The sequence below is a fragment of the Aedes aegypti genome, unplaced genomic scaffold (assembly GCF_002204515.2).
Source record: "Aedes aegypti strain LVP_AGWG unplaced genomic scaffold, AaegL5.0 Primary Assembly AGWG_AaegL5_hic_scaff_735_PBJ_arrow, whole genome shotgun sequence".
Classification (NCBI taxonomy): Eukaryota; Metazoa; Arthropoda; class Insecta; order Diptera; family Culicidae; genus Aedes; species Aedes aegypti.
Window position 1 is genome coordinate 82,426 of NW_018736423.1, and position 72,089 is coordinate 154,514.

At 37.2% G+C, this 72,089-nt stretch overlaps 1 protein-coding gene and 3 long non-coding RNA genes across 4 annotated transcripts; 1 reads left to right on the forward strand and 3 right to left on the reverse strand.

Annotated features, from left to right (window-relative positions):
- Nucleotides 1–2,303: 2,303 nt before the first annotated feature.
- On the reverse strand, nucleotides 2,304–7,047 carry LOC5577331 (solute carrier family 35 member F6). Its single transcript, XM_001656358.2, has 5 exons — nucleotides 6,663–7,047; nucleotides 6,437–6,584; nucleotides 4,780–4,933; nucleotides 3,043–3,330; nucleotides 2,304–2,982 (listed from the first exon to the last, which is right to left on the reverse strand). Exons 1-5 carry the CDS (start codon nucleotides 6,737–6,739, stop codon nucleotides 2,507–2,509), a joined length of 1,143 nt encoding a protein of 380 aa, XP_001656408.1. The 5' UTR covers nucleotides 6,740–7,047; the 3' UTR covers nucleotides 2,304–2,506.
- Nucleotides 7,048–26,104: 19,057 nt separating this feature from the next.
- Nucleotides 26,105–26,564, reverse strand: LOC110681341. The gene is made up of 3 exons (XR_002503172.1): nucleotides 26,355–26,564; nucleotides 26,209–26,283; nucleotides 26,105–26,142 (listed from the first exon to the last, which is right to left on the reverse strand). It is a non-coding gene; the product is annotated as an uncharacterized LOC110681341 (long non-coding RNA).
- Nucleotides 26,565–29,118: 2,554 nt separating this feature from the next.
- LOC110681338 lies at nucleotides 29,119–29,954 on the forward strand. Its single transcript, XR_002503170.1, has 2 exons — nucleotides 29,119–29,529; nucleotides 29,598–29,954. It is a non-coding gene; the product is annotated as an uncharacterized LOC110681338 (long non-coding RNA).
- An 8,928-nt stretch (nucleotides 29,955–38,882) lies between these two features.
- On the reverse strand, nucleotides 38,883–41,364 carry LOC110681336. The gene is made up of 2 exons (XR_002503168.1): nucleotides 40,994–41,364; nucleotides 38,883–39,224 (listed from the first exon to the last, which is right to left on the reverse strand). It is a non-coding gene; the product is annotated as an uncharacterized LOC110681336 (long non-coding RNA).
- Nucleotides 41,365–72,089: the final 30,725 nt, after the last annotated feature.

Genomic DNA, 72,089 nt, shown 5'->3' on the forward strand with positions numbered 1-72,089 from the left:
TTAAAAATGGCTTGCTCAATTTTCACCACCTAATTAAAAAAAAATCAATCTTGTTGCTCCCTTGCGACGCTTATGCACCTATTCGTTTCCATCATTCGTTTCTATAGACTCCCTTTAGCTTTGAGTCGCATGACCGCTATAGCCAGAAAACAAAATAAAATAAAACAATCACGTTCGATACCTTCTCCTATAAATGAATTAATATTAATTTCCTTCAAGTAAATAAACAATCCACTAAATCAAACATTTGTTTAAATGGTTTTTCGCTCGAAACTCACTTCCGTATGCAGCATGTCTACATAATAAATCCTAACATTGTAAAATATAAGCTAGTTTTTGTAATTTAAAGTTTCTATAATTTATTTAAAAAGTTAGTCGACATAACTAGGAAGAGCTAATTTCGTGTTAGATTTACTGTTAGATCTGTTTTTGGTAATCCAAAACAAGTCCTACTCAATTGTTAATGTTCCGTCTTCTTTTTTTCTCTTCTTCTATTATTTTTCTTCTTCTTTTTCTCTCTTGTAACACTTGAAAGTAGGAAAGGGTTTGTTTCTAGTTTTAGTGTTCATTGAACACTTCTACAGGTTCCTATATCTAAAAGTGTTCTTTGCCAATCGAATATTTCCACTTTTTTATATAGAGTGGCACATGCCCGGCAACGGCAAACAAATATCTAACTCCAGGGATCATCAACCAGACTTATATTCGTTCTAACCAGCCTCACCATGGCCTGGCTTAAGAGTGTGCTTTTTTCGCTACAACTTTTTTAACTCCATTGTTTATGCTACGAACATTCATATTATTTGGAACTGATTAAACATCACAAATATAAATAAGAATTATTAACAAATTTTCTTGAACCTTCCATAAAGAATTATTCACATATTCAATACAAGACAAGCTTACCACAAAAGCGGTTATGATTTACTTAAAGAGTGCAATTTTGAGCCATGTTACTTTATTAAGTATTGTCGGCGAGTTAAAAAAAATAGAAAAGGTTCCTCGCCGAATTTGGATTTTTCTTAGAACATATGCGAGATACCTAACTTCGGATGTGGTGCATTCGACTCGCATCTGGATGTGCTCGAATGCGCTGTTTTTTGAAGTAGGGTATTTTCGGCGAAATTAATTTTCTAACAATTTCTACATTATAAAATGGAATGAATTTGCAGATGTCGAATTTCAATCAATATGTGCTCGCGGTAGGGGGCCTTCCTTATCCGAGTGGTTAGAGTCCGCGGCTACAAAGCAAAGCCATGCTGAAGATGTCTGGATTCGAATCCCGGTCGGTCCAGGATCTTTTCGTTATGGAAATTTCCTTGACTTCTCTGGGCATAGAGTATTATCGCCACACGATATACGAATGCAAAATGGCAACTTTGGCAAAGAAAGCCCTCAGTTAATAATTGTGGAAGTGCTCATAAGCACATTAAGCTGAGAAGCAGGCTCTGTTCCAGTGTGGACGTTAATTTCATGACGAAGAATGTGCTCGCATGAAATTTTCCCTACATTAAAATCATGCTATTTGCTTGTTCTATATAGAGACTGTTATGCCTTTATTTTTCAATATGGGACAGTACTAGTTTGAAAATTTTTCGCAATGTTTCCGAACAAACTGTTCAATTTTATGTGCGTACATATAAATGTACATAAAAATAAATGCGGCCAGCCAAAACAAAAATGTTCAAGGTAATCAATATGCGATAGTTATGCTTTTATGGGCAGATTACGTTCATAATAAAAATGAACGAGTATCATAAGATACTCTTCTCACACTGTGCTCTTATGAAGCATCATAGATATCAATTAAGGAATTCTTTAGGACCATTATGTATTTAAAGAATCGCTCTTTGAATTTAGGAAAATAAAGATATTCGTAAGATCTCTAATGATAACGACAAGAATTTCTTGTGAATATCGGACGTTTCGTGTTTCATAAGAATCATTTTAAAGAGAGAAAACCAGTCAAGAAATCAATTCACAAGCGTTCTTTTATGAAAATCGTACACATTTTCTGGCTTAGTGTACTCAATCAACTTTCAACTTAATGACTGTACACCTTACCGTACTGTACAAAATGATAGGACAAGAAACGGTCAATGAATGATTCCATTACCGAAATTACTTGAGCTGTACGCTGCTGAGATAATGGCTTTTACTGGTCTTGTTTACAAATGTTATGTAAAAGTGAAAGATAAATTTAGACTTTAGTGCAGGGCCCTGCAATCAATTTATGGTTAAATATTTATAAAATGCAACTCGGGTCAAATATGGTTCTTTCACAATAACAACAGAAAATACAGTTGTTGGGCACAATATTGTTTCGCATTTTTAATATTTATTGTAGATCATAATATTTACCAAATTAAGTGCATATCGGACTTATTAACAAATACAACTTTTCAAATTCTGGATTCTAAATAAGACTTGATCCTCTCTGATTTTTTTTTCTTATTTTCTACAATGCAAACATGTATCTACAAGCACTCTAGTACCTATGTTCAGTCTAACAATCCGGCTCATCTGCACGTCTATTCACAATAGGGTCGCTTTGGCCGTCATTTTCCCGTCGTCGCGCGTAGAGGTTGCGGATGCGATCATACGTTTGTAGAATGAGGATGTTGTTGTACAAGCACATACCGAACAAAAGTCCACCGAAGCCAAAGATTTGCAAATAATGGAACTTTTGCCAGGATAGCATCAGAGATACCATCCAGATGACCAAGGTGCGTACAGAGTCCAATACCATTCGTGTGGTAGCGGATATTTCCTTGGTTACGCTTATGCCAGCAAAATTGAAAAAGGCAATCGACACAATAGTTCCCATAATGGCCAAAACGAGTTGATAGTTATTCTTCATTTGCACCAGAGCATCAAAGACGTCTTCCAACACTCCTCGGGGATTATTGTTGAACGGAGGCCCAACGGTGATGAAATACATGGGAATCAGGAGGGTTCCAAGAACGCTGAATCCGAAGAATCCTAAAAGTAGACAAAGGTTAAGGGATATGTGCTTTCATCATGCGAACGTGTATATTTCACCTTCCCATCCAACGGCCTGCAAAGCGGGAATATCCAGCCCAGCTACGTAACGTTCTTCGTACACCATCTGAACAGCGGTGATGATCTGGGCCAGGATAATTAGTAGATCCCCGGTGATGACATTGTTCCTGCTGTAGGAAGAGTTATCTCCGCCGTTCGACATAAAATCCGACAAACCCACTACAGCCAGTCCCACTATTATGAACAGTATACCAATCCATTCTCGGCTGACGAGGTTTCGGTTCAGAAAGGCGACGCTTAGAATTCCAACGAAAATGATTACAGAGCCTGTGGAATGTACAATGGAAAAACATATAACTATTGGGCAGTTATGAGTTTACACAAAACATGACAGTTCAGTCTTCTTTATATTATGAAATTAGAGACATGCCTATGGACCAGACACTTGAATATAAGTTTTTATCATAATTTCGGACCACAGAAAAAAAAAACACTGAGTGTATTGCGAAGGCCCGGGATCGGTTTTGTGTTTCTGCCTTGTTTATGACAAAGTTGTGACTGTTCATTCGAGGATGAATTGTCAGCTGGTGAGTTCGTTTCATGCTTATGATAACGCAAACAATCGACATTCGTCAACGCCATATAAAGGCACCATTCAAATAAACTGTTGCCTACATGTCAGATTTTTTTTTTCTGAAAAAAGATTCGTTAAAAATAATTTCCAGAAAAAAATGTTGTTCCTTCCGGGCCAGGTTTCCTCTTTCAAAGAAAATTATCTAGCTTTATGCGTTTAATGTTGGTTATTCTGTAATTGACTTAATTCAATTCTAGAATCGATTTATCAAAAAGTTGTACCATGGGAAAGAGATGAATAAGAAAAAAAGAATATGAAGAAACATTAAGTTACACTTTTCCAATCATAATTGCTCGATAAATGAACCAGTGCCTACGTACTAAAAATCTGAAATGTTTTCTTTTTATTTTGCTTAAAATGACTTAGGGTTGATTTTTTCACCCCCGCTTAGGTTATAAACATATTTCAATCATATGGGTAAAAGTGGTTTACGGCTTAAGCGAAGGTGAAGAAACCGGCCGCAAGCCGATGGGGTACTCCCTTTGCATTTTTGCTAAGGGACCGTCCATAAATGACTTAGCATTTTAGAGTGGAGGGGGGAGTCAACGGTTTCGTGACGAAGAATGTTTTAGGCATGGGAAAATGAACCTCTGTACGTGCCATAAATTCTTTTGTTCTAATGACTTTTACTGTGCGCTGTGTTGGTGCTGTCTCGCTCTCTCTCACGGCAACTTGAAAACAGGGCGCACAGTAAAAGTCAAACGTTTTATGGCATGCATAGGCTCATAGGCTACGATGGGGGAGGAGGGTGTCAAAAATTGTCCAAAAATGCTACGTCATTTATGGACGCTGCCTAACGGACAGTAATTTCTGACGTTTTCCCATTTTCAAAGGTACCGTAAACGGGGTATCACGACCAATTTATCGATTTTCGTTTTTATGACCGCCCTCTTATGTAGCTGGAACCACTGTGCAGTGATCAATTTTCCCCCGGACTACGGTACCTCGTTTTTCATATGACACCAGAATGACGACAACGAAACATTGCCCAATCAGTTCTCGAGAATCGCCCTCGTTACTATAATGCAAACCTAATCTAATTATTCATGTTGGTACCCATAACATAACAATATAACATCGCAACTCGGTGAATAGAATAGAATTCCACAACAAATCGTCAAACCGCTATTAGTCACACTTACCGCGCAGCATTTGAAAACTGGAAGCATACGTGAGATTCAAACCAACATACATGATCGAAGTGGCAATCATATCGCACATGGCCGGCACAAACAAGATAAACGGACTAAACTCTCGGTTGCCTTTCACAAGATCGTGACGATCCTCGGCACCATTCTGAAAGGAGAAGAGCGGAAAAAAACGCCGATGTTAGCAGTTGATGGTGTCAGGGCTGCTCCTAGTTCTGCCTTCTCGGGCCAGCACCTAAATGCGATAGCTAAGAGTGTTGGATGCATGTTTCGTAGATAACAGCGTTCGATCAACCCAAACAAAACAGCCCCACCGTATATAGAGACTACGAACTATTTACATGATGCGCCATTAAAAGATTGCGAAATTTAATTATTGTTCTTCTTCTTCTTGGCATTAACGCCCCACTGGGACAGAGCCGGCTTCTCAGCTTAGTGTTCTTATGAGCACTTCCACAATTATTAACTGAGAGCTTTCTTTGCCAAAGTTGCCATTTTCGCAATTGTATATCGTGTGGCAGGTACGATGATACTCTATGCCAAGGGAAGTCAAGGAAATTTCCATTACGAAAAGATCCTGGACCGACCGGGAATCGAACCCAGACACCTTCAGCATGGCTTTGCTTTGTAGCCGCAAACTCTAACCAATCGGCTAAGGAATGTGATTGTAGGTTGTTTGGAAATACTCTTCAAACCTTTACCTAATTCTAGTATTCAATTCAAAAATTAATTTACCAAGAAAATATTACCACTGCATATTGCTTCCTGGAGCCTATATTCGTGATCGAAATTGTTTTGCACCCGAAAAGTTGGTTTAAGACAGAGGTAAGGTTTCTTCAGAGAAGTTGTTCGGGATGAAAAGGCCCTTCTTAAGAAAGTATTATTTATGTGATCAATCCTAGCAGTGAGATAGAATATCACTTTTTTTTTCAAATGTTAAGATACACAAATAATGTCCTCGGCAAAGATGTAGATTATTTCACTACATAAAAATTTGCTAAACACACTTTCGCTCTATCTATCGTATTTTAAGAGATACGGGTCGTTTTTTTGTAAACGACCCCTTAAAACTAGTTTTTTGATTATATCTTGTTTCGATTTTCTTATGCTCTATAAAATTGTTTGAATCGATAAAATACGTATTTGATTCAAAGACTACAATGTGTTATATGATATTTTGTGCTGAAAAATCAACTATTTGTAATTCCTCTAACATAGTGGCAAAATTCGAAAACATTTTTAGCTTACATTTGAAAGAGTAACTCAACAGCTATCGAATCCGTAACTGGGCACTTTTTTTCTTGACTGCAAAACATTTCCCGTAAAATGTTTTTAAAATTAAAATTATACAGCTTCAGTATTTTGTTAATACATCGTTCTTCGTGGCTGAGTGATAATTTTTAGGTCTTCATGGGTGCGGGTAGGACAAATTCAATCCAATGTGTCACTATTTGCTATAATTAATATTTTACTTTTTAATGACGCATCCTGTAAGGCACACAAAACGAGTAGGAGTTTAAGTCGTATGGATGTATGTATTCCACTCAATACCATTACATTTGCATCGTTATGCGGGTCAAGAAAAATAAAAACAAAACTGCCAGAACGTAAAAGGAAAATTGGGATTCATTCTACTTTTTTTTCTACTTACGTTTTTCCTGCGAAAGTGATAATAAAGAGCCTTGAACGTCAACAGACAAAGGAACTCGCCCATGAACATGGCACAGGCTTGCACAAATGGATGCTCGAATGGTCGAACTTGACCGTCGGAACTCTCCGATTGGATGTTATCTGCCCATCTGGAGAAGAATTATAGAAACAATATGCAGTTATTTCAAAGTCATTGTTAGCATTACTAATGCGGGTATATTACGCACTTGGTGCTGAGGGTGTTGATTGATCCGGTTATCACGAGGGTAAGCGCCAGTATCGTTTGATATTTTGTCCAGGCCATTTTTTTTTATATTTCGGTGTCCGGTTTGTCCGTGTGTGATTATTGTCTTTCGTGCGAGTAAATAAATTTAAATGCTCGGAATAATTCTTCAATAGCCTTTTCAATAGATAGGACAGCACACTGCGTGCTGATGAGATCCTAGATATCACAATTAACGTTTCTAACACTTGTAAATTTTAAGAGGAAACTGGGAGTGATATTCAACCAAATATCACGTTAGCTAAAACAATGTCATAGCTCTCTATGACCTTAGACGACAACAGATATAACGCAACTGCGGAATGTTTCGTATTTCTTCATCCACGGTTCGCCACTGCACTGAACGAAATCTTCTTCCATGAATTGAATGATTTTTGCTTCATCTGAGCCCCATTCCTATTTTCAGACATAATCAGGATGATTTACATCTTCGTTAAAATCATCTGTTTACATATCTCACCTAATGAAAATCATCCAATCTAGCAATGATTTCGAACGCTCTAAAAGCTGAATAGAATTGAATGATCATCATACATGAAAGTAAACAACCCATGCTGATTGTTATTTATGATTTAAAAGGAGTCGATTTCACAAATAAATAATTCTCAACACTTAATAATTCTGCACAAGGAGTATTTAATTCAATGTTTGGTTATTTAACTTGATTTAAAAAAGTATCTAGAGCATTATTATCGCCAGGAACAGTTGCCTCATGTTTGACTCCAGAAACCGCACGATCCCATACGGATTATGTTCATATCAGTGATTTATGTAGCCTTTAGAATAGAAGAAACATGCTGAAAGTAAAGATTATCCTGAATCATTTTACCACAACGCACAATTACCTGTCAAATTCAATCAGGAGTTCCGGAGTCAACACGCTGCTGCCGCCATATTTACACTACGGTGCACAAGAATAATTTGACAACTGTCATAGTGCGCTTCCTGTATGTTTTATCAGACGGCAATCGAATGATTTTCGATTTGGGACATGGTAGAAACTAAAATCCGTCATAAGTTACATGTTTTTCATTTGTGTTAGAATAATTCAAATGTCTACTTAATGTCATACGGATGTGTAACAAAAGTCATCACAGAATTGGATGATTTTGGTTCAATTGTCGGTAGTTTCATCATACACTTGAATATTAACTCAAAATGACGAATATGAAGATTTTTAGACAATTGAATTACAAATCATTCAATTCATGGCAGGAGATTTCGTTCAGTGTGACTGAAGTTCGCCATAAAATTCCCATTTATGATGACTTCACTCGAACGTGTACGAAATGAACGCTTTGTAAATGAGTTAACTTTCATACAACATAAGGTACCTCGGGGCTGATATGTTCACACCAGGGAAATTCTTAACTTTTAGATAATAAAAAATCACGTCTGCTTCGTTTGGAATTCAAAGTACAAGAGACCGAATCTCGAGTAAGTTTATTAGGGTAAGTTTCCTCTCTCATAAAAATAGATTATCGTTCTCGTAACGACTCTCTCAAAGGGTTCTGTCTATTTACCCGAACATTACAATTCTTCCTCCTTTAGATCTGACATTATAATATTTTTTTTTATTGCTTTTAACATCGGTGTAATCTTCGAACTCATTATTCACTTGAATTATGATAATAGAACGTTTTCTATCTAACAATCACATATGCATTATACTTATTCAAACATGTCTTACAATAATCAAATTCTCAATAGTTTCGTTTAGTATTCATTTGCTTCTTACTTCTATAATTGAATTCTTCGAAATTATTAGAATTTTAAACTTTACATTTTTCTTTTTTTTTTTTTTTGTTTCCCCCAGGACTCAATGGCGATTCATCGTTCTTAACATTGCTACTGGGAGTTTTTTTGAAAACGATTTTCTTGATAACCATCTCTTTTCGATCGCGAATAACTTCGCGTTGCTATCGGGCTAGTTCTTGTACATTTAACTCGTTTCTTCTCGATGTTCTGCTCAGTTTCGGTGGCCTCGTACGGAAATCCGAGCAGTTCTTCTTCAGAGTCTAAGGAGTCTCTTCGTCGCTTCTCTCGTTGTATAGACACTTGAGTCTTTGAGTTGGATTGTCGAGGACCTGCAATCTTCAGTTGACTCCTGTGAGCGTTGCAATTATGCCTGCCAAAAGAGATTTCAAAAACATTAGTCGATACTCTTTTGACATATTTCGCCTCCACCCATTTCTCAATTGCATATTTATCATTATTTTTATACCATATACGATCCCCTAGTGTTAGATTGAGAAATGGATCTTGGGATGATGTGTTATCCGCTTGAATTTTTGTTGTTTGCTCTACAGGCATACTTGAGGAAGAAAATCCATCTTGTATTAAAAAATTCTTGTAACCTCGTCTAGGATGTATAAGGTCTACTAGACTCTTTGGTTTGAAACTTAATAACTTCTCAGATGGAAAACTGTCGTCAGACGCGGAACATGTATTTCTATAATTTGCTAAGAAATAAGTAATTCGATCCTCTTCATCGAGTGATCTTGTCAAGGGGTCCAAAAGAAATTTCTTTAATACGTCTTTTACTAGCCTAACCATCCTCTCAGCTTGACCGTTACTGCTAGGGTTATAAGGAGGACTTTTCATTACTTTTATTCCCTGACGTTCCATAAAAGCAACAAAATATCCAGAGTTAAACGGTGGACCGCCATCCGTTACAAGAACGTCAGGAAGTCCAAATCTTGCAAAAATGGCTGTGAATTTCCTTATAACCTTATTGGCGTCCGTCCCATATTTCATAATTTCTACTTCCAGCCATTTAGTGTAACTATCTACAACAAGTAAATAAGTCTTTGACTCTAGGAAGAAAAAATCGGCGTGAATGCGACTGAAAGGACGATTAGTTGGAATCCATGACGTATGGCAATCCTGCTTGGGAACCACTGACATTTTTATACATGGCTCGCAGTTTTTAACAAATTGCTCTATATCCTTGTTCAAATCAAACCAAAATAATGATCGGCGGGCCGTTTGCTTCATCTTAACAATACCGTTGTGGTTCGTGTGGAGCAGTTTTAAAATATTATGTCTAAGAGAAACAGGGATAAAAACGCGATCCTGAAATAAAATACATCCTTTCACAACTTCTAAATCAAAACGTAATGAAAATACTTGACGCCAAGAATTTTCCACTTTAGCAGGCCAACCATTAATTATGAAATCTGTAACTTTTGCTAAGAAAAGATCAGTTTTACTTTCTTTAGCAATCAATGCATAGTCCAATGGAAAATCGGCAGTAAAATTTATACTCTTAATACACCCACTATCAAGCTTTTCGGGAACACCTTGATCAAGAGGAAATCTTGAGCAGAAATCTGCGTTTCCCATCCTAGATGATGGCCTATATTGAATTTCAAATTCGTATATAGACATTTCCATGACATACCTTTGTAATCTTGTCACACATAGCTGATGCTTACCGTCTTTGCCAAAAATTCCCAAAAGTGGTTTATGGTCAGTGAAAATTGTAAATTTCTGGCCAAAAAGAAATTTATGAAATTTTTTCACAGTGCACACTAGTGCTAATGCCTCCAAATGTAGGATAGGGTAGGTTTTTTGTGCGGCATTTAATGAGAAAGATGCAAAACTAATAGGTTTTTCCCTTCCATCGACCATATGGGCTATGACTCCTCCCAGCCCATAGTTGCAAGCGTCCGATACAACTATAATCGGTTTCGCAGGATCGTAAAATTCTAGAAAATCTGCATCTAACAAGGCTTGTTTACTTTCTTCGAATGTGTTCTGGCATTGCTCACTCCAAACAAATTTTGTGTCTTTACGCAACAAAGCATATAAACAGCTAAGTTTTGCTGATAAATGAGGAACAAATTTTCCATAAAAATTAATTAACCCTAAAAATGCCTTGAGTTCAGTAGTATTGGAGGGGACCTTGGCTTTTTCGATTGTTAGTAATTTTTCTGGAGATGGAAGAAGTCCTTTCTCTGTGACTAGGTGTCCGAGATAAATTAGTGAATTGACAAAAAATTTGCATTTTTTATAATTTACTTTCAGGTTTGCTTCTTGTAATCTTCCAAGAACTAAATATAAATTAGATAAGCACTCTTCCTTAGTTTCTCCAGCGATCAATACATCGTCTAAATAACAACAAACGTGTTTTAAACCTATTAAAATCTGGTCCATAACCTTTTGAAATATAGCGGCACTAGACGACGCACCCTGAGGAAGTCGATTATAAGTATAGAGCCCCTTAATTGTGTTTATAACAACAATTTTCCTTGATCGCTTCGATAGTTTTAGTTGAGTGTAAGCCCCCGCTAAATCAAGACAACAAAACCATTTACAACCTGCTAGTGACGCAAAAATATCTTGCGCTAGAGGTAGTGGATATGTATTGGGAATAATTTGCTTGTTAATCGATGCTTTACAATCTATTACCATTCTTATATCGTTATCTTTCTTTGGCACTATGACTACTGGGGAGGCCCATTCACTAACCTGTATTGGGGAAATAACATTCTGTTTCTCAAGCGAATCGAGATGCTCTACAACCTTCTCTCTCAATTTAAACGGCACGTCGTAGGCTTTTTTAAATATCGGTTTGTCCTCTCGAAGAACGAGGTCAGCTTCAAACCCTGTTATTGGATATGAGAAATCACTATCAAATACCTTAGGAAAACGAGATTTAATTGTTGATTCAATATTACCCATGTCAATATTAGAGCCTAGTCTGCTAACAACATCTCCGTTTACTGCGTTGATCCCTAACGAATTTCCAAACGTATTTCTCCAGTTTGAATAGAAAATGTCCAGCCAATTTCTACCAAATAACGGCACAAACCGTCTTGAACAGTCAAGAATGATTAGTGGCACTCGTTGCTCAACATGATTTGCCACAACTTTCACCAATATTTGACCAAATATAGACAATTGTTGACCATCAACGACAACCAACCGACTAGTACATTTAGAAACCTCGATATGATTAAAGTATGTTCTATAGCTTTCCAAACTTATAACCGTAACCGCCGCACCGCAATCTATTTCCATACTCAGCATAATACCTTCAACGAAGACCTCCACAATGCATGGCTTACTGAATTGTTTACTAGCTATCATCATGCAGGGATAGTCATCATCCTCATCTATGGAATCCCTTATTTGCATCCTCTTGAAATCGTAGCTGTTAATTTCAATCGGTGCATCCTCCACAAAATTTACATTTTTACGATTTTTTAATTTATAACAGTTGCGTTTTACGTGACCTCTCAGTTTACAAAAGTTACAAATCACATTTTGATGAGGATTGCTTTCTCCGTATCCACGACGATCTGCATAACTAGTACTCTGTTGGCTATCATAATGGTTACGATCCCGTCTATGGTTATCATATCGATTATTATTGTAATGTGCTCGCTCACGTTCTCCACTTAAACTTCTGCTTCTACTACGATATCGTCTAGTATAACCTCTCGAATATTGTCTACCGTATCTATTCGTATTATTCCACGGATCTTGATTTCCTAAACGATATTTAACCGAATTTATTTCTCTTGGATCCTCATTTCGTTCTGCTAACTCTTTCGCACGATACTTTGCTAACTCAGTCCTAATCACCATTTGTTCAACTTCCTCTAACGTCATATCGTCCCTCATCAGCAATTTATGTTTCAAGTCCTGATCTCGCAAACCGAAAATTATTTTATCTTTAATTGCTTCATCCTTATGTGCTCCAAAACCACAGTGGCTTGCTAATAATTTTAAAGCCAAAACATAGTTTTCTGCAGGCTCATCAATACCCTGTAACCGCGCGTGAAATTTATGCCTGTGCATCATGTTGGGCTGCACTTTGTCTAATCTTTCCTTCAACTTAGTAATCATATCATTATACTCAATCTCCGCAATATCTTTTCCAGGGTATATTAGCTCTATTTCATCAAATATAACGGAACCACTGAGTGCTATGAACAGATTTTTCTTGTTGTTCTCCGGTATATTATTTAGCTGAAACAAAATATTCATTCGCTTTAAATAGCTGGTGAAGCTGGACCCACGTACATAATGGTCAACACTTCCGATAATAGTAGACATGCTGATGATTGGATGTAACAAAATTAACCCTCAAATGACACACAATTAGAGTGAATAGACTTACGTGCTGTGCTATTTCTTACTCTCCAGGCGTTACTCCAATTGATCCGTGATCGGCGGTTCGTCAAAATTCACCTCAGCAGCAATCACCTCACAAAAACTCGACTCGCTAACGTTTTTCTCACCAATGTTCGTCTCACCGACGTTCAATCTCACTTATGTTGGCCTTGTCAACTTTGTCTCATTGACGCTTCTTATCATACAATGCTCACTCTCACCGATGAGTCTCCAAGCAGTACTAGATTCACTCTCTACAAACAACTATTGCTATTGATTTTCTCTTTCAGTACTTCTCGTTCTCTCTTTAAAATCTTCACCACCAAATCGGCTCAGCTAATTACACCGATCCAACAGCTTTTCTTACTTCTTTTCACAATGTCACAATAGGAATTCTCTTTTGCTCACCAGCTCGAAATTCTCTTCAATATTCAACAGTTTCACTTCTACACCAATAAAATGGCGGACCAAGCGGCTTCAGAAAAATTACAATGGCTACCTTACTTTTTACAAACTATGTGAACAAACTCACCAAGAATACCATACAATTTCTGGAATTTATGACCACTTCGTTACTATTTCGTTTGTTAGATTTAGTATTCTATTTTGTTCTAGTCAGATGCCTCACTTTCTCTTCTTACAGCCCACTGACCACAAACTACTGTGATGCTCTGATAAGTTCACTAAAGAAAAAAAAATCCACGCTGCACGGCCTTAATGCACGCTACCACTAGCCGCTGCGAAAAAAAAAACACTTTCTTTCCTTGACTAATTCGCTAAGTTCAACTTAAAATGCATCCCATCCTCGTCGCCACTTGATATGTTCACACCAGGGAAATTCTTAACTTTTAGATAATAAAAAATCACGTCTGCTTCGTTTGGAATTCAAAGTACAAGAGACCGAATCTCGAGTAAGTTTATTAGGGTAAGTTTCCTCTCTCATAAAAATAGATTATCGTTCTCGTAACGACTCTCTCAAAGGGTTCTGTCTATTTACCCGAACATTACAGGGGCAAGTGAGAATCCGGGGTAAGTGGGGCATTTCGTCATAGCTCAACAAGGAAAAGTTTTTCATGGGGGTATTCTTCTAGAAAGTTGAAGATACAATGACAAGGAATGTATTTAGTACTAAACATATTGTTATTTTTATAACCATGTGGTTCATGTAACAGTTGTCAGTTCAGCGCCATTTTCAACTTGCATGACAAATTGTGACACGTTTTACGTCTTGCATTGACTCGCAAAAAAATAAATGTGTTTTAAATCGAATTTCCATCAGTAAGCTATAACTTTTAGTATTATTACAAGCTGCTAACGATAAACCAGTATTTTGTTTTCCTTTCATATGGAATTTTCGATGGTCTATCTTACCCCAAAATATATTTGTACCTGGGGTAAGTGGGACCTATCAAAACAAAAACCAGAATCAAAACTTTTCGTACACGTTTCATACATTTTGCTAGAGAGTAGCACTAAAACATTCAAACAAATGATTTTTATCAAAAAAGATCAACCTCAAATTACGTAATTGCATAAGAGGGAGAAGAAAAGTGTTATTATTCTTTATTTTTTAATTATTTTTTTATTTTTGAAATACGACTTCAAAATTGAACAAACACACAGCTGAAATATGAAATGCATCATGAGAACGATTGCTTTTCTATGTTATTTGAACTTTATTTGTTATTTCTACCAAATTAAGTAGTGGTGGAAAACAATTCCATCCCATAAGGTGGTTTTCTGCCATGCATATAAATAATAACAAAACATATTTATAATTTCGTCAATTATTGATTGTTTATGTGCTACATTTTAATTAACAACTTATAAATGATATATTTTAAACATTTTTAATTCCTCTTTACGTTTTTATTGAGGAATTTTCAGTTAATATGAAATGTGAAGTGACATACTATTAAATAAAGGGTTTCTTCCTAAAACGTAACGTATTTTATGGTTGATCCCTTATGTACATCAAATATCTACTTAAAATTAAAAATCTATGACTTATCAATCCTATTATTGTAATGGTTGACTTACTGATGTTGATTGACGCATGTAACTGGATGTGTCCCACTTGCCCCGCTTAGAGAGGTAACTGCGTACATTGGCTCATTCTAAAACTTTCTTCCAAGGTTTTCACAATTTCGAAATTATTCGATTAGTTTCATGCACACACCAGCAAATATGTTGCCAAAACGTGATTGTGTTGTTGGATTTGAAAAATATTGACATTTGAAAATTTTATTGAACAATTTGTTTGAACTATCGTTTTTTTCGTTCCCACTTGCCCCGCGGTACCTTATTCATTTTTGCGAATATGTGCTTTGAACATTTGTTTATGTTTTAGAGCTTAATCATGCCTACTAGTACTACTTCTGTAGTTAAATTTAAAATATTTAACGATTCAACAGATTGGACCAGATAATAATAGGAAGTTGAAGTGCTCATAACACACTAAGGGCTCATTCAAATATTACGTAACGCAAAATTTATCAATTTTAGACCCCCTCCCACCCCCACGTAACAGCTTTTGTATGGAAAATTTTAAATTTTTGTATGGACCGTAACACTATGTAAGACCCCCTCCCTCCCCCTGTTGTGTTACGTAATATTTGAACGGTCCCTAAGCGGAACAACAGGTTCTGTTTTAGTTGGGATGTAATGCCAAAAGGACGAAGTAATACAATGGTGTTTCGGTTTTATCATCTCTGATAAAGTGTGCACTAGTGTGGGACAAAATTTAGATTCTCGCTCCAGTCCACATTTTGGATTGCATTTAGGTCCCATATTAACTGTGCAAAGTTTCAGCTCGATCGGTGAAACTATATTTTAGCGCCAGCCCTTCAAAGTTTGTATGGGATTTACTATGGGAAAACTTACTTTTGCAAAGAAAAATCGCCAGAGGTCGCCCATTGACCTCTATAAAAATTCTGACCACAGGCCTCGATAGGTATTTTTACAATGAAGAATATTGCCGAAGACCGCGAAACAATCCAACACTTGTGAAAAAAGTTATTCAATGAAAACCTATTGACAAGGCGACGATGATTAACACGTAAAGGAATAACAATAATAACAAAAATGTGCAAAATTTCTGAATAGTCTTTGCTTTATAACTTTTTTTACAAGCGTCGGATTGCTTTGCGGTCTTCGACAATGTTGTTCATCGTAAAAATATCTATCAAGGGACGTGTTCAGAATTTTTATAGAGGACAATGGGCGACCTCTGGTGATTTTTGTTTACAAAGGTAAGTTTTCCCACAGTAAATCCCATACAAACTTTGAAGGGCTGGCGCTAAAATATAGTTTCACCGATCGAGCTGAAATTTCTCACAGTTGGTATGGGACCAAAATGCAATCCAAAAAGTGGACTGGAGCGAGAATCTAAATTTTTCATATAACCGTGTCCCAGGCTAGTGTGCACATATGGTTTTGTTGAAAACCTTGGTTCACCAGTACCGTCGTTGGGAGAGAGAATGGATCAAAATAAAGGATATGTACGAATTGTTTATTGAATAACTAACGCATTTTACCTACAATAAACTTCAAATTTGGTGTGTATTGCTGTTTGCATTTGAGATGCAAAAATGTTGAGTAAACGACCTCCAAATGCGGTACACAATTTTTTTTTTATAGGCACTTCGTGCTTGTGGCCACTACTGTGCCAGACTCAGTTGATCTGTAGCTTCTTTATCGATACAGATCTATTTTCAACTTATCTATATTTACATCTAGTTTCACTCTCTCCTACTCTTTTACTCTCACACCGAGCAGGTAGGAGAGAGCCAGTGTCTCCACAAGTACAGATTTATCTGGAAAGGTACAGATTTTCGAATAGTTTTTGGTACAGATTCTGTATGGTACAGCCCTGGCCACGATCACAGGGTTTGACGGTGCCAAAGTAGAAGGTGCACCATAATAATACCCGTCTGTGAAACATATCACCTTCCCAATACTTTGGCACACCTCTAACGGTTCATGATTTATCATGAAACGGCTGCATTCAGGCGGAGGATCTGTTAATATGTTTCGGCATATTATCAGGTCCTCTTCGAACGGAGGGACCGCCAGGGCTCATTAGTTACTTATAAACCAGTGCTGGTTGTTGATGGTTCAGTTCGTTTACCACGAGCTGTAGCATCCTTTGTACTAATCAGTAATGGTTGTTAAGTTTCGAAGCTAACGTGTGATCACAGACAAACAGACGTCACACTCTCATAGCTGTCCATCGACCAACTTTTTAACGATCGATTCGAATATCTGGTTAGTGGTCAATCGACCACCCGCAGCGCTCGCATCGTTTTTGTTCGTGTTTGACGTTTACACACTACCGCCACCTGTTGGTCCATCGGCCAACTACAGTGTTTTTAGCATTGGGCGTACATGTTTTCCGACTATGATTTTGATCGCAATTTGTTCTAAGTGTTACGTCTGTTTCTCTGTGGTGTGATCAATCGTTTTATAATGCAACATAAGAATGGGTGTTTGGTGGAACTGCGCGTAACACTTGTTGTTATTAAATTTAGTGATTGTGTTGGTGCTAATGGTGTGTTTATAATAAAATCTATGGTGATGAAAATTTGAAAATGAAATTGGAAGTGATTCTGATAGTTTTGTTAGAAATATAATAATGATGATGTATAATGATGTGAACTCCACTAATTTAATAAAGGCCATAATACATTTTGCAATCATTTCTCTGAATATAAACATTATTGCCTAGTTCTTCAAACATGCATGATAAAAGTGTTAATAATGACAGCGAGTGCAGAAAAATGGATCGAAGTGATTTTGTTTTACTGTAACTTTGTTGATAGTGCTAAATTGTAGTTTGAATAGTAATGACTCTACAGCAACAAAAATGATGAAACATTTAAATTGAATATCTTTTAATTACTTAGTAATGCTAACAGATGGTAAATGCTAATAACAATGAATTTATATGAAAATCCCTGGGCAAAGGCACAACCTTGTGATCAGCTTGATTGCTGTCAGGTCTCGGGGCTTAAATGTATCTTTACTCTGAAGAGAAAGATGCACACTAGTGGTGCTAATGGTGATAATAATCAAAAGTGTTTTCTAATGAACACTATTGATTAACATCGCCGTGAACTGATACTTTACGTGGTCTATGATGAAGCGGCCCTTGTTTGTTTTTTCTATACGCATTTTATTTATACTTCCAGATACTCATCCGGAGCATTATTTTATTTGTTTTAATGTGCATCAAAACCTCCTAACATTGAAGAAATCGCGCTGAACAGGAACACGCATGGCCGTCCAAGGATACAGCAGAATCTAAATCCGTTTCTTATACCAATAATATCGCTATTTACTAATTACTAATTATAACACTCTCTTCTCGTCAGCTAGCGTCATGTCTCTATTTATAGGTACCCGTAACCGCAAATAGGAATAGTAACTCATGAGAAAAAACTAGGATATAAGTGAGTAGGAAATAATCACTAACACCCCCAACACTGAAAAGGTAAGCACATATACTATTCCATTAATTCCATTCTAAAATAAATCTGATTAAGGAGTGTTATCTTAGACGCGTACTCGGAAGTAGTTTTAGTGAAAACAGGTAGCCCAGTGTAAGTGATTAGTATAATCTGCGCTTGTGATTGCTGTGCGATGCGCTTCATTATTGCAGGACATTGTTCTCATTATTATTGCGGCCTTCAGCCCCTCGACGAGATCACTTTAAGAAGATATATGAATAATCTCGTTGCTGGTTTTGAAAATAGTGATAATGTAATAATATAGTGAGATGACGTTATTGTGTCGAATAAGTTTGTGTGGTTAATAGTAGTAAGCTACAAAGATGGTGATTATTCGAGTGATGATAGTTGGTGATATTATGAATATTAGTGATATAAGCAACAAAAACCTTACTTTTATTTTAATGAAGATAATGATATTGAGTGTTGATATGATTTATTTATTACAGTGATTATTTTGTAATGAGAAGTTTTATACTTTAAACCTGATAGAGCAGTAGTGTTGTGTTGCGGCTGGGTTATAGATGTGATGTTAATAACAAAATTGGTACAGATAATGGTGACGCTGTTAGTAGAAATTCAGTTGATAATAAAGATAGTGATATCAATACCAGTGAATAGTGCTATGAAGTAATCTAATAGTTATCAAGTGAAGTGATAGTGTGAAAAGAACGTTTTCCACCTTCTACCGTAATCTTCTGAGACAGATCGCAACAGTGTCTTCTTGGAAGCCATCTTTCCGTGCACGTCTGGTGAACTGCTTCAGAAGGATTACGTCCTCTTTTCTATCTAAAGTCTAGTTTAGAGCTTTGGACAGTATTCACTGTACGGCTAGCAACATACAAAAAAAAAAAAAAAAAAAAAAAAAAAAAAAAAACAATGAATTTATATGAAAATGGTGTGATGTGAAAAGTGATATAATGGAAAGTATATCTGAAGTGTATTACGAAAGTTGATGAGTGATAATCGGTGAAATACGTGATAGTGTCGAAAATAAAAGTGACGATAGTGAGTGATGAAATGAAATGGGGAATGAGGACCTTTTAATAAAACTATTTCGTTCTTCACTTTAACCACTCTAGTAGCATTTCAGGCCTTATCATAGTTTGATAGTAGTCTAAAGTACTAGACTGCAAAACTACGGTAAGGGCTGATTGCTGCTAGGGTACACAGTGACCATTTGAGCAACATTGCTTAGGAACGTCTGTGTGATGAACGCAATAGAGGCTTATAAAAGCAAATGCTGGGAAGGAGCTTAGGGCAGATTAAGAGTGCCAGTACTACCCCTATCGCTACCGACAAAAAAAAAAAAAAAAAAAAAAAAAAAGATTCTGTATGGTACAGATTACAGATTTTCACCGAAAAGTACAGATTGGTACAGATTTTTGGAATTGGCGATTTTTGTAAAATAAAATCCAAAAGATGCTTGAAATTCTAAACTAATTTCTACGAAACTATTATTGAAAAAAACTATTTCCATAGAATTTAATATTTAAAGAGTGAAATTATTAAAAAAAAAACTGTGTTATACTTCCAAATAAATTAAGATTAAAGTTTCTTTCAACAATTAATGTTGTGTGTGGTACAGATTTTGAGTACAGATTTTAAGAATCTCTGGTACAGATAAAAAAGATTTTTGAGCCTACGGTACAGATATAAATGTGGCAACACTGGAGAGAGCTCTGCTATTAGTGAGGCTAGCTGCCTGCGAAGAGGATCAGGTTGTCTCAGTCACCATCTGAAACTGACGGAGGATGGATGAGCTCCCCCGATCCACCGTGAGGCGTCTTCTGGTGGCTGGACGGGTTTTTTGTGGAGGGGCTGGGAATTGAACTCATGACCTTCCGCTTATGAAGCGAAAGCGCTACAGACCCCCCTGGGTACACAAAATAATCAAAGGACACCTAGCAACGATTACATAAATCACCGCCGCCCTAGCAAGAAAAATATATCTTTGACATCGCATTTCTTGTGAATAATCTTACCGCGTTTGGTGTTCCCGCATTTGATATTTGCAATATATTATCTGATGGTATGTTAACGACTGTCTAATACTCAACTGCCGTTATACGCATAATTGTCCCATGTTACTTTTCGTCATATTTGAGTTTTTGTAGCCAAATAGTCTAATTTTTTTTATGGTGTACTCAGCTGGAGCTTCATGACAGCTTCGTTGTCTGTGCTGGACCCCGTAGTGCAAATTTTTACCTCTACTTTTGCCAATATTTAGACGGAATAGGCTATGTTGCCCGCTTGTGCAGAAGTAGTTTTATTAGATTGTTTTTGCTTCAGTTTCCCTCCCGTAGTCATGTTTGTATAGTCATCATTTATTTCTGAGCAATCGGATTCTTGTTTACGCATGGAGAAGCGACATGAAAATATATGTTAATAATTAATGCATTTCTTGGAAATAACATACAGAGCTTTGTTGTAGTAGTCTATGTTGACAAATTGTAGCACAGATGTCATCTCCAAGCATCTTTTGACAATGATAGACAGAAAATAGCTGTGTTCAATGACTTTGATCGAACTTGCTCGGGGTTGGTTGTACTAGCTCGTATTTTTTGTCAACAAATAACTGTCAAAGCTACTTCGAGCATCTCCAAGCTGCTTTCTCAATGAACGCTCTTTTTACTCTTTTTACTAATTTACCGGAATTCCACGTGAAAAAAAATTCGCGCACCTAACAATCCGTATCGCTTCGGAATTTTGCTTTTTTTCTCAATGTTTACGTTTTTAAACGTCAAAAACACGAGCTACTGCGAGCTGGTTGAACTAGCTCGGACTCTAGCTTCCAACCTGTTTCGAGCGACTCGGAGTTGGTTGGACTCGGCTCAATGAACACAAACCCGAGCGACTCGAAGTAGGTTGGAGTGGCTCAATGAACACCAAAAGCTGACTCGCAAGTGGTTGCAACCAAGTTCGAGCAGCTCGTTGAACACAGCTAATGTTAATTATACAGAATGCGGTCGTATATCAAACGATAGCGATAGGAAGATCCTTTTTCCCGAATGAAGGTTATTGAAGTGAAAAACATGAAATGTGCTTCCATCTATACGCGAACAAGAACTATCTGAAGTACCTCGTCATTGTACGTCATGTATTCTCTAGTATTTTAGTCGTTTATGCTACTAGTCTGAAACGTGATGTGTTATACTATATGAATAAATTTCAAAATATGAATCAAGTGTTTGGTTTTAAATAGTCTTATCTTCCGAAGGTCGTACTGGAATGCTAATCAATACAATACTTTTCTAGGAGAGATGACTGTCTATGTTGCCATCTTGTAGTACCGAATCAAAGTTGTAGATAATTAATATGAGAAGTATCAAATCTAAATGTACTGTAAATGTGTTTGGTTTGGTCATCGATGTGCTTTATGCTCGTCTTATTGTTATTGTTCTGAAGTCTTCTCAAAATGAGAATTCAATCGAATAATGTCTCTAGTTAGTTTACAGGTTGGATAGACAAAGTTATTGGTACGGTATTATCGATATATTGGGGGGGCTGAAATGGTATACAATATGCGTTCGCTAAAAATTAAAAATGATACTTGCCCCTATCTTAGTATACCCACCAACGCATATGTGCTATGTGCTTCGGCTCCTAACACGACGTTTGATACATACGACAGACCACTTGCTCCCTCGTGATGGTGTTGTTTTTAGTTGTTATACATGAAAAGAAAGAAAGAAAGAAAGCTATTAGTATTAGGAATAAACAGGATTTAGTGAGTTTTCATTAAATTACGTTTGACTACATCGCTGATTATAGTCAACGACATCGGAAACTTTATGTGTTGACTGTTGATCTAGTTTTTCCTCAGTCCCGTTGGTCAGTATTGCTAAAAGTCCTTTTTAATATGATTTTTAGTACTTGGACAAGTTGAATACTTTAAGTTTACTACTTTTTGTTGGTCAATAATGATTTTGATCAGTTTGTTTTATACATCTATTCATATTCAAATCTGGTCTCGTCTGTTTTCATTTAGAATCGTCGTAAATACATTTCTATGTGTTGGAAACTATGCTAGAAATAATAAAGAAATAGAAAGTCATTTTTTATTGTCCGGATCCACTTTTCGGTGACAAAATAAAGCTTCATCGCGCCTAAGCCCTATCAATTTATTATAATTTTGCGAGAATGAAGTTGTTGTAGTTTTATGATACCAACATAATAAATGTGGTTTTTAATTATGATTCTAATGAGAGAAGCATAACAAATTAACATTTGTGTCACATTCTACTCGATGGATCCTTAGTCATTTTCCTCATTAGTCAATATTACAACCATTTAACAAAATCTAACCTATCTGCATCAAAGCGTGGCTACGGCTCCTGTTACCCCGATGCCTGGTAACAGGATAACCGTTGGATCACATCCGTAAGATTGATGCATCTATGCCAGATGGTTGATGACGCGGCATTAAACAAATATTTTCTGATGTGATACCACCACGACTGGACATGTCTTTGGTTCCCATATAAGTGCTAATGGGGTAAGCCCACCCATCGCGGCAAGATTACACGTCCTAGGGGAGGGTCTGCCGTTATACGCATAATTGTCCCATGTTACTTTTCATCATATTTGAGTTTTTGTAGCCAAATAGTCTAATTTAACCTATATTATTATTGAGGGCCCAGATAGCCGTAGCGGTAAACGCGCAGCTATTCAGCATGACCATCCGCTGGTCGAGGATCTTTTTGTAAAGAAAATTTTCTCGATTCCCAGGGCACCAGATAGTGACCAATCGATTAAGTTTTCAGCTTAAACGGCTGTTCGGCTCTCCAGATCCGCGCTCTTGAAAATTTGAACTTTGGCTTCGATTCATCTTCACCTTAATCCAAAATGGGCCAAAATAACGATTAATAAACTCATTGTACAGCAACAAATAAGCCTTACGAAGGAGGTCACACCATAGCCAAACTTTCGAAAAATGGACAAAATATCTTAAAATTGCGTTGTATTCCTGCAATGTTCAACTTACTAATATTATTATTATTTATCTCTATTTGAGTGGCTTTTAGCCGCGAATTTGTCGCTTACTTACTAATATATAAAAACATATTGGATACAATCATAACTGACACTTTCTCGATAAAATTATTCAATTTTGTTTAGAAAATATTTCGAATCAGTCTTCTGATATAGGATTATTTTGAAAAACAAAAAGAGCACAAATGATTGAAATATATTTTATATTTCTATAATGCATAATAGATAGAAAAAATACGACAAATGATTAAAATATTAACCTAATAAAAATATAATATATGAAATAAATGAATTTTAGTATAGTTAGATGAACAATTAAATTAAAGTTTTAACAAGTTAAAACTTATTATGAAATTCGATTAATCATTTCAGACTGTTTTTACTTTGTGTATAAACTTTATTTTAGACAATGCTGGTCTAAAATTAAGTTTAATAAATTTTCTCACTGTGCGCCATGAATAGTCGACTGAATTCAGCTTGCATCAGTACTGAACATCAGCAGAAGCAATGCGCTTGTTCAGTTGTTGATCAGCATAGCACGTGTTGATTAGACATTGTTGAATATAAGCTCAAGCATTATCAATATTCAGCTACAAGAGGTTTATATTGGGCACTGGAAGGCTGATACATGAATTCAAGGATAGCGCAGATGGCAAGGTATACCGCTGACGATGGGAAGGTCTCGAGTTTGAAGCCAGTATATAGGTAATTATTAGAAGTGGTTATAATTTCATGGTAAAAATATACACTGCATTTGAAGTACGGTGTTAAGCGATTTTTGTTCATTTATTTGTTTTCAATTAATTTTGTGGCAGTTGAATAAAAGCTGAAATAAACACGGAGAACAAAATATAGTGTTCGTAATCATTTTTCCGGTCAAGTTAACTATATTCTAAGGTTAATCTAGAGATAACTATAAATATAGTTGATTAGACAGTATATTGTTAAAAACAACTATACCGTATAGTTGTTAACAACTATATTTTTTTTTATTGAATTTACATACGTCAAACGTCAAAATTCAACTATAATTTAGTTGACTCAAAGTAAATTTAACTGAGTTTATAATATTTTGCAATGTTTACTCAGCATTTTATTCTGCTTTATAAACATATCTAAAAAAATCGCTGCTGCTTTATCGATCTAAAAAAAACATTGCAACAATCAAAATAAAGTGCGCGTCGGCAAACTTGATACGTGGTCCCCTGAGTGAGAGGTGGTCATCTTATCAACTACACTAATCCTTACAAGTCAAAAGTAAGTAGATTTGTGAGCATGACTTGAAGTCTAGGGATGTGAATGTTTTCGGATAGTGATAATTATCCAAGTTATAATTGATATAGGTACATGTGGATCGCTTAGTCAATGAAGTTTGTGTATTTGATTTGACGTTAATTTAGTGTTGGCGTAAGTTAATTTTACTTCGAAACAACTAACTGTGCGTAAGTAAAAGTAATTAACGAGATAGTAATCTCAACATAAAGAAATTATTCTGCGTGAATGCTTATAAAGTGATATTGAAGTTGTAGAATAAAGTCAATATACGACACACTTTATAACTTCTTCAAATTTGTTTGAACAACGCCTGAACAAAGGCTTCACATTGAAATAATTAAAATGTTGTTAAACATGATGCTGAATTAAAGTGCAATAATGTTGTTTGTTAAATTAGCGTTGTCAAATCAACAGTCCTTATTAGGCTAAATGAAACCTGAATCAACATCAACGCATATCTGTCCCACTACGTACTTCTCTGCATCAATCTCAAATAAAGTGCTTACTGGGGTACTGGGGTACTGGGGTGTTTTCATGATTCCGGTAGCGGTCCGTATTCCGTTTTGGGATGTTCTTATACACGGAGAAAAAAGTTTGTTAAAACCAAACAAAATCTAGTTAATTTCAACCTAAATTCTACATTGAATATTGCACAAACAAAATATTAGTTTAATTTAATAATGTCACTTTATTGAAACAAACTAAAATCTTGTGTTGATGGTTTTGCAAGAATTCAATTAAATTCAAACATATTTTTGTTAGCAACAACCAACATTTTGGTTGTTTCATTTGACGTTTCTTGAAACAACCAACGCGTTAGGTTATTTCAAACTGGAAACATTAGTTTGGATCTAACAATCCTCGTATAGAAACAAACAAATTTATTGGTTGAATCCTGAGACGAGACTCGCGAAGACGGTCTTCTTTTTCTGTGATTGCTGAGTTTTTTTTCTTATTCCACTTTGTGTTTATATCAATTATGCGCATGCTGTTCAAATCCTCACATGAACTTCTCAGCAAAAAATATTGAGTTTGCATCACATCGAATCATAGATAGCCGTTTGAGTGAAATTTCATGCCAGCAAACGTAGCAGACATTAGAAATAAATAATCTTCTGCTTAGATTTATCAGCAACTTTGGAAAAAAACTGCTCCGCCGACCGAGGTTTTCAATAACAGTTTACTTTGAACACAATACTTTTCACTTTTTCAGCCATAAAAACGGTGGGCTGCATTTGACGTTTCGTGAGAGGGGAAACTGGGCTGCATATGACGTTGATATTTTTCCTCTTCGCGAGTCTCTCTCAGGTTGAATCTAGCAATCTTTTAGTTGTATAATGTGGGTTGCTTTTTCATTTTTCTTTTGTTTCATGAATGAAATTATCAAAGGAAGGAGAAGTTTCAAATGTTTATTTTTGTTCAAATATCCAGAATTACAATGCATTTTATCGTCAGACCGTCCAAAATGCGCAGCGATCTTTGCATAGCATTTCATGCAAGATAATGGGTGGAAAACATCAAAACCTGTGTGGAAAACAATGTTGTTGTAGCTTGGTTTGATAAAGAATTTCATTATAATTTATAACCTACTTTTTTAGACGTAAGTCGCATATATCAAGCGAAGTCACAAAACCATTGTGGAGGCTGGCATCCATTGTCCATTATCTGAAAACAGATTATACAATCAACTAAAGCTGGATCACTCAATAAAAAAATGAATAATATGCATCACTTACCGTACAAAACCTCATGAAAAGAGTAACAGATCAAAATAGTTACTACTAGTAGTACTGTAAATTTTCCAATTTAATTATAACTTCCAACAAGAAAAAGTTAAATGGAGTTGTCCACCGCACAGCAATTCAGTTTGATATTGAATATTGTTTGAATTTACCTAATGTTTTAATTTGATTCTCAGATATCTGAACAAAAACAAACAACCTAAATAATGGAAGAAATAAACTATAACTTATTTGACATAAACGAATAAATTGGTTTGAAACTACCAAAATCACTGTTAGTTTTTACTAAAACCTAAGATTGGAACAACCATTTTATTAGTTAATTTCCAATGCATTCTCCAGTTTGAAACAATCATACTTGGACCTAAAAACAACCAAATTTTTAGTTTGAAATTCAACCAAAAAATTGGTTGTTTCAAACTGGACTGATTTTTCTCCGTGTATGATTTCGGTAACGGTTTGAGGTTATACATCGAAAATTGCTGCTCATTTTTTCAATGTCGAGTTTGTTTTGTTGTGTGCTGGAATTTGACATTTCATCATATCTACAAACATTCAACGCAGGGGTGTTATAGAACATTGTGAAAAAACCTCCACTCTGTATGCCCATAGGGTTGAAACAACTGTGCCGCACGACGATTTTAAGCTCAAAATGTGGTGAATTTTCATGTTTTTAAAAAATTGTAAGAAAACCAGGACTGCATATAAATAAAATCTAAAAGCACAGAGAAACAGACGTAACACTTAGAACAAATTGCGATCAAAATCATAGTCGGAAAACATGTACGCCCAATGCTAAAAACACTGTAGTTGGCCGATGGACCAACAGGTGGCGGTAGTGTGTAAACGTCAAACACGAACAAAAACGATGCGAGCGCTGCGGGTGGTCGATTGACCACTAACCAGATATTCGAATCGATCGTTAAAAAGTTGGTCGATGGACAGCTATGAGAGTGTGACGTCTGTTTGTCTGTGCTAAAAGTGTCAATAATCATTAAAAACAATCTTCTATAGAAGAAACATATAAAAACTGGGGGTAAGGTTTGACGGAAATGGTCTATTGATAATTTTTAGTAGGCCTCTGTAATAGTAGTTTACGGAACAAGTTGTAGAATGATGATTTTTACAGCACGAGTCGTAAATTTATCCTACGAGGCTTGTCGAGTAGGAGAATTACGACGAGTGCTGTAAAAATTGAGTTCTGCAAGAGTTACGTAAAACATTTTTTGCAATTTCGTAGAAGACCACTTGAGGGTATCAGACATTTTATCGGAATGCATTCACCATTATTTTACAATTTCTGAAAAATTGTTGTGTAGTGATTCATTACGCAACTCAAAACAGTTGCGTAATGAATCATTACAGCACTGGTTTCAGTTGCGTAATGGCTATTCCTGCACTGCATACTTCAGTGCAGGAAAGTAGGCCATTTCATGACAGACTGGCGTGATGAAAAACAGCCTATTACGATGAGAAATTGCAAAAAATTGGTTTTCATATCATCTTTTCACTTTGGGTTTCATTAGCGATGGGCGATTTTGAATCATTGTTTCGAACATCGATTTTTTCGTTCCGATTAATCGATTTTTTGAATCTATGTTAGGATCATTAAACATCTAGTGAAGCGATTATCGTCATTCGATTATTTGTTTCGATTCAAGAGGGTTTTGAATGATGAGTTGATTTACCATAAACTAAGTTTTAAACCTGCCTAGAAGCGTTTAATGTATAGTATTTCGACTACCACTTGCAATCTTCTTCAGTGACAGTTACTCGTATCCACTATACGAATACATTAAAAAGAGGTATAGATTTCAATTTCAAACGTTTTATAGTTCAAGGAATTGAATAATAAAAAGTAATTGCATTTGGTCTCATTTTTTAGGGCTAGTTTTTTTTAGTTTACTACTTGAGAATTGAATCGATTCAAGAACATCGATTCAATTGAATCGATTAAATCGGTGAATCGATTCGACATGTCGAATTTTAATCGATTTAGTTATATCGATGTTCAGGTCAAAATTTGACCTTATTTGGCATATTTAATATGCCCAACGCTGTGTATTTCCCCACGTTGAAAATTTGCATGACAATCTATTCGTCAACAAAACGAACAATACATAAATAACTATTTTGACAGAAGAAGTTAGCTGAATAATCTGCTATGGACTTATGCACGAGTTCACGAAATTAGTGAACTCGTGCATTGGTCCATAGGCCAGGGGAAGTGGTTCACCCAGAGTGAATTTATAGCAGAGAAAAAGTACACGGAGAAATATTTTTACCTAATTTTTGAGTTTACTTTACCCAAAATTTAGTATATCGATTATAGTTTCAATCCAAAATCTCTCGGTTTTCTCTTTCTCCCACACGAATGTTGTCAAGAATAGAGAGAGCTGCATCCACCCAATGGGGGTACTTTGGCCCAATAAGCCAAATTTGGGTAAATGCAACTTTTCTTATGTTTGGGTCGAAAGAACTCAATTTTGCGTTAAATCATCCCAAAATTGAGTATATTTTTCTAATGGAATTAAAGCCAAACTACCTAGTGGGGACCTTGGAAATTTAGCCAAAATTGAGTTATTGGGCTCAACTACGGAATTGCGTTGAAACTACCCAAAATTGAGTTGAATTCCGTCTCCGTGTAGATTTTGTATGAAAATTGTCAGAAGAATGAATGACAATTTCATCCACTTCTCCTGGCCTATTCAGCTAAAAATATTACTTGGGGAGTACAAAAAGTGCTCGGTAACAATGAACTGCGGCACCTCTGTTCTAATTATGCTATAATGTTCATTTCCATATTTTTGTTTTGTTTTTTTAAATCTTAAATGACAGTATCAACTCAGCTGACGTACATCGTTCAAAACAAAATAACTCAAAGAAAATAGAAAATAAACACAACTGCGTATTTATCTTTTCGCAAAATATAATCTTAAAATTGTGCTCGTAACAAATTATGAAACAATGGAAAAATGTCCTTGCAAAACGTATTAGCCATCAGCTCTCTAATGTCACTGGGAATGGCCAGCCTAGCGACGGTAATCCATTTTTTCCAACGTGAAGCAAACTACACGGAGTACGAATACTTGCAGCAACAGGAAGATCCGGAAAGTTTTCGACCCAACTACAATCGCGTCACCTGGAATGGACCAATAGGAGAAGATAGGTGCACCATTTGATATTTTTCCCCTAAAAATGCAAATTTAGTTACAGAAAAAAACTTGAATTTTGCAGAAATTTTTGCGCGATTTGCAGAGCTTGTATAAAATACAACAATAAACGCAAAACTTTGGAGTGCCAACACAGCTTCCACGAAAAATGCATCAACCAATGGCTTATTGTGAAACGGACTTGCCCCATCTGTCGAATGGTACTGGCTAACCCAAGCTAGCAGTTACTTTTCTACTAGGAACGATTCATATGTACTTAGACGGGAAATCATCTTTTATTTTTATCCAAATGAACCAAATGAGAAACATGTTTGACCTGAGATTATGGCTTTTTATGTACAAAGTAAGACAATTGAAATTATTATATGAATGGTAAGGTTTTAGGCTTTTTAATAAACATTGATGTATTCTATATTTTTAATACTCAAAATTTCGACACATCTGTCTCGTAATCAAAAAGGTTTGTATAGAACATAGAACACCCCAGATAGTCGTAGCGGTAAACGCGCAGCTATTCAGCATGACCATGCTGAGGGTCGTGAGTTCGAATCCCATTTGTCGAGGATATTTTCGTAAAGGAAATTTTCTCGATTCCCAGGGCATAGAGTATCTCCGTACCTGCCACACGATATACACATGCAAAAATGGTCAATCGGCAAAGAAAGCTCTCAGTTAATAACTGTGGAAGTGCTCATAAGAACACTAATCTGAGAAGCAGGCTTTGTCCCAGTTGGGACGTAACGCCAGAAAAGAAGAAGAACATAGAACACGTAGGCGTAGAGAGGCAGTACTTTACATACCGTAAAATGGGGCGAATAGAAACACTCTCCGACATGTTTGAATGTGTACAACTTAAACCGTGTAGATAAAAAACATTTTTATTACTCTCAAATATGCTGCCCATAACTGCATATTTGTAACATTCGACAAAAGTAGGCATTGAGTAAATGGAATACCAAGTGTGAATTTCACGGCAGTATGGGAGGAAACTAAAATTTCTAAAAATTACCAGGAATTCAAAAGTGCTTATTTCAGGCTGATATTTTGTACAACTCATATCGCATACTAGGTGAATAGTCAGAAAATAATTCTGATAGAAATTTCATTGCTATCACATTACGAGGCCCATTTATAATCTCAATGTGACTGTTATGCGGTTATAATTACCAATGTGACAAAACAACTTGGTATTTTTTTTCGAATTTTCTAGAACAATCTCACAGATTTTAGTAAGTTGATCGAAAGTATTTATCATTTGATGACTCTCCATGGTATTAACTCCATTTTGTCAAAAATGTCGAATGTGACTGTTTTGCAGTTATGGGCAGTATGGGTCCCGTCTTCCTTAGCTGAGACCCCAATTGCCATTAAAAACAAAAATTATTTCGTACAAATATTTGTAAAAATGTGGTATGCTTCTATTCACCCCGCAATGGGGCGAATAGAAACCCTGTTCAGTAAATATCAATACTTTTTTCATTTAAATGGAAAAATAAACACTTGTTCGAGTGCATCTTAAAGAAATATCATAACAAATTCACCTAGTAAAGAAAAAAATTGAAATTATTAAAAACAATTTCGATTTTTGATCATGGTACAAATTGCCAAAAATGGCGGATGTTTCAAGCTATCAAAAATGGTTGAGATTTCAATATTTTCTTCTTATTTTGTTTTAGCAAAATGTGGCAAAATTTATGATTTGAAAATAGTCTGTCGATACTCTGTTACTATTGAACTAATGGAAAAAAATATATTTCAGTAGGTTTTTTAAGTTAATCTTTACATAAAAGACGCATTTCTACCTGTAGGTCACTTTGTTTCTATTCGCCCCACTTTTTCTATTCACCCCGTTTTACGGTAAGTACAGTTAAGCAACAGTGATGGATATCTTACAGATACGGATCACTGTTGGATTTAACACCAGAATGTGTCATCGAATAGATTCGTGATTACTTACCGGTCAGGCTACTGACTGAATAGCCTCTGCTGGACGTAAGAGACGCCTCCATTCGCAATGCGATTCGGGTTTCGATCTACTTCGTCGCAAGCACTAGCCATTCCATGAAAAAACGATCTAGTGGGTCACCGAATTCCGTGAAAATTTGCTTATTTGTTCCTTATCCGAAATAAGGATACACGCGGTTTTGGATTTTTGATAAGGGTTACCATTTCCGAAATAGGGTGACCAGAAAAATCGACGTGTTTATTCTGCGCGGCGTGTGAGTCGAGACGACTCGCTCTCACCGCGAGTGACGTGAGACGACTAATGTTAATCAAATGGGAGCGAGTCGACAATTGTCACCTCATTCGACTCGTGTCACCTCACACGCCGCGCAGAATAAGCACGCGAGACTTTGCAAAAAAATATTTAAAAAAAATCATAACTTTTGAACCGCTTGACCGATTTTTAATTTTTTTGGACAAAATGAAAGCTAAAAAAATGTTTCGTTTTTTCGTGTTATAATCATAACTTTTGAACCGCTTGGCCTTGCGACCAAAGGGACTATTGCTGTTCTCATTTTTTTATTGAAAGTTCAAAAAATTTTACGTTTGCCGTCAAATTTTCAGCGATGTATGTTTTTTAGTTTTCGAGATACAGGTATGTTCCGTTTTTATCACGTTCCGATGTTGTCACGCTCCGATTTTGTCACGTTCGGATTTCGTCAACAAATTATTCCGTTTTTATCAACACACAAAAAATGATTTTTTTTTTATTTTTAAAAATGCTTAGAATACAAACTTAAAATTTATGCTGAAGCAATTCAAATGTTTTTCAATAGCCTCAGAATTGAATTTTCGACATTATGTTAGTGTTGAGCAACAACGATACATGGTAGGTGTCAAGATATATACGATTCAAGAAGGTTTGACACCTTCCTATCCGCTTATCAATTAGAGTCTTCAAACTTAACATTGACTGTTGGACAAAGCTGATGCATGCTCCTACAGTCGAGAGTTGCTCTGGCCACGTCCTAGCAACAACTGGAATTTGTGACTACTCTACTTTGTCTTATATCACATGGCATCATACAATTTTCGATATGAATGTGATAGACATATATGTTAAGTTCTTTGTAACAGGGATGCACCTGGGAATTAACTCAAGAATGTTTTGGCAACGGCAAGGGACATGATCAAGTTTATTTTATATTTTATAAGAATGTTGACCCCACATTATTTCTGACAATCACCCTAATTTTTGTTAACGGCGGATCCAACTTTCGATCGAATCCTAATCTTTCCAAGAAATTGACTTGTGTAAGACTGATCGTGCATTGATGTTCGTGTCAGTTTGCTTGTACATCTCTATGGCCCACTTGATTTTGCTGGTGTAAACGGGAAAGCGGTTTTCGATCCAAAGCGCATTCGAACGTAAACAAGAATAGGAACTCGATAGCATTGTACAGATTATTGCAAACTGCTATTGATTAGGTTCTGTTCCAAGAGGTAGGGGAAAAGGTCCAGCAAAACTTTGTAATCTACTGAACATTTTGGAACCTCCATACAATAAGTTCGCATCGAGAAAGCGAGAAGAGGATTGCAATAGCTGACGATTCGAGAAACTGTTGATACTGGAGGTTCCCACGTCACGCACGTTCCCATCCCAAATTTGCTGGAGTTTTGATCTTTGAGCAGACACGGGGTGCGTGTCATGCAGACCATGCAGGCCAAAAGGTTAATTAAGAGGCTTATACTAACTATCATACGCTTGTTCATGAAACTTAACAAGAGTTTCTGACCAAAAAGTTCTAATTTATTGATGCTAGTTCTTGAATGCGTACACTTTTATGAACATATTTAAGGCGAAGTAGGCCGTCATTGAAGTTTGTTCACGTCGTTGATGATTGTTGCTAATTCATCTCACGATTTCGAATTAAAGAAAAGTAGTTGGTTTTGCATTGACACAGCTGAAAAAGTATCAGCATACTTTATGCATGTTAGCGCGTATAGTGATACAACTACGCTAACGCTAACACTAACGTTAGCGCGTATAGTGATACTTTTTCAAGTCAATATAAACTATCAAGACTGAGTTTTATCACTTTGAAATGCAAGCTGTAAAGCTGTGTGGCATCAAACGAATGACGGGCTGCTTAGCCTTAAGGCGAAGTAGGCCATCATTGTAATTTGCACGCGTCGTTGAATATTGTTGCTAAATCATGTCAAATTTTCGAATTATAGAAAAACAGTTGGTATTACACTAACGCAGCTGGACATGTACCAGTATACTTTCTGCATGTCAGCGCACATAGTGATTTATGAGGACTGATATTTTTTACTTTGAAATTGAGAGCTGCTATGTCAACATGGCTGCCAAAATGAATGACGGGCTACTTAGCCTTAATATTAGTGTTACCTAACAAAAAATAGAACTTAAGTCAATAAACTAGCATTCGTGCTCTAACTCACAGCACCTCAAAGCTTAAAGCGAAGGTGCCGCTGTTCCAGAATGGCATTTCGAGTAATCACAGGCGAAGATTATAGTAATAGCTTTAGAAGGAAAATCCCCACAATAATTTTACTGATTGGTTTTGGCAATTCAAAGCACAAGAAACCGTGAATAGGTACATTTGAGTTCGCAAAACTTGCGCAACAAAAACTCATATATAATCGCCAATCGGGTGTAGTCAAAAATGCAAAAAAATGTAGCTTGGCAAAAAAGATCTCAGTTGATAACAGCGGAAATGTTTACAAGACCACTATGCTGAGAAGAAGGCTGTTTCTCAGTTGGGGTGTAATGCCTTAAGGTGAAAATAAATCGAAGCCAAACCTCAAATTTTCAAGAGCACGGATCTGGAGAACCAAAAATCCGGTTTAGCTGAAAACTTAATTGATTGATCATTAGCTGGTGGTTTCGATTAAGTTTTCAGCTCAAACGGGTGTTCGTTACTCCAGATTTGTGCTCTTGAAAATTTGAGGTTTGGCTTCGATTCATCTTCACCTTAAGAAAAAAGAAGTAGCAGAAGGATGACGATGAGAAGAAAATGAAGTTGTTTCATGTGAAATCTTTCTTGAAAAAAAAAAAACAATAATCAGCTTGACCCAGTGAATCAAATTATCATCAAAATAGACGAAAAACAAACAACAAAGCAAGCTCGCTTACAACCGTTTGTCACAACTGTTGCGGATAAGGACACAATTTAAAGCAGAATTGTCATGACAATCACAGAGCGCAATATTGTTGCAACCTTTTCAACTCGCGATTAATCAGTAATTTTAAACACAAAACCAAATTTGTTTTATGGATGCTGCTTGATAATGTGTCAATGTTTACACGGAGAAAGTTCTCGAAAATTGCAAAGCGAAGCCCAGAAAATCGCCGCGCACGTGGTGATCGATCTTTGTCATATTCTGTTCAGGTGATGACAAACTCATGTTGCGGAATAAAATTGTTGCAACAAGAATAGGAGGTGACAATGTCTTTGTTGCTGCGTGTTGGGTGACAATTTATTCACTGGCTTGACCCACTTCCTTGTAGTTATTTTTACAAATATGACCCATCCTATGATGCAAAGCACATATTCACATAATCGTAACAATATTCCATATTCCATTTATTGAAATTATGGCCAAGAAAACTAAAACAATTAATGATTTATGAATGAATAATCTAAATGCTCCTCAAAGCTTCTAAACATCAATACTGTACATTTATATGATGAAAATGTGTATTATCCTGACAAAACTGCAATTTTCATTTCAAAATTGTAAAACATTTTGTCTAAGAAAATTATTCCGTTTTTGTCACGGTTCCGTTTTTGTGAACTGAAAATTTCCGATCGTGTTGATAAAAACGGAACATACATACATTTTTATTTTCAAGAAATCATAACTTTTTAACAGCTCAACCGATTTCCAATCTTTTTTTATGGAATAAAAGCTTAAAATATCAACTTTTCAGAAAAAAAAAATTACATGAAAAAATATAAAAATTTCTTTCGAGTTCTGGGACCAAAGAGGGTATTACTATTCTAATTTTTTCAAGAAACTTCAGAAAATTTAATGTATTCCCTCTAATTTTCAGCGATAGATGTTCTTTAGTTTTTGATATATATTTTTTTAAATTGAAAAACCACTTAAAATTGAATAAGTGCATAATAATATGTGATTTTTCAGATTTTTTTCTTTTGTTATACAAGATGCCATTCAGGGTTTTCACTGGGCAAATGCACAGTGCACAATCCACCCGTTTGCCATCTATTACAAAGATAAATCTTCCGGATTAGAATTTACAAGTTTTATGCTGCCGTGAATCGCAAGTCAGTCCCATCTGTAAAAAGTAGGCATTGAGAAAATGGACTGTGAAGTTTCCAAACTCGTTTTTCATACGAATATTCAAAAAATTCCAGAGGATTGGAACATGTTCAAATCCTAATGAAACTTTCACAATTTGCTTTTCACTACTATATCCTTCCGAGAAAAATATAAAGATGATCAAAACTCGGTTCACTTTTGTGTGATACGGTGCAGAAATCTGTAGTAGGACTGATCTGCGGTTACTTTTCATTATGGGACAATTTGACTTGCTGGTTTTTTCCAATTTTATGATTTTTTTATAATTTATGTCATATGCAAAAAGATGTTGGTGTAACTGCAGAGTGCTACATGTCATAGCAAAGGACCATGCGATGCTTTAGATGGAGTTTAAAATGGAATGCTACAAAAGCGAGCCTGCACCATATTGATATGGTTCCTAATATGTTCCTATTTGGCCACTTCCCCCAGGGCACCTGGAACCTACTATAGAGTGATCAGTGCGTCTAATGTTCTGAATATGCTACTGGAAGCATCATTTTGACGTTTGATGCTCACTTGGAATAAAAAGACTAAGATAAAATTGACGTCTATAGCATTTGAGTTTTGAAATTTGGGCAGCTGTACGGATTTCGAATCACGAGTGTACGGATTTTGATTCAACCTTATTAAGGTGTACGGATTTCGATCCAAGACAAGTGATTTTAATTCCTGTTGTTTTAAGTTTAAACTCAACTTCAGGCTCATTTTGGGATTAATTATGTCTTAAAAGATGTGAAAGTCATAGAAAAAGAGTGATCAATGGCCTTTTACAATTCCAAATATATTTAACAGAGGTTTTTATTTGGCTTACTGCTTAGGTGTACGGATTTCGGTACCACACGGTACATTATGGAAAACCTTTGCACATCTTTACTGGAGGATTTCATTTCAACCACACTACGTTATACTTTTATAATTCACGAAATTTTAAAAAATTCCCTTAATGACCCCATATAATTGGGTCCTAATTTTTTTAATGAAATCTTGTTGTTATTTAATAACACGAAAGAGCATGTTACTGCAACTACTTTGGCAAGTTTTCCCGCCCAAATAACGACTTTATAAACATGATACATTAATTTAAAAATTGGGGCCATAAATGAACCTTGACATCGTTTATCATGACGTTCGCTTAGTCGACAAAAACACCACAGGAGTTTTAGTTTTAACACTGGGGTTGTTCCTATCTGACATTTCGAAAGAACACGGAAAACAAAATTCACCCAAAATTTGAGTTAAGGTCAAGGAGTGTGACAAAATCTAAAAAAAAACTTTAAAACATGTTTTTTGGACTTAAACCAATGGAAAACATTAGAATATTGAGTAAATATGTGTTTTTGACCAAAACTTCAGCGGTAGGCACTAAAATTGGGACAGGGCTTTAGGACCCTATTGAGAACTAACACATGGTTTCATCGTCCGCACTGAGAAAAATCTACACGTCAAGGTCGTGTGTTTTAATTATAGATTTGCGCAATGAGGAAAACCACATGATTTGAGTGTGGTAGCCATATGGATTTCATCATTGATTTCACGGTATAATAACATGTGTATCAACATTAGATTGTCATTTGAAACAAACATGAATTTCCAAATATTAAATCATGAAAACCAACTGATATGCTTATTGAATTCGAAATGTAGTAGCTTTAGATAGTCATGTGTGATAGAACATAAATGTCATGGGACTGAAAGAAGAAATTTGGTAGAAAAACTTTTGCTCCCCAAAATATGGATCCGAGGCTCCTCTGCTTGTCGCAAGCTCTCTTGATTTTTTTTTCAAACCCGTGAGCCAGCAACAAGCGGGGCGCCGCAAATCCATAATTTGGGAAGCCAGGGATAAGCATATTCCATTTTTTTCGAAACTGAAAGCCAGGAAAATCTGTTAGTGGAATCCGATTTTTCTACTGAACTATACATTATAATCAATGTTTTCTTATAGAAAGGTAGAACTCTCGTATATCGGTCAACTTCACTAATAAAAGAAAAATCGAATTCACAAATTTTCATCTAACACTTTCAGCTTCAAAATTTGCTTCTTCTCCTTGGAAGCATGATGATGACTGTCGTTCGACACGAGGTCCAACCGCAATTCAGTTCACTATGCATCCCAAGGGTTGATCACAAACAATTTAGAAGCTTTGAACATGGAAATCGATAGCATAGCTCATGGATTTCATCATAACAATCTCATTGCGCAAATCAATGAATCTACCAACTTGAACATGATGATTATGACACAAGATAACCATAAGCAAAACACACTGAATCCGTGTTGGAGTGATGATATATGCGTCCATAGGTTGACACATACGAATCTGAAGAGAAAGCTTCGGGAACTTATGTGGAAAAAATATGGAATCCCTGTTGTCGGTTGATGAATTAATCCATGAAGCAAAACACAGGAATTTAATGTGTAACACACACGAAGTTTGCAAGAAAATCCTAGCAAATCGATATGGACGTTCATGAATCGATCCATAATTTTAAACACACAGATCGAGCGTGTGGATTTTTATCAGTGCGGACTGAGGTGAAAGAGTGTTTCCGCTGCACTGTGAGCAACTGTCATGATTGGTTCGGTCAAAAGGAATTGTGCTTATTTATCTGTTTGGGCTGTTTTTTGATGGCGCCAATGAATTTTAAGGGCAATCGACATATTTCATCATGCTTTAGGAATAAGAGGTTATTGAACAAAAACAAGAATTCATCAAACATTCTAGGATCCTACTGTCAATGTTATCGGATTAATCGTTATCGACACTGCACTACCTTCTTTTCCCATACAAAAGCTAATGTGTTGTCTGTTACATCATCAGCTACTATTTGGGGGTAAGCCCCCCCAAGTCTATAGTCCATATTACGAGACGTTTTTGAACAGCTGATCGCTCATTTTATGAATGAAAATTTGACAGGAGGCGTTGTCGTAACGTGTGAAAGTATCAGCAATATCATCAGTGTTGCCGTTTCGTAAAATGGACTATGTGGCTATAGGAAATTTTGGGAAACTCTACTGTGCGTACCCTTTCTCATAATCGTATCAGCAATTCACTATTCACCGTAATTTTAAAATTTTATTTTTCGAATCATTACATAACTAAACACGATTGTGAAGGATTACAAGTCTAGCGAAAAAAAAACTAAAAAATAATAGGAAGCAAATTATACACATCTAACTGTATTGCTTTTATATGCTCCTATTTTCTAGATTCAGTTCCATAGTAACAAAAATTGTTCTCATTAGTCTACTGTTTACAACGGCATTCTACAGTTCGGGCATTTTTTCGATTCTTGCATCCAGCCGTTGATACAATTGTTGTGGAAGAGATGACCACAAGGCAGCATTTTTGGGGTGCCTTCTCGAATCGAACTCAAACAAATGGTGCAGTGGACCCTGGAAAGAAACAGTGCAAATTGCGCTTTTAAATATGTGCCGTAATTCCGGATGAAATTGATCATTTTTCACGATTTTTCTATAGGGAGAGTCCTGTATGGCCCGATAGCCCCTATGCCTGGACATTAGATCAATTTAATTAAACACAATGCCTATTGAGTAGTTATTAGTTTACATAAAATATGACGTTTCTGTCTCCATAGATTATGAAATTAGAGCCATGTCCTCTATGTGCTAAGACACTTTTATGGAGGTTTTTACCATGATTTTGGACCCTATTGACTGTTTAACGATAAACTTGCGACGATCGACGCGCCACCATATATCATATAGCGGAGGTTATTAGAACTAACTTGGAGGTGATGATTTGGAGGTTATTTGGCAATTGGGTCCTAAAATTTGTAATGAAATCTTGTTTTTATTTAATAACACGAAAAAGCATGTTACTGTAATTACTTAAGCAATTTTTCCCGCTCAAATAATGGCTTTATCATGTTCAAACTTTAATTTAAAAATTTGGTCCATAAATGAACCTTGACACTTTTGATCATGTTTGACGTTCGCTTAGTCGACAAAAACACCACAGGGGTTTTAGTTCGACCACTGGGGTTGTTCCTATCTGACATTTCGTAAGGGACACGGAAAACAAAATAAACCCAAAATTTGAGTTTAAGCCAAAGGATGTGACAAAATCTAATAAAAATGTTTTTGGGCTTAAACCAACGGAAAACATTAGAAAATTGAGTAAACATGTGTTTTTGGCCTAAACTTAAGCGTTTGGCACTAAAATTGGGACAGGGCTTTAGGACCCAATTTGGAGGTTAAAATCACCTCCAAACACTAGCGATTTTGCGGTGGGATATTGACGTTTGATCACGAATAAACCACACTACAATTGATATGGAGCATAGAAAGCACATGTTATATTTTCATTATGCGGTATTGGTTTGATTTTTTATCAGCTAGTTCACTTGTACGAGCTTAGTCCAATCCAGGCATAGAGGACACTTCAAAAGTAATGCATGTTTGTACCTAAGATCTTAGCTGTGTACAAACAGTCGGAGAACTTCTTAAAGAAGGAAGGAAAACAGGGATATGAAACTGACACTTTTTAGTAGGATTTTGTTTCACATTTTCGAATAGCCTACTTCGGGACTAAAAAAGGTTTGTCAATTTTCAAAAAGTCGTCTGGAATACATATGAACCATACATCGATAGTAATCTTGATGTTAACATTTATAAGACTTGATATTGCTCTCGAAATTTTAACAAATTTGAGGGGCATTGCAAAACCAAAATGTGATGTAAAATTTGAATCCGTGATTATGGACGATGACCTTACACTCTTGATCTGACTTAAAAACGTGAGGAGGAAGCAATTTCAACGCATTCGCAATCCTGCTATGAAAGTTATATGGCAGGATCTGCAAAAACAAATAAAAAAACGTTTTACTCGATTAATAAATTTTGAAAATAAAATATCACAACTGAATCCTGGCTCTATAGCCGTTTGGAAATTATCTAAAACCTCAGAAGCCAATACGGCATTGAAAGAGGAAAACAAATTACATTATTTTCATAGAAATGAACATTCTTTTACACCAAAATTTCACATTGAATGTCGACAATAGTTATGACAAAAAAAGCTCATTTACTACAGGTTGCATTTGTTATTGGTGTAGGAAGAAATAAAATCGTGTGACGATGATCAGTTTCATTCGAATTTCTGATACTATTTATTTGCTAGAGGAGAAACTAAGGTGCCTTACGAATCATCCGAATAGCCTTCCCATTGCTTGTGTGAGCGATAGCTTCCCGTTGGTGGCCGTCGTCTGTGCTCTTCCTCTTGCATGATTCCGTGGAGATAATTCACAGTGTAGCATATTCCTACTACGGCAACAACTCCGATGGCCAGGGAAGATGCAAACGTTAACAATCCGTGCAACACCATTCTAGTCGATATGGATCGGTTGCTAGATTCTTTTCATTCGATATGAGAAAAATCCGTAACTACACTAGAAAACGTGAAAAATTGACGAAGTACGAAAACAAAAACCTAACGTTTGCAGCGAAAAGCTTCCGATTTGTGAACGAAAATATTATGACTTCACTCGGTTTACCAGTAGGTATATGCGATTTTCTGTTAGGCTATCAGTATGAATATTTGACTAGGCATGAATCAATATACAAACATCGGTTTCAACTCTGGCCAAATCTTCCCAATGCCAAACATTTGTTTGGCTCTGCATGAACCCAAGCCATAAAGTTCGCCATAGTGTACTGATAGCTTCATAAATTGAGTTTTCGAACTGCTATAATGAGAGACTTTCAAGTCATTTGATTGACGGAGCACTTTTCGTTCCACGTAACATTAAACCCCTTCTTTGAAAAGATTGTGCTATGTATTTAGATGAGAATGGCCTTTTAAGGTGAAACATCTCGGCTTTCGGCCGAATACCGAATAGTTGAAATATTATTATTCGGCCAAACGAATATTCGGCCGAATAATGACTCAATTTTCGGCCAAATAAAACCTTAAAATGCGGCCGAATAACACCCATATATTTGTCAAATTTCCCTTTTTTTAATTGGAAAAGCTTTCAAGGTGAATAATTGAACGGAATGATCGTTTTATTGAGCTTTTAAACCGTTTGAAGAAATTACAATAATTACATATATATAAGTACGAAAGAAAAGTGTGAATAAAAGTGCGGGAATAAGCCCCCCGAAGACACCTATCCGATTTGATGCCATTGCGCTTTTATTAGCGTATCTGCATTTGTAAAAACTTTTGCGATAGTCTAGTGGTGAAAGAAAGTTCTGAGGATTTGTTTTTCTGAAGTTAGGGAGTTGTATTTTAATAAAAATTAACAAATGATGGTATTTTGTATTCATTTCATTTTTTTGGAAACTCGGTTAATACTATACTTGATTTCTAATCCGACTTCTGGAAGTGCCACTGACTCGCAAAATAAAGGAAGAACGAACGTGATCGTGAGGCCTTCGTAGCCGTGCGGTTAGTTTCGTCTGCAACTTTCCTTTAGTGTGAAAAATAATGTTTTATTACATAACGGATTTCAATATTCGGCCAACCGAATATTCGGCAAAATCAAAATAATCGAGATATTCGACCCGAATATTCGGCCGGCCGAATATTCGGTACATCTCTGATATTATCAATATGAGTATCACACTTTAAAATTTTTGAAGGTGATGCTTTCGGAAGCATTTCTAAAACTACCGACTGCTAGAAGGGTCTATAAACTAAATATTGTTGATATTTACGAAGTAAATCAAATGTGACAAAGTAAAGTGTTTAGCCAATGTGAAGAAAACATTTAGTTTTATTTTATAACTTGTAAGAACAAGTTAATATACATAAAAAATCAACAAAAGTTTAATCCGAGATAATTTTCGTTGGAATGTCTTCGAACGCGCGGTGAAAGCAGCTTAGTATAAGCCATTTTATGAGACGTTTCGAATCATATGGTTTCCGTTTGTTTACCAGCTTTGAAAGTTTCTGGCGGGCCGATTTATTTACGATTCTTCTAGCGCTACATTTGGAAGGAGCTTATTCAACAATGGCGCTGGTGGCAGTGTAACAAAGTTTTTAATTTTCGCATGTAAAATTGAAATCAGCAGGCAGAGAAGATATTTTTCATTTACAGGTAACATAATACATGTAAACCGAGTAGAAACATGCGCTGAAAGAGACGGGGACATCATCGCCAACAAAAATGTGACAAACGCCATTCAGATATCAGGCTAGTTTTTTGAACAACAACAATGAGCGGCCCGCCAGAAAACGTCATTCGAACGTCTCGTAAAATGGCTTATATCGTTACTACTGCGGCCACTGATGTATTTCAGACCCATGTAAATGTTAATCAGAGAGTGTGGGGATGCCGCATACTGGGGCAGATCGCTGTTTTCGACGGCCAAAACCTCTAGTACTCTAGATATGCACCCTAGAGGTTTGGTGTCTTCGACAAAGTGTTTTTGAATTACTTGTACTATATTTTGACACATTCAGATTTGATCTAGATAAGTGAAAACTGATCTAGATCAGTTTTATCTTTTGATAGGAGCGTCCTAGCAAAAAACTTTCTTCTGCAAAGTTGTTCATTGAGGCATTTTTGACATTTCATCGGAAGACACTTACACTCTATCACTGACGTGGATTACGATACATGACAATTTAGTAAAAACAGTCCAAAAATCGATTTTGACCATTTTTTCATGAAAATAATATTAAAACATTTTTTGTCATCAAGTATTAGAAGCTTAACTATAACAAAGTAAATTTACATCATCCACTAGCGAAATTTTTAGATTTAATTATATTTTTGGTAAAAACAGTCTAAAAATAGTGTTTTGCAAAATCCAGGATAACTCATGAAGCGGCAGATGGCGGCAGTCAATATTTTGTATAGAGTTCCCCAAGCAAACTGCCACGAACACCAACGCACAATCAATCTTACACAAGTCGATTTCCTCAGAATGAAAACGTATCGATGTTTGTTTGACGTTATTGAGCTTTCGGTCAACTGCAGGCCAACAAGGAAGTGGTTGTTTTGCAGCAATTCTGTTTATATTTGGATTCTCACAGCAAACAAAAGCAATGTTGTGACAGTTCTCACAGCAAACAAAGAAATGTTTGTCAACATTGCACTACTACGCAGGCAACTGGATTGGTCTATACGACTAGCCAAGAACATAAGTTTCATTGCACACTGGTCCAGGACAGTGTTGGGAAACTCGTGCTCACGAGTAAAAAAAATACTCACTCTCGTACTCGTTTGCGAGTAATACTCACGCTGTGAGTCACTCATTCCTTACTCTAACTCACGCGAGAGTATGACGTCATAACTCACTGCGAGTATTACTCACGTAAAGAGTAATACTCGCAGTGAGTATGACGTCATTACTCTCGGTGAGTGAGCAAGTTACTCTTTGTGAGTATGGTGAGTAACCAATTTCCATAGCAAAATAAGATTGTACATAAGTATGTTCTATACTAGGTGGAAGACTGTAAATGTAAATAATTTAAAGTGTTTACAGCTGTTGTCGACTTCAGTGTGTATTGTGATATGCAGTTTTATATTGTAATTTTAGGGAAAACTTTCCGTTTTACGGTTCAACGAAAAGCTACCGCAGCTGTCACATCACTGATTTGCACTGGTAAATCATCAGTAGGCTTCAATGATACCTTGGATACCGTCTTGATGATTGTTGTTTGTTGCTATTTTTCATAGCGTTTTCTCTTTCAAGCATACTATGATTGAATTTTTGCTTCAATGATGGAATGATTTCGAAGCCTGCGGTAGAACTTTGACAGCTGCGGTAGAACTCTGCGGCTACCGCAAACTGGAAAATTTTCCTAACAACCGTAATAGTATGGTTGTTTAAACTATACCGAATTCAGACCCAGTTTTTCAAAATGGATAAACAAGTTATAATGGCGAAAGTCCGGTTGTGTTCAAATACTTTCCAGGCCAATTTATTTCGTTTAGTGGCATAAAATAAATACTGTAACTTTTTCTGAACGCGTTTATGCTATTGATATTCAAAGTTGAATTGAAATATTAGTAAAAATGGAATAAGGTACCGTGGGGCAAGTGGGTAATGGAAATCGTATAGTTGAGATACTTCAAATTCTAAAGACTTTAAATTGAAATAAATGAGGTCGTCTTTATTTTTTAACTTAACTCCCACCAAATATAAACAGTATGCTAAAATTGATTTTTATGTAAAAATGAAAAAAATACAGAAAAAGCTCATGCAAAATGTTACTTTTCACTTGCTTCACAAGTTATTGAACAATAAATTGAAATTTAGTTATATTCACGATTTCTATTAACTTCAACATTAGTTAAGGCGTCTTGTTCCTTAGGTAAGAAACATGTAAACAAAGAAAATTTTATTCTTGTCAATTCAATTTTCTCCTGTTCAGTTTCGGCTCTGTAGAATTTTCACCGGTCGTTATTTGTTTCAAAGAAAGTCGGATATGACATAAGATAACTCTTCAAGAGAAATTATTTTTTGGAACGGAATCCTTCAATAGTGTTCGGATTATTTTTTGTGTGGATAGACCCATACCCCATTTTTATGTTTTGGACTAGCTTTACATTTACATTCCATGAGATTCCCGTGCGTTCTCTTATATTGCAACTTTTCAATCAACGTTTTCCTTTCCAATCTCTTTTAGAGAAGTTCCATGATTGGTAATAGCTTTTATCGCTTTGAGTATTGTGTTTCTTGAATTTAAAGCACGTTCCGATTTTCTATGATAATTGCGAACCTTGTTTACTAATAGCTACCTAAAAAGAAAACACAAAATCAATCTCTAATGAGAAACTTTTTACTTGCCCCACGTGATTAGAAAGTTGATGGTGTTTTAATTTAGTTATTTTTATGTCTAGGTCGAATTAATCCCAAAACTTTTATTTTCAGTTTAAAACTGTCAGAGAGTACAACTTAGATGTGGTACAGAGAATTATCTTCTGCAACTTTTTTCTACTGAACATATCAATACAAGATTGCACGCCACCAACTTGTAACGGAGTAATAGTTGACAGGTAGACAATCTTTCACTCTATTATGCAATAATGGTTGAAAATCGCAGGAATCTCTTATCTATCGTAATGCTCTGAATGGCCTCAAAGGTTTACGCATGAGTTTGAAACGTGAATACATATATTCAGTAAAATATTCAAATTATTTTCACTTACCCCATTTACCCACTTGCCCCGCGGTACCTCACATAAATTTGGTTTGCGATTGGCATCTTGGCCATTTCATATGTAATTTCGCTTTTGAATATTTTTAGCTAACCTTATGTAATTTTCAAGTTTGTTCTAGAAAACTTGTATGCAACGTTGCCGAATAAAGTTTTCTGATCAGAAAAATGTTCGGAATTTATTATATTTTGCTTGGTTTCTATATAGATACTGAATGATAAGTTAATCCTCATTGAACCATTATACGGGCCTCTGATTATTGTTTGGTCATTAATGTTATGTGGTAATAGCAAGTTTGCATAATTTTTCAATATATAATTTTCAATAGCACTGTTTAAGGAACAGACATTTAAAAATGTATCATTTTCAACGTTTTATCTAGTCCCATAATGAATAAAAAATAAATTAAAAATAATTTTCTGAAATATTTTTTTAACTTCTTTTGTTTGATTCTATCTAAGACATGTGACACCTGACTTATTGTTAGATTTCTGCTCCTCTTTTATGATCTATGTGTTGTCAGAAAATCGAAAAAAAGTGAAAATTGAAAAGCTGGTGCTGAAGTTGTCGCACAAAATATTGCTGGCAACGCTGTTTGGCAGACCAATCAGCGGCTTATTAGTTTTGGCACAAAACTCAGATACGTTTTGTCGAGTCTCTGTCTCAGGTTTTTATTATTGCAGTAGTGCTGCATATCGTAAAGTAGAGAATAAAAAAATAGTCAATTGGCAAATAAATCAAGCTCATAGTTGATAAATGTGGAAATGCTCATATCATAAGTACACAAAGCTAAAAGCAGAATCTGGCCCAGTAGAGGTGTAACGTTAGAAGAAAAGAGCATTTACGATGCAACGTGCGCAGCGAAACACCAAACATAAATTACAGCTTGTGTTAAGAATTCATATTATAATAACGTTTTGCGTGCAACAAATAGTTTTCAGAATAAAATTTTCATGTTATCATTTGAATAAGGACACCCCAAGAATAGCCTTACTTATTACTTATTATTTATTTGAGCCATTCGCAAGCTTTTAGAATATTTACAATATTTCAAGTGAGTAAAATTACTCACGAGTGAGTAAATGTTAGTCGAAAACTCACTCACGAGTATGAGCTGTACAACAGAAACTCACGACTGAGTATACTCACGCGAGAGTTCAAGCTGTACAACTCATACTCGCGAGTGAGTTTGCAGTTTTCAGTGAGTACTCACGAGTTTCCCAACACTGGTCCAGGAAGCTAATTTAGGCGGACATGAGGTTTTCGTCAAGATTTATTGATTTTAGAGCCATAGTTTCTTCTGAGAATATGTTTAAAATTTTCAGTACTACAAAATGTACGGATCAAAAATTGTTTTACGGTGATCGCAAAAGTCACGTACACGCCAACTTTTTTTATTTTAACGAATCGTAAGTTGGTATGTTCAGCAAAATTGTAGCAAATGATCATAGAAACAATTTTGCCGAACAAACTTTTTCTCGGTTTTGCTTAAGAGCCGAGATAATTAAGTATTTTTAATAAAAAATCGTTTTTTGCTCTTAAGTGTTTTATTTTTTAGTTTTATTGGCCAACTATGTTCTACAAAGTTTTCATATTTATTATTTTCTACAACTTTGCTGAACATACCAAAGTTGTATTTCTTACGGTTTTCATGTTATTTGAAATTTTCATCTTTAAATTAGTTACTTTGTATGCCTTGTATCTCAACTTTGAGCACCTCAAAAACATATGTCTTTCCACAAAATGATTTTGCAGTCTTTCGAGTACATGTGAGCAAAACTTGGAGAAGATGATATTTTTCTATCTCGTTTAAAATCGATTTTACTAATAGACGATATGAGATAAATCCATATTTATTGAATATTCATACATGTTCAACTCACAAAAGTCATGGCTAACTAAGCACATCAAACCAAAGGTAACACGTGTATTTATGTAGAAAGATAAAGTACATCGTTTTTCAGTTGTTTTCGACTAACTTGGAAGCTTCTGCATGAAATTTATTGCACAGACAAACAGACGTCACACTCTCATAGCTGTCCATCGACCAACTTTTTAACGATCGATTCGAATATCTGGTTAGTGGTCAATCGACCACCCGCAGCGCTCGCATCGTTTTTGTTCGTGTTTGACGTTTACACACTACCGCCACCTGTTGGTCCATCGGCCAACTACAGTGTTTTTAGCATTGGGCGTACATGTTTTCCGACTATGATTTTGATCGCAATTTGTTCTAAGTGTTACGTATGTTTCTCTGTGTTTATTGTCTTTTCCTCTACCAGTATTCAATCTATTCCTAAGCAAGATCATCCGGTTGGAAGTCAGCATAAGCCGTATAAAATACATATACAAAATATACAGTCCGATTGAATTCTGTGGCATGATTTTCCCAGAATCTTCTGATGGATTCCATGTTTCATGTTTTTCTTTGGTAATGCGGCACGCCGGACAACACCACTTGCGTGCAATAGTTGTAGGCGTATCAGTAAGTGTAACAGCATTCTAAAGGATCGACACGAAAACCCCTCAAAAGAAGGTTAGGGCTGAGACTGAACGAACCTCTTCCAGCTGGTAGGAACTCAAATGATCGTAACACGACACGCCGCTTTTTACGGGAAGTAGATATAGTGTATTTCTTTCACTACTGGACTGCGAAGTGCGGCCTCATAAGTGCGAAAGTGTGAATAAAAGTGCGGGATTGCATTGACTCCTGTTGGTGTCTTCAGAGCACTTATTTTTCGAATTACGAAGAATAAGTCCCCCGAAGACACCTACCCGATTTGATTCAATTGCGCACTTTTGTTAGCGTTTTCGCACCTGTAAAAACTTCTGCAATAGTCCACTGGTGAAAAAAATGCGCAATACAGTAGCAGAAACAATGGGACTTGACAAACACCTCATTTTTCGGATCACAATCATTTTAAAAGTAGCCAACTTTAATCGGGAGATTAACGAGGAGGCTTTTGAACAGTATTTGTCAAAAACGTAGTGTTAGTATCACCAGTTCCACGATAGATACGTGCTCTCTCCAATGGTGCAAAAACTACTTTCGTATGGAGTGATGTTGTCCGGCAAGCCGCCGAAGAAGCATAAAAAATGCGAAATAAATCCATCAGTAGATTCTGGGAAAATCATGCCACAGAATTCAATCGGACTGTAAATTTTGTATATGTATTTTATACGGCTTATGTTGACTTCCAACCGGATGATCTTGCTTAGGAATAGATTAAATACTGGTAGAGGAAAAGACGATAAATTTCATGCAGAAGCTTCCAAGTTAGTCGAAAACAACTGAAAAATGATGTACTTTATCTTTCTACATAAATACACGTGTTACCTTTGGTTTGATGTGCTTAGGTAGCCATGACTTTTGTGAGTTGAACATGTATGAATATTCAATAAATATGGATTTATCTCATATCGTCTATTAGTAAAATCGATTTTAAACGAGATAGAAAAATATCATCTTCTCCAAATTTTGCTCACATGTACTCGAAAGACTGCAAAATCATTTGGTGGAAAGACATATTTTTTGAGGTGCTCATAGTTGAGATACAAGGTATACAAAATAACTAATTTCAAGATGAAAAACTCAAATAATATGAAAACCGTAAGAAATACAACTTTGGTATGTTCAGTAAAGTTGTAGCGAATGATAAGTATGAAAACTTTGTAGAACATAGTAGGCCAATAAAACTAAAATATAAAACACTTAAGAGCAAAAAACGATTTTTTAATCAAAATACTCGGCTCTCAAGCAAAACCAAGAAAAAGTTTTTTCGGCAAAGTTGTTTCTATGATCATTTGCAACAACTTTGCTGAACATACCAACTTACGATTCGTTAAAATAAAAAAAAAGTTGGCGTATAAGTCACTTTTGCGATCACCGTAAAACAATTTTTTGATCCGTACATTTTGTAGTATTGAAAATTCTGAACATGTTCTCAGAAAAAACTATGGCTCTAAAATCAATAAATCTTGACGAAAACCTCATGTCCTCCTAAATTAGCTTCCTGGACCAGTGTGCATTGTCGCAAAGAAAGAAAAGTGGGGCCACGTGGGGCTTTTTTGTTGTTGTGGTTTGAAAATTTGATGAAAATATGTTAAAAAATGCTTATATTTGTGAAACTTTTCATGAATTTATATTTTTCAAATGTATTTCTGAAGCATATTGCATGTTGAAGAAGTGTTTTGAAGAAGTCATCTCTAAACTGGTATTTCGATCAACTTTTAAACGGAATTCAAGATAATTTGTCCCATATGTGTATCTACCGGGTCTACCCCGTATGGCATAATGCCATTTGGCATAATGCCGTTTGGCATACAGTCGTTTGGCATAAAGCCGTTTGGCATAATAGTCGTTTGGCATAACAGTTGTTTGGCATAATAGTCGTTTGGCATAATTTGAAAAAGAAAATTCTGCAATGGTATAGTAATATCCAGGACCATAAGATGCGTCATAAAACATTATGTTCCTTCTTTTTTCAAATAACATGACATAACTCAGGCGTTGGACACAATTTGTTAAAAAAATGCGCTATAATATCTCGTACATAATGGCCCCGGAAGTCATGTATGATGCAATTATAAAAGAGCTTCATTATATGTTGGTTTCCTTTTAAAAATGAAGATTTTATGTATTATTATTATTATTATTATTTGTATATTTCATCCGACTTTTGAGTCTTAATGAATAAAATCTTAGAACTAGTTATAAACATATCGCAAAAGCCTTGTCTTGAATTTCTTGGTCGTAATATTAAAATCGAACAGATGAACAACTTCGTTAAAACACTCCATCATTGATCGCACTGGTTCTTGGGAAGCGTAGTCTCGTCGTCTGAATGGCAATCGAAGAAACTCGGGACGGCGAATGGCGTAGTTTGGAGTATTGAAGCTAATCATTTGAAGCAAGTTCGGCGCATCAATCTCCGCAGCTATTAGTTTAGCTACAAACAGAGCTTTAGCCCGTTTTCTTCTTTGCTCCAATGTTTCAATTCCTATCAGAAGACAGCGACCCTCGTACGGTGGTAGATTTAGTGGATCACTCCATGGCAAGTTTCGTAGTGCAAATCTGATGAACCGTTTTTGAATGGATTCTATACGGGAAGCTACAGTGCTGTGGTAGGGATCCCAAACAATTGAAGCGGTTTCAAGGATTGGTCGAACAAGACTAACGTACAACGATTTGAGCGTGTACGGGTCTCTAAACTCTTTGCTCAATTTGCACATAAACCCTAATTGGCGACGTGCTTTGTCGATGATCTCTTCATGGTGATTCCTGAATGAAAGAGTGGAATCCAGACACACGCCAAGGTCTCGAATAATTTGAGTTCTGTTTAACAACTCTCCGTCGATAGTGTAGTCAAACGACACATGACTCATTTTTCGATGGAAGCTAACAACGAAGCACTTGTTAATACTAAGCTGCATCCTGTTGACACGACACCACGATACGAACTTGTTAAGGAGAGTTTGGAGCTTATGACAGTCTTCTTTACCATTTATCAGAACGTAAAGCTTCAAATCATCTGCATATACCAGGCAGAAGCCGTCTCCAATATGTATAATAGCGTCGTTCATAAACAGCGAGAACAAAAGCGGGCCCAAGTTGCTTCCTTGAGGAACACCAGAACTGCTCACAAACCATCGTGAAATAGAAGATCCTATTTTTACAGCCAGCTTCCTATCGCAGAGGTACGAGCGAAGCCATTCAACAAAACTAGGCGAACATCCAAGCTTGCCCAACTTTGCAAGCAATATGTTGTGATCAACCTTGTCAAACGCTGCTTTCAGATCCGTGTAAATTGCATCTACCTGCCGGCCTTGTTCGATATTCCGTAGACAAAACGAGACGAATTCACTCAAATTTGTTGATACACTTCTTCCTGGATAAAATCCATGCTGGCACGTAGAGATATAATGTTTCGTCTGGCAATACATGTAATCCGACACAATAATCTCAAATAACTTTGAGCACGCGCAAAGCGACGTAATACCACGATAACACCGTACATCATTTTTACTGTCCTTTTTATGCACCGGAAACATAAACGATGCTTTCCAGCGTGTAGGGAAGGTACAGACTCTCAGTGAAAGATTGAAAAGATGAACTAGAGGCTCCAGTAATTCTTGACTGCATTTTTTCAGGATACACGAGGCAATTCCGTCAGGTCCAGGAAGATATGATGATTTCAACTTCTTCGTCGCTTTCTGCATTGCTTCAATTGAGACTTCGAATGTAGCTACTTCTACACATCCAGCAGGAGTCAATTCCATGGCAGCATCAGTGCTTCCAGAGTTCGAATCAAACATGGAACTAAAAAAAGAAGCGAACAATTCGCATTTGTCCAACGAAGTATTAGCACGTTTTTGATCCAGATACATTGAAGACGGCAAACCAGTTTCTTTGTATGTCCTATTAATAACTGACAGCAGAATGTGCGATCACGAGCAGTTTATCAAAACCTCCTTTGCCGAATGGAACGAATTTGATTAAATGCAATGCTATTTACAATTATGCCAAACGGCTATTATACAAAAGGGCGATTATGCCAAACGACCGTTATGCCAAATGGCATTATGCCAAACAGCTATTATGCCAAACGACTGTATGCCAAACGGCATTATGCCATATGGCATTATGCCAAACGGGGTAGACCCTATCTACCTATCTATCTATCCTTTGATTTTTATTATAGTAATAGTATTGTGTTTAATAAAAGCCATATTATACGATACCAGTTTGGTGATGACTTTTTCAAATCACTTCGTCAACATGCAATATGTTTTAGAAACACATTTGAAAAATATAAATTCATGAAAAGTTTCTCAAATATAAGCATTTTTTAACATATTTTCATCAAGTTTTCAAACCACCATAACAAAAAAGCCCCACGTGGCCCCACTTTTCTTTCTTCGGGACAATAAAACTTATGTTCTTGACTAGCTGTATACAAAAAATTAGCTGCCGCCATCTGCCGCTTCATGAGTTATCCTGGATTTTGCAAAACACTATTTTTAGACTGTTTTTATCAAAAACATAATTAAATCTGTAAATTTTGCTAGTAAATGATGTAAATTTACTTTGTTATAGTTAAGCTTGATGACAAAATATTTTTTAACATTTTTTTTTGTATGAAAAAATTGTCAAAATCGATTTTTTGACTGTTTTTACTAAATTGTCATTTATCGTAATCCACGTCAGTGATAGAGTGTAAGTGTCTTCCGAAGAAATGTCAAAAATGCTTCAATGAACAACTTTGCAGAAGAAAGTGTTTTGCTAGGACGTTCCTATCAAAAGATAAAACTGATCTAGATCAGTTTTCACTTATCTAGATCAAATCTGAATGTGTCAAAATATAGTACAAGTAATTCAAAAACACTTTGTCGAAGACACCAAACCTTTAGGGTGCATAACTAGAGTACTAGAGGTTTTGGCCGTCGAAAACAGCGATCTGCCCCATTGTGTGCCGTATCACCGATGACACACTAAAACCAGCCTTAAATTGGTGTACAGAATGCACAGACATTACCTATGCTCTCAAATCCTTTTCTCATGAGTGAATTTGGCACCGCTCAAACGTAAAATCAGTGAATTCACACGGTCCATATTTGCACTTTTTTTTTCTTTTTACATACCGTAAAATGGGCGTGCTTATTCTGCGCGGCGTGTGAGGTGAGACGATTCGAATGAGGTGACAATTGTCGACTCGCTCCCATTTGATTAACATTAGTCGTCTCACGTCACTCGCGGTGAGAGCGACTCGTCTCGACTCACACGCCGCGCAGAATAAGCACAGGGGTGTTAAGGACTTGTGGGGTTTTAAGGGATTGAACTTCTCAATCAAGTTCGACAAATCACAGGAACGTGGAAAGTCGATACATAAGACATCTGAAAAGCTCGATTTGTTCGGAGGATTGTGAGCTGCATTATGTAATAGGAGCTATCTATTAATATGAAGTACCGTCGTTGGGGGTGACAATGGGTCAAAAAGGTATATATGCGATTTATTTTTTGAATAACTATCGCAATTTAACTCCAATAAACTTCAAATTTGGTGTGTATGTACTTTGATGGTACACTAACAACTGTTCAAAAAATTAAAGAAAAATATTTATTCACAGCGGTACCACAAGTGAATGAAAAATGACCCAATCTCACCCCATAGAGGGGGTGACATTGGGTCACTGTAATTGAAATAACTTGTTTTTGAGAATATGATTTCAAAACCATTCACAACTGAAAAATATTGACAAAAACGATGCAAACAAGACAAAAAGATATCTAAGATGTTTCACAAGTATGATAAACCCACTTAAAAGAAAGATTATACTGAAAATTGAAGAGCTATGAGAAAAAATATGTAAACCCAACATTTATCGTCAAGTTTACATAAATTTTCTTGGTTTTTCCCTCAAATTATCTTCAAAGTCTCATCCCCATTGCTATAAAGCCCATTCAGTTTCCCTAAAGGTGTACTGAAACAGTGATTATTTTAAACCTCCGCAAATAGTTAAATTTCGGTGCGACATTCCACGATCAATAAATTTCAGGCAGAAGTTAACGTCATAATCCCAGTATTTCAGCGATCCAACTCATTTGTACTTCCGTGAGATGTTTCTACAATATGAAAACACTGATAAATAATCAAATTTAGAAAAAAAAAAACACCCTTTTGATAAAAATTTACGATGTTACTGCGCACGAAACACAGTTGCTGGTTTGAGAAGTTGTCAAAATGCGTTGTATTGTTATTCAATGCACGGAATACTCAAGTAGACTTGTTTGATGTTTCAGAGATGCTGTATTTAGAAAGAATAAACACATCTTAATGAAAAAAAAAACACCCAGCACCGTAAAATGTCAAAAAAGTGGACTTGGAATTTCATTTACTATCGTTCTTGCTTGACCCAATCTCACCCCCATTTTCAATGTTTTAGACATCGTACCGAAAAAAATGATTTTTTTGTGGGAAAATCAAACAGATTCCGGAAAGTACCTGTGATGTGTAATAAAAAGACTTTCAACATTCTACTAATACAACGACAGAGGCTAGAGTACATGCGTGATACTTTGTACAGGAGAAATTTTATGTTGTTAATTTTATCTAGTTTCAACATGCAAGTTTATTGATGTAGTACACAAAAACTACTATTTCTAAAAATGTATATTGTTATGAATTATGTGTAATAATATGTTCCCTAACATATGAATAATTCATTTTAGTAATATCAGCGTTATTAGCTGAAATATTTCACAAAACATATTTTTCCGTTTTGACCCAATCTCACCCCCTAGACCCATTGTCACCCCCATCGACGGTATTGTGGTTGCTAGATATTGAAAACTTGTCAAAACATTTTTGTTTGAATTTTATGGGCTAAATACCCCTCCCCTTGGTTATGCGACCTTGCCGCTATGGGAGGGCATAATCCATTAGCCCATATGATGGAAACCAAAGGCGTAACCTGTAGTGGTGGTATCACATTTTGGCATTTTTTGCTTAAAGCCGCGTCATAGTTCATATGGCATAGACTCAATAATATCTCGGATGTGATCCAACGGACATTCTGCGTCATTGATAGAATTGATGCCCATTTCAAATAATTAATCTATTCGAAGTGGACATTAATACTATTCGCGACGTTTAGTTTGCCTTTTGCTAACCAGAATGATCCGTAGCCACTCTTACTATTAGCTAGCTAGACACATCGTTATCATGTACGACGTAGGGAATATTACTCTTAGGAAAATGACTAGTAGATTCACTGAGTAGAAATAAGTGGCGATAATCTTATTTTATTATGGTTTTTACATCACCATAATAACAAATACCTCTTTTGTAACAACGGTATAAATAATCTAATTCCAGCTTCATTTTCGCAAAATTTACAAGTAGAAAGTAGGCGATGTGAAGCATTGCATTTGCCACCGAAAAGTGAATCTTGTAGGAGACTGTAATAGAAGCCTAAGGTAACTTTACTCTTAAATATTCACTATAAAAATGACTATGGAAAGTAAGACGCTGAGATCGATCATTAGGGTACACTTGCTAGTTTCGAGAAATTGAACAAGGAAAGTGACTTTTTTCTTTAAGGATATATGAACGTAATGACCAATAAATACTTTTAACAACAAAAATGAAATTAACTTGAACTTCTACTAAATAGCCTAATTTTATTAAGACTAGACGACAATTGACATTTAAGACCCTAATCTTACGTAAAAGACAGGAGTAATAAGAATAGCACTTAAATGACAAATTATTCAAAACCATTCCGACTTGACAGTATAAGTAATGACACTACTACACTACTATTTCAAACAAATTCTGATGGAGCTGCTGATTTTCACAATGCTTCCTTTTCTCAGAAGCAAGGGAATATGGGTACTTTTCAAAAACTACCACGGCACAGTACTAATAAAAAACAGTGTTCATGTGGGCGCCATTGCCTAGTCCGTCTGAGTATTGGTCCTGGTAGAGGGGAAACTTGGCAAAGTTAAGCTGTCAGGCAGCTCCAACTGAATACCATACAAAAAAAAAAAATATGGGCTAAATACATTCATCTACAAATCCATGAAAAAAATTTGAGAAAAAATCGCGAGTAACGTGGAAGAAAAGTAAATTTAATTGAGATCATAGTGCAGACAAAAACTTCTTAAAATTATATCTGGGTTTCGATTTTTAGAAAGTTTTATGAAAAAAGTCTCGTTTTGGAAATAAGTGGGGTGTTAAGGGATTATCCACTCTAACTTTTCTAAGTTACTAAACTCATTTGATTTATGCCATTATGTATTTCAATATAGCTTTGGGTTGTTCCGTGAAGTTAACCTGCGTTAAGGGATCTATTTCGTAAGTCACTGAATATCACCAGAAAAAAACTTATCTCAAAATTTGGTAAAATTGTTAGGAAAATGTAGATTAAAACTGAATTGGGGATACGACTGTGTTCTAGATTATGGCTTTCAGTCAAAAACTCAAATGCTTAAAAACGGATTTTAAGTTTTCATGTCCGAAACGTCGGATGAAAACTAACAATCCGTTTTGAGCATAATAGACTGAAGGCCATAACCTAAAAGATAAAAACTGATTGATGTGAATATGGGGTTTTCATGATAGTATTTTCAAAAGCTGTTCCATCGCATTGGTGAAAAGTTTGAAAATAAGAATGGCTATCTTATATGAGATGATTTTGGAGCTATTGGTTCTTCTAAGCACTACCTACGTCCTAGATAAACAATAATAACATAAAGTTATTTCCGATCTCTTTTGGAAAACTTTTAAGGCTTCATGGTCTTGTGTTAAGTGTTGTCGAGCATTGAGTACATTGTAGTGGGGGTGACACATTTCGCATAAAGACGTTTCGCATAAGGACGTTTCGCATATGGACGTTTGGCATAATGGACGTTTGGCATAATGGACGTTTCGCATAAAGCAGTTTAATATAAGAACAGGTAGCATTTTGAAGAAGGCATATAATTTTCTTCATGCCAAACGTCCACCCATAAAATTATGCGAAACGTCCCTCCCCCCATTGTAGTATAGTGTTTGCGATTTCCGCTTTATATTGAAACCTTTCGTTAGGATTTTTTTTTTCGATTATGCCTTTGGGTGTTACATGCAAATCCGTTATTTGGTGTGGTGCTTTATTTAAAAGGCTAATTGGACACTTACTCTATTCAAACTGAAAGCTTGTTGAAATTATCCTTCTTTTGACAAGTCATGACAAGGTTGCTCTGCACTATTCTGGGATACGAATACTGCATATAAGTATACAAATCCTTTCAAGACAATTGTGCGATGCACTTATAGCTTGGTTGAAAAAAGAATCAATATGTATGAGAGATTTAGCAGGTAAAATAAAACGGTAACGTTTGCAGGAGTTCCAACTTGAATTATATTGAAGTAATATCATCTTTAGATTGAACACATCATCGATATTGACCAGAAAAATTTTTTTTTTGCTGTTGGGAAAATATAGTATTATTTTCAAAGCTTAAATTCCTTAACACCCCATTTTGCATTTTCGTCAAAAATCACACATTTTTATGATTATCTCATAAATCTGCCATAGGATCATCTTCATTGTAATTGGCTTTTGATATACACGCCGGGAGAATGGTAGGACTGTATTTTGTTCAATTTTTGACATACAAGAAGTTTCTCGAAATTTGGGTAGACTTTTTTTTTCATCCCTTAACACCCCATTTTACGGTACGACTTTTCTCACAATTTTCATTCGAAAGCCTTTCTAATCACAATCATATACATACCTTCATACGGCTCCACTTTGCTAAATGCCACATGAGCCTTCGTACGGACCCTCACCATAGGCTTTACAATACAGATCTTCCAGTTTCGGTATAAAATTCACGTCAAAGCTACCATCAAGAGCAGTGTGCTAGGACAAAATCTGTCTGCTACAGTTAGTGGGACTCTTATGCGTAGAAATTCCCCCAAATCTCGGTATTTCTAGGCATAACCATAGAATCCCAACTATGCGAAATCCATTACCCACTTGCCCCACGGTACCTTAACCGGATTGACTGCCCAGAGCTTTTGCAGCAGGCGAATTTCTTTGTACCAGCGCGTCTTTTACGTCAACGTTCTCTATTCCGAACAACTCGACACCGTACTGTTTTCGGCCAAAATAATCCTCTAGAGCAATGTTTTAACCTTTTAAATGAAGTGGATGTCTTTGATTTTAATATTTATAGAAATCGTTTTTAAGAATATTGTAAGACAAATGTATTAGTATTTTAAGGGATATTCAGTCTGTACAGCGAAGCTGTAAGTGTTTTTCTCTCCTTCATATTTTGGAACATGGGAAAATTATGCGTATAACGGCAGTATAAAGCTCTTAAGAAGATCTGAAGCAATCGTAAAAATGGTCGTCACGCAAAAATCAACTTGATTCGGATGTCTTGTCATGACATTTGTCTATGTTGACATTTATCCTTTACGTTAATTAATTTGATTAATTTTGCAATAAACTTCGGTGATCAAGGTGGTCTTAATTTTCAATTCAAATTATACGTGTATTACAAATTTTATATGTTCTATAATTATGATTTTTGATATGTTCTATAATTTGATTTTTGAGAACAAAATGCACAGTGGTCTAGGATATTTTTTCGACCAATTTTGCGGACCTTCCAAAGGGAGTTGCAGTGGTCCATGGGCAGTTACGATATTCTATTACGTTATATAATAAGGAATTCTGATCAATTTGCAAGAAACTGCAGCTGTCTAGGATGATTTTATTAATTGATAATTTTTATGGATATTGCGGATTTCCCAGTGAAGCAGGTTGAAACCATTGAAACCAAATGTAGCACGTAAAATACGGCTAAAGGTTTTACGTCTCTTGTTTCGTTCCCTGGCTCAAAAAACAGACGGCTTCTGCGCCACCTCCAAAGAGGATCGTCTGTCGAATTATGCTTGCTCGGAAAGAAACCCAACCTCAGGGCGGGTGTTGGACCTTAAACTAAAAATCGACGAACACCACAGAATATCGCGGAGTAAACCGGAAAAAAGCCAATAAAAAGACACGGATGTAATTTTGATTCCGACTTGCTTTCTCGAATTTATTATGAACTTTGTTGTTACAAAAGTTGGTTTGTTTTCTTCTCCTGTGCAGAGTTGCCAGGTGCATTTATGTTATGTGAAACGAATGGGCAATGTTGCCCGAACATCCACCCCCACCTTGAGGCAATACGCCTCAATCCGTAGGTAAGGGACAGATCTTCTGAACTGGCCGTAGATATTCAGCTTGTCCTCGTCGTAAGGTTACGGTGCGCACAATGCCAGTGGAGTCAGGATGTACCTCGGAAATTCGCGCTAACTCCCACTGCGCGGGCGGAGTGTTGTCGTTTTTCACAAGAACAAGTTGATTCTCCTTCACGTTTTGTTCGCTGGCACGCCATTTAGCACGAGGTTGCAGGCTACTTAAATATTCGTCGCGCCAACGCCTCCAAACTTCGATGGTTTGCTTATGCATTCGTTGCCACATGTCCAAACGATTGGTAGGAATACGTGAGACGTCAGGTTCCGGAATCAAGTTGAGTGACTGGCCTATTAGGAAATGCCCTGGCGTCAAGGCATCATAGCTATCGGGAAGATTGGAAAGTGCATACAGGGGGCGTGAGTTGAGGCATGCCTCTACTTGAGTAAGTATGGTCAACAGCTCTTCGTAGGTGGTTGCATCAGATCCCACAACCGCAATGAGATGCCTCTTAACGCTTTTTACCGCCGCTTTCCAAATGCCTCCTCGATGAGGAGCGGAAGGTGGATTAAAAATCCACTTGATGCCGACGTTAGCCAAAAAATGTTCAGCTGGCTTGCTGTTTTTCTTCAATGCGTCCTGAAGCTCCTGCAGATAACGATCGGATCCAACAAAGTTTGTTCCGTTATCGGACCATATTTCACACGGATAATCTCGCCTTGCAATGAACCGCTTGAGAGTACTAATGAACATACCGGTGGATAAGTCGCTGGCAATCTCCAAGTGCACGGCCTTAGTTGACATGCACACGAAAACCGCAAGATAACCCTTCGTTGTTTTAACGCCACGGACACATGAAGCTCGAATCGCAAAAGGGCCGGCATAATCAACGCCGACATTGACGAAGGCACGCGTTCCCATCACTCTCGACGCAGGTAATGAACCCATCAGTTGACTCGCAGTTTGTCCCTTAAGCCTCGCCCAACGAACACAATTCCTAACTGTTCGACGTACCGCTGTTCGCAATCCGATCACCCAGTATTGCTGATTTACAGTAGCTGTTAGCAGTGTTGGCCCCGCGTGACGGTTGTGCTGATGAAATTCCCGCAGCAGTAGATCCGTTACTCGATGATCTCGCGGCAGAATGATCGGGTGTTTCACATCGTAGGCGTATGGAGAGTTCTGCAGGCGACCTCCGACACGCATTGTACCATTGCTATCCAAAAATGGGTACAGAGCTGACAACTTACTCTTGGCCGGAAGCACTACTCCTCTGGCCAGCAAATCCATCTCCTCCTTAAAGACGTCCTCTTGAGCCAATCGTGCTAGTTTCATCTTGACTGATTCAAGTTCGTTTGGCGTCAGACCAGAATCAAACTTCATTCCTTTCCAAGCTTGCAGTGATCTGGCGAACGTCGCTAGTGATCGAACTACCAGACTGAATTCTGAACGCCGGTCAAGAATAATCCGTTCCGCATAGTAGTTGTTGTGCAGCTGTGTCACATTGTACATCACCTTAACCGTCCGTTCCTCAGGTGGCTGTTCAACGTTCGCTGGAGGGTTCTGTTGTACTGTCCAATTCACCTCATCCATACTCAATCAGGCTGGTCCCTGGAACCAGAGCTGGTGTTCCAGAAGTTCATCGGGCGTCAGACCACGAGAAGCACAGTCTGCCGGGTTGTGTGCGGTGCTGACGTGGTTCCAACGTTCACGAGGTAAGTAAGTGAGAATGGCGGATGTACGATTTGCCACGTACGTCTTCCACTTACGTGGGTGTGCAGAAAGCCACTGAAGAACAATCGTGCTGTCCGTCCATGCCCAATGCTCCACGGTAAGATGCGATATTGCTTCCGTGATACGCTTCATAAGTTCTGCCAGCAATAACGCCGCACTAAGCTCAAGTCGTGGCAACGAAACCTGTTTGATCGGTGCCACTTTAGTTTTCGCTGCTAATAAGTTCACCACGATGTTTCCTTCTTGGTCTCTTGTTCGGGTATACACCACCGCTCCATACGCCACTTCGGAGGCGTCTGCAAATCCATGAAGTTCCACCTTGCCGTCGTAGTTTGCAGCGAAGCGCGGAATACGGACTTGTTCGATTTTCTTGAGATTCTGCTTGACCTTGACCCATGATTCTTCAATCGCTGCAGGCAGTGGATCGTCCCAGGAAATGTCACTAAGCCAAAGCTGCTGGAATAGTATTTTGATGCCAACCGTAACAGGCGACAACCATCCGAATGGGTCGAACAGTTTTGAAGCGTCCGATAACAACTGTCGCTTGGTGTTCACACTGTCCAATTGAAGATGAACTTGGAAGGTGAAGATGTCCTCCTCAGGAAGCCACTGGACGCCCAACGCCTTCATAACATTCGAATGCTCGGCTAGTTTTACGTTCACAGGATTTTGGTCTGTCCTATCAACTTCCTCCAAGACTTCTGCGCAATTGCTGGACCACTTACGCAAGTTAAAGCCTGCTGACTTCAGGATTTCAACCACCTGTCCTCTCAACTGGATCGCTTCCTCCTTATTCTGGGCCCCAGATAGGAAATCGTCTACGTACGTGTCGAATATGATAGATTCTGCAGCCTCCGGGTACACCGTGCTGTAGTTTCGTGCAGCCTCCTTCATTGCTTCGATGGCCAAATAAGGCGCTGCACTAGTACCGTACGTCACGGTGCATAAACGATAGTGCTTCACTGGTTGATCCTGATTTTCACGCCAAATAATACGCTGATAATCTCGATCTTCTGGATGTATCCAGACCTGGCGATACATCTTTTCTACGTCACCTGCAATCGCTATCTTATGCATCCGAAAACGTAGAAAGACGGAGAGGTCCTGGTTGACATTAGGTCCTGTCAATAATCGATCGTTGAGGGACACTCCCGATCCTGTCGCACAAGAGGCGTAAAAAACAACGCGCAATTTTGTAGTTGTACTTTCGGACTTCACCACCGCGTGGTGAGGCAGGTAGAAGCTTTTGCTGACGTCTACGCCGATTTCACTAGCAGGTATCTCTTTCATATGGTTCAGGGCTAAATACTCTCGAATGAAGTCCGAATACTGTTTGCCAAACGCAGGCTCTCGTTGGAAGCGCCTCTCCATCGTTCTCAGTCGTCTCATTGCAGCAGTAAGCGACTCACCAAGAGCCGGCTTTGAGTCGTCGAACGGAAGTCGCACGACAAAGCGACCCATCTCATCTCGTGACACGGTGGACTTGAAGTAAGCGACCACTTTCTCTTCAGAAGGAGTAAGCTGCTGTGGCTTGAGAACCTCCTCCTGCTCCCAAAATTGACGCAACGATCGATTGATATCCAACTCCGTGTGCAAATTAACGATTGTAAAGTTGCTCTGCAAACCAGTCGTGTAAACCGCTTGATTTCCCGACACGAAAAGCCCAAAGATTGTATTTTGGGCAACTGGAACACAAGAACTATTGCGTACTTGGCCAGCTCTAAGTACGAGCAAAAACACATCGGAGCCCAAAACGACGTCAATTGGACCCGGCCGGTTGAATTCCGGGTCGACAAGATTGCGCTGAACTTCTTCACTTAGAAGACTCGTTTCCAGACTCAGGTGCTGTGACGGTAACGTTGACGTGAGCTTGTTCATCACAAAAGCTTTCGTTCGAAGGATCACCTCCTCACGGAACCGGTTTGCTATTACTAGCTCTACAACTCCACGCGTTGTTCCTGCTTGTTGTTGGCCCAAACCGGAAACCACAAATTTCCCATTGGATCGTGGCAGACGTAGCTTGTTGACACTAGCCTCTGAAATCAGCGACGCTTCTGAACCAGAATCGATTAATGCACGAATCTTCGTAAACTTTCCGTTTGCTGCTCTCACACAGATCAAAGCCGTAGGTAGAACTGATACCTTGGGCGCAGATATGGCTGGCATCGAGTTGATGGTTCCTTCTCGCTGCTGCACGGTCTGCTGAGCCTGAGGCTGCACGTCACTCGTTCGATCGGTTGGTTGATCCTGCACCACCTCCTTGGTGCACAGAAGCGTGTGATGTCGCTGTTTGCATTCTCCGTTATGGCACACTGATTTCGAGGAACACATCTTCACTGAATGAGATGGACGCAAACAGTTATAGCACAGTTTTGCTTTCTGTGCGAATTCACGTCTGCACTGCACATTTAGTTTTTTAAAGTCATCGCAAAGATAGATCGGATGCTCACTAGAGCATTTCGCGCACTTTTTCACTTCTGTTGCAGCTTTCTTCTCCGACTGAGGTGCCTTTTTCACTGCACCTTTCTTCACGTCATCCGCTACTGCCTTCTTGCTGAATGCTGTGCACGTCTCCAACGCGTCCCAGCGATTGTCCAGAAACTTAAGAAAATCTTCAAAGGTAGGATTCTCAGCATCTACGATTTTTTGCGCTCATAGAGAACGCGTTTCACCGTCTAACTTCTCCAATAGAAGGTGAATGAGCCACGGATCACGAGTGTTGAATTCTGCCCCTAATGCATTCAGCTGCCGGACTACCTCATCAGAAGTAGTGACAATTTTGCGTAGACTGGTGGAAGTGACACTGCGAATCTCCGGCTGGTCGACAAACTCACGGATGAGGGCGAAAACAGTGAACTTTTTCTTGTCGCAATAGTTTGTCAAAGTGTCCCATGCTTCAGCGTAATTGGCATCCGAAATAGGAAACGAATTGATCAATTGTTTCGCGTCACCCTCAAGGAATGATACCAAAAACTGCATTTTCACCGAGTCTCTCACGTCCGTTCGGTTGTGAATCGTGGTCTCAAAGATGTCCTTGAAAGAGCTCCAGGATTTTCGGTCCCCGTGGAATATCGGCACACTGATCGTAGGAAGTTTTACGTTCAGCGGTGCCCGGTTCAACAATTGTTCGTCATCACTGGCTGCGTTCATGTTGTCTCGAATCTGCATCACGTTCCTACTCGCCGACGATTGACTCAACAATAAGGCTCGCTGTGTCTCCAACAGCATCTGCATCGCTTCACGGAGGTCTTTGCAGGAACCGGCCATCGTTCGGTCACTGGGGTTTGAAAACTCGTCATCGTCCTGACCGTGGCCCCTGAATTGGCTCGCATAACCTTCAATGACGTCTTTTGCTCGGTAGTAGCATGAAAAACAAACTCTTCTCGGAAATTGAACACCGATGCAATCGCCTCCGGATCGATTTGACACTCCTCGATCTCCTTCTGCGTTTGCCGGAAGTTTTTAGCAAGCTCCGCTAACTGCTGTAATCGATCGGCTGCTTCCCCATAAGATGCCTTCCGCTCCTGAAGCTTTTCTGCTGCTGATAGCTCCCACTTCACTTGTGCCAGAAGGGCGTTTCGGCGATTGATTAATTTCGACATTTTACCGCGATTCACGAACAACTATCCGACGCAGAAGGACCATTTGTTGGACCTTGAACTAAAAATCGCCGAACACCACAGAATATCGCGGAGTAAACCGGAAAAAAAAGCCAATAAAAAGACACGGATGTAATTTTGATTCCGACTTGCTTTCTCGAATTTATTACGAACTTTGTTGTTACAAAAGTTGATTTGTTTTCTTCTCCTGTGCAGAGTTGCCAGGTGCATTTATGTTATGTGAAACGAATGGGCAATGTTGCCCGAACAGCGGGTTTGTTTTATAAGAGTCCAAATGGCAATTTAGGAAACGATACAGAAAACTCAAAAGGTATAGTGGATCGAGATTTCTCAGTTATAGAGGTCGCCTCAAGCGATTCTCAAAAAATAGTTGATGCTGACCGTCGTTCTACCAACACAAAAAGACACCACTCACGAGTATCATCACTGGTGGAACTCGCTAATCCAAATTTCCCTGTCCGTTTAGACACGTGAGTGGAGAGACTGATTTCCCAGGTAGTCTATCCTGGCGTACAAAAAAACAGAAAAAGAAACAGGTAGACGCGAAACGTGAGAAATCTCGAAGACCAAAAACCAGAGAAAGCTTTAACATACTACAAAAATACATAATTTGGTTGAGAACAGCAAAAACATTTAGAAGGTTATTCAAATTTGGTAACCTAGGTTTTTATTCATAATTGTGTGTTCCTTTCATCTTCATTCTTCTTCCTACTTTCCCTAATGTGTGTGCGGTTTTTCTATCTTACTTCTATCGATGTTCAACGATCACTTTCATCTTTCCGAGCTTGGTTAGTTGTTTGGAGTTTAACGCATGCGCATGGTTAGTTGGTTTTGGTTTTTACTGCGATGAATGCCGCCGGCAAATCAGAAGCGACGGTTAAGAATGCACCGGCAAAGTAGAAGTGCCGGACGAAGAATGCGACGGCAAAGCAGGATTCCGGATTTAGCGCATCGACGATGGTGGTATTGCGACTACCATCCCAAATACGGCAACGAACTGCGACTTTTTGGATTTCCTCTTGATGAAGTGTCGCATGCCGGAAATCACATGCGTCGGTGACGAATGACGCAGTTGACGACGGAGGGGATCGTCGGGGGCTTCACACGTGGCCTGTCCACGAGGTAATAGAAATGGTGGTCTCTGTCGGAACGGTTTGTTCCCTTCCGGCTTTCCCCTTTGTGGTAGCTAGAGCTGGTATATTTAATTTAACATCGACGGTAGTGATGGAAAGCGGCAGTGTAATTTTCAGCCGTAGAGAATCGACTAATGACTGAATCGGCCGAATGTTGTGCAGATACATTTCTCGGATACTACACCCTCAAACCGGGACTTTTGAACGCTGAAGCGTGGGGTCGAGAGCAGCGTTTAGCCGTCGAACGGCTGTTCGACACATTAACAAAAAATTCTCCACACTACAAAAAAAATCACAATTACCTTTTCTTATTCACAAACGCACACACAAACTAGCTTGACCGTACGTAACCTTTCGAACTTAGGCTAACAAACTTTACTACACTACAGAAAGGAACAAAAAGTAACATTATTTCTAATATAAAAAGACTTCTCACATTTTCAAAGAATTACCAAATTAAACACACCGCGACACAAAAAAAAAATCACGCAGTCTTCCATTTTGTATGCGGTTTTGGAAAGGTGCATTTCATTCTGAACTGTGACATTGAATATCGAATATATTTAAGTGAACTATTGAATTTGTTAGTTTTAACAATGCAATAATATATGATAATATGAAAAAATAAATTAACATTGAAGAACATGAAAAAAAAATTATATAACAATTTATGTACATCTATATTTAAATTGAATAAATCTTAAAATAATATTTACAAAAAAGTGACCATGCTACACAAGCAGCCGGCACCTTTCTGATAAGATTTGGGTCGCTTCTTAAAACAAGACCAAAAGCTCAAACAATCGGTTGAATAATTAAGGAATTAAATTTTATGAGTTAAAATGTATTCACAGTTTCGTCTTATAATCTGATCTAATAACTCCTCTGTGCAATAGAATTCCATGATATTCAGAACATCCTTAACAATTTTGCTAAAACATGATCCTCAAAATACTACATGGATACTTTGAAATATTATTGGCCCAATATCAAGTTCAATTACACCCCTGTGCGGCAAAATTCCGTATACATCAGACCACCATTAGTCACGCAATGTTTGAACCAGCAGAGTATAAAAATCGAATGTACATCACCTTTAAAAAGATCAAATGGACGGTTAAAAATTGAACCCAAAAAAAGTGCAATTACCCCTACGTACAGCAGCTTTACAGATTTTTCAGCCCATCATTAGGAAGCTATTACAGGGTGTCTACTCGTTTACTGAAATGAAATTCCCTGATATTTCCAGGTTTTTCCAGGTCTTAAGAAATAATTCCAGGCTCAAGAAAAACTCTTAAATACTAATGATTATTGAATTACTAATTTTGAATGAATTTGAATTCATTTCTAATAGTAGGTCTTAAATGGCTTCAAAACACTTGATCAAAAAAAAAAAAAAAGATTTCTTTAGTGAGTATTTCCCAAGGAATTCCCCCTACAACTTCATTCTGGAAACCTATTCTAACCTAACATGGATTTTTCGAAGGAGAACCACAGAAAACACCTCAGAGATTTCATTAGAAATTTATCCAAAATATCTTCAGCAAAGTCTTAAGTCCTCCAGACTTTTATGCAATGATTTTTCCATCGCTTCCTTTTGGACACTCTCAAAAATACTCGTTTAGAACATCTAAAAAACAATATCTTCTCCAGAAAGCACCTGTGGGTCTTTCTAAGAATTCCCTACAACATTGTTTTCAGGAAATCCTTAACATTTCAACTTAAAATTTCTCTATGGATACTATCTGGATGTACCCTAGAGATTCATTCTAAGGTTTCTTACGGAATTACTCCAGTATTTTTTGAGATATTTCCCAAGTAAGCCTTCGAATATTATGTTCAGGCATGTTTAAAAGTATATCTCCAGAGAAATTTCTTGTTTTTTTTTTCAGAATATCTGGACGAGTAATATTTTAGAAACACTGATGTGTAAGGTTTAAAGTGGTTTAAAGTACATAACTCTTAATGAACAAGGATCCCTGAATGAACATGAACCTGAATGAATGAGGAAGTTTTAGAAGATTTGCTAGATCAACTGTTCAGATACTGAAAACAAAAATCAATCGAATAGCTTATCTCGTAGGATTTTCTGAATTCATATTCCTTGAATAACATCGGAAGGAATTCCCAAAGAAGTTTGTGTAAGAATGGTGGGAGTAATTACTGGAAAATTTGCAGTGGTGGTAACTGGTGTGGAACCTTAAATAAACTTTAGAAAATTCTAAGTGTTTTTTATTCGAGAAATTCTTTGGAAAACGTTTGGATAAAATGCTGAAGAAATTCCTAGAAAAAAAAACTGTAGGAGCATTCTGATGAATCGACGATACAGTTTATTGGGAAATCCTTCCTTCCTAATAGATTCCCTCGAACAACCCCTCGAGAAACTGTTGGAGCAATTCCTGAAAGTAACCATGAACTCTAAAGGAATTCACATGAAAAAGCGTAGGAATTCTTGTGGGGTTCCTTGGTAAAATTTCTAGGCGAATTTCTTCAAAACTATGTGATCTGTATGGACGGAGGAATGAAAGACGAGACCGCTCTATACACTTACCAATGTGGTTTATTATACAGTCGAAATACAAAAGAGGCTTAGTCTAAATTGTGCAGGCCATATATAGGAGTAGGACCGGATATCATTTGAATAAAGCAAGATAATTGTTTACAATCAAGATAGGAGACAGGAGACACTGACATCTATAGCTAATTTCTATTTGCTATAATTATGGAATCTAAATGGAGTGATCTAATATATTTCATCCTCCCACTTTTGAAGATTCTTATATTCGACTATCAATATTTCATATAACTTTTGAAACCAAATCTCAAAGGCCGTTTCCTAATTCGACTTGATCTTCTGACCTTTTTAGGCGAATTCAATTTCGCTTCTTTTCTTTTATGCTTGAGCTCAGTATCTTCATTTGTCGTTTCTTTTCTAATAAAATCATTATTATGAATCAAATATTCAGGATGGAACTTGTCATCTAAACTAGACTTCCTAATCTGATTTCTGTGCACAAATTTAACATTGTCATTTACATTAATCAAATATGTACAAAGACTGACTCTCTTCACAACTCTTGCAGGAATCCATTTAACATAATTTTTTAACACATTTCTGTACATTACTTTTTCATTAATTTTGAATGTTTCGTCATTAATCTTCTTTTCTTGTTTTTGTACATAAATTACTTTTGATTTACAACCTGTTTCATTAATTATTTTCTCATTATGCTTTGGATTAATTTTAGTTAGTAATGTTCTTGGCTTATATGAGTAGATCATGTCATTTGGAGCTTTCCCTGTCACTGTTGAGGGGGTATTATTGTAAGTGATCAAGAACTTGCAAATTATTTCGGACAGGGGAAGCTTTCGACAGTTCGATGAATCCAGATATACCTTTTTCAAAACTCCTTTGACAGTCTGTACAGCCCGTTCAGCCAATCCTTTACTCTCTGGATGGTACGGGGGTATTCGAGTCATTTTGATACCATTTTGCTCTCCAAACTCAACGAATTCCTTGGAACCAAAAGGGGGACCGTTGTCAGACACAATCTGATCAGGCAAACCAAAATACGCGAAGAATTCCCTCATCTTGCATATTGTTTATGCAGCATTAGTTTTGTTCATTTCTTTCACGTCAATGAACTTTGAATATGAATCGACTATGACCAAACAAGTAAACTTCTCAAAATGAAAGAAATCGACATGAATTCTTTGAAACGGTCTAACCGACTCTGGCCACTCAACGGTATCTCTCGCGCATTTTGAGTTTTGTGTTTGCTGACAAGTAAGACATGAAGCAACAAAATTGTCAATGTCATCATTGATGTTTTTCCACCACACATACGACCTAGCATTCATTTTCATACGCACTATACCGCAATGAGGCTCATGTACAACAGTTAAAACACTTCTTTTGAGGCTTTCTGGAACAACAATCCGATCAATGTAGAACAAAGCATCATCTTCAATGCTAAAGTTGTTACGGATTTTGTAATAAACTTGCAAACAATCAGGGACTTTTTGGGCCAATCATCATGTACGCAGGCAACTAACTTCTGGACCAACTGATCACGCTTTTGCGCATCTCTAATCTTTTCAAAATCAAGTGGACAGTTTTCAGACAGACGATGTATAGACTCATCATCAATACCAGTAGGATCTGGTAACGGCAATCTAGATAATGCATCAACATGGCGCATCTCTCGTGCCGGACGATGGATGAACTTGTACTTGTACATAGACAATGTGACTGACCAACGCTGTAACCTTGACGCAGAAACAATAGATGTACCAAAGACAAATTAAAGACCTCCATGTCCCTTGCAGTAGCCCAAAATTTTATGGCTCATAAGGTAATCTAGAATGCCGTGAAAAGTGTACTGCGATCTGTCAAACTTGGGTACCTTTTGCACTACCGAGGGACCGAATGCAGTACTAGAAGTGGTACCCAATCTGAGCCTGAGTGGGACGGACCTGGATGTACCTTTTGTTGGGTTGAATATCTCTTTCAGGGCTTCAGAATCTGAGCAAAGAGTAAAGCTTTTTCCGTACAAGTATTTGTGAAAACGAGTCACTGCAAATATTATCGCAAGTGCTTCTCGATGTAATTGAGAATAATTACGCTCAGCTGGAGAAAGGGTACTAGATGCAAATAGGACTGGACGTTCAACACCATCTACGACGTGTGATAGTATTGCACCAACACCAAGCGGACTTCCATCGGCACAGACTACTATTTCCTTATCTGGATCATACAGAGTTAGGACATCATGATCCAGTATCAACTGTTTACTTCTCACAAAAGTGGACTGACAAAGAGGACTCCAGTTAAACTTGGTGCCTTTTTTGAGCAAATTGTACAGCACTCGCAATTCCTCTGACAATCTAGGGATGAATCTGCCATAGTAATTCAACAATCCTAAATATGCTTGAAGCTCTACAACGGACTTAGGAACTGGGGCGTTCACAATAGCCACGACCTTTTCTGAATTTGGACGAATGGTGTTAAAGCTGATTGTGTGACCTAAGAAATCAACAGACTCCTCGAAGTATTTGCACTTCTCGAGATTAATTTTCACATGATGGACATTCAAACGACTTAGAACTTCCGAGAGTCGAGCTTTGCACTCCTCTAGGGTGCTACCACCAATTATTATGTCGTCGAGGTAAACTTTTGTACCAGGGACACCTTGCAACACCCTATCAATAACGGACTGAAAAATCGAAGGGGCACTAGACACACCAAAAGGTAATCGCGTATACTGATACAAACCCTTATGTGTGTTGATCGTTAAATACTGACGGGACTTCTCAGACACTTTGAGCTGTAGATAGGCTCTTGAGAGATCAATCACACAGAAACAATTGAAATTTGCCAAACTAGCGAACAGATCATCGCTGCGCGGAAGGGGGTAATGTTCGGTTTCGATAAACTTATTGATCGTGACTTTACAATCGATACAAATACGTACAGAATCGGACTTTGGCACTACTACAATTGGAGAGGCCCACGGACTAGACTTTACCGGAACTATCACACCTTCACGACACATTCGATCTAGCTCATGTTCCACTCTTTCTCTAATTCCAAAAGGGACCGTATACGCTTTGTGGAATATTGGGACGGCATCTGGTTTTAGCACTATTTCCGCCTCATAACCAACGATACTATCAGATAGACTACGAGAAAGCACATTTGGGAATCGTTTTTGGATGCTAACCAAATCGACAGACTTACTGCTCAACAACTGGATTCGTGACACACCAGAATCGAACAATTGCCTCCACTCGGGGACCAAACTATCGAGCCAAGGACGACCAATCAATGGCATTTTCGATACAGACGGCTTTTTACACTCGCAAATGACAAGTTCTAACTCAATAGCACGTGAACTTCCTGGTAGCCTA

Bases quoted from the DNA above. Each gene is read 5' to 3' on its own strand.
- LOC5577331 (XM_001656358.2), bottom strand. From the start codon at position 6,739: ATGGCCTGGACAAAATATCAAACGATACTGGCGCTTACCCTCGTGATA. The intron at 6,585-6,662 runs GTGCGTAATATA...ATTCTTCTCCAG, and splicing joins ATCAACACCCTCAGCACCAA to ATGGGCAGATAACATCCAAT. The intron at 3,331-4,779 runs GTAAGTGTGACT...TACATTCCACAG, and splicing joins CAGTTTTCAAATGCTGCGCG to GCTCTGTAATCATTTTCGTT.